At 36.5% G+C, this 60,948-nt stretch overlaps 2 protein-coding genes across 2 annotated transcripts; one reads left to right on the top strand and one right to left on the bottom strand.

Moving 5' to 3' along the window:
* The first annotated feature begins 9,175 nt into the window (after positions 1-9,175).
* LOC145773764 (uncharacterized) lies at positions 9,176-13,562 on the top strand. Its single transcript, XM_082584898.1, has 5 exons — positions 9,176-9,311; positions 10,287-10,408; positions 11,189-11,369; positions 12,331-12,463; positions 13,097-13,562. Exons 1-5 carry the CDS (start codon positions 9,270-9,272, stop codon positions 13,102-13,104), a joined length of 486 nt encoding a protein of 161 aa, XP_082441024.1. The 5' UTR covers positions 9,176-9,269; the 3' UTR covers positions 13,105-13,562.
* Positions 13,563-19,397: 5,835 nt separating this feature from the next.
* LOC145784018 (uncharacterized) lies at positions 19,398-29,243 on the bottom strand. Its single transcript, XM_082595778.1, has 10 exons — positions 29,084-29,243; positions 26,866-26,991; positions 26,509-26,738; positions 25,954-26,099; positions 25,338-25,523; positions 24,841-25,020; positions 24,531-24,651; positions 24,235-24,373; positions 22,545-24,141; positions 19,398-22,347 (listed from the first exon to the last, which is right to left on the bottom strand). Exons 1-10 carry the CDS (start codon positions 29,104-29,106, stop codon positions 22,303-22,305), a joined length of 2,793 nt encoding a protein of 930 aa, XP_082451904.1. The 5' UTR covers positions 29,107-29,243; the 3' UTR covers positions 19,398-22,302.
* Between the last annotated feature and the right edge of the window lie 31,705 nt (positions 29,244-60,948).

Genomic DNA, 60,948 nt, shown 5'->3' with positions numbered 1-60,948 from the left:
TGGTGGTGGTAAATATTACGTAATGAAAAAATGTGATAAGGTTGGAAGACATTATGTCATGTATTTTCAATACAAATATGAAGTTTAAAATTTATTCTTTTGTTCATAGTCGTAACCACCTTCAAAGCGGTAAGCTACTACAAAGAACAATTTTCGATAAGGGGGGCATCAAGAATAAGTCGACATGACTTTTAACCCTTAGAAGGTTGGGCTCCTGGAGTCTTGCTCAGTTTGGGGGGGGGCTGTCAATTAGTCTTATGCTTTAGGAGTGATATCTCTGTTATTTTGGCACGGTTTCAAAATTTGGGATTCACTTTGTAAAATTATTCACGCTGAGCATATCCGAAAATTAAAACTATGTGAATTTTAGAACTGCTCATATACGTTGAAATGTTGAGGTCACTTATGAGTGTAATTTGTAGCGTGAGTTTACGCATTATTTTTTGGTAGAGTAATGAAGAACGTGCATAGTAATGTTGTGATTAATTTTTTTTACATTATTTTACATACAGCCAATGCCCTTTACGCTGTGAAACAGTTAGGATTAACGAGATATGGGCCAAATTAATTACTTTCATCCAGCTGATGGGAAAATGTTTCACAATAGAATATGAAATATTTCAGAGGATGTGCTGAGAAAAGCCTCATATCCTTCAATTTATAACCTTTATTTGCTCAAAATTTCAGCTCAATAGAGGTGAATAAAAGTTAGGAAAAGTCAAGAAATCTCGTAGTCGCAGCCTCAGTGGTTTTAGAGATACAACTGTTGATACAAAAAAGTTGAATTGACAGCCCCCCCCCAACCTTCAAAGGGTTTGCATTGAGTCAACAGATCTATGCCTTAAGGTTTACGTCATCTCCGGAGATCAGTAAAATATAAGGTTGTCATCTTCAGTGCAACAAGACCATTGATTGATTGGTTTAGTGAGGATTCGTAGTCCCATTGCTTTCATTTTGAGTGATCATACTGATTTTCAATTTATTCCTACAAGACGTTACGTAATGAAAAAATATATAATTAAGGTTGGAAGACATTATGTCATGTCTTTTCAATTCAAAATGAAGTTTAAAATTTATTCTTTTGTTGATAGTCGTAATCCTTCTTCAAAGCGGTAATACAAAGAACAATTTTCGATAAGGGGGGCATCAAGAATATGTCGACATGACTTTTAAGGTTTACGTCAGCTCCGGAGATCAGTAAAATATAAGGTTCTCATTATCGTGATTGTAAGCCGCGGGAAATTTTTTCTCTAAAAAACAGATTCCCGGGAAGCTAAACATTTTTTCCAGCCCTGGTAGAAAACAAGAGAAATTAAATAATATACCACTGTCTTGCACCAGTGGCGTAGCCAAGGGAGGGGGGTTCGGGGGTTTCGACCTTTCAAATTGAATTTACCGATGTTAACACATTATTTACAAGAAAAGTTTTAGCCTATGATGTAACTCATCGTCAAACTGTGCAAGGATGCAAGCATGCAAGCCATCTGCAACTGCTGAGATCGCTTGTTCGATCTAGATTAACATCTAAACAGCTATTTGTTATACAAAACTTGAATATATCAGAAATAGCCTAAAGTAACTTCATTGTCTCAAAGCTTTTTGTTTGACACTCATCAAGATGTATGACCTCTATGACGTTACATTTTCTAAACTTTGGGTTGACTTCAGAGCTTAAAAGTTAGTGACTTACCGGAATAAGATCGTTTTTTGAATCAACCAAGGAGAAAATTGATAAATAATAAAACTGTAATAATCTCGCATAAAAAGCAATCAACCTATGTCTCTAAAACAAAGTTTGCCTAATTTTAAACGAAACTGCAAAGAGCGAGTTTTGCCAATACCAAACATTCAAATATCTCAGTCTGGAATTAGCAACAAGAAAACAGAGACTTAGCTTTATTTCCGAAAAATGCCGAAGAAAACATGATCTTATCCTTTTGCTATGCCACCGGACAGCACCATTTTACAGAAATATTCATACCCACAATTTTGTTGAAAATGCTCTCAGAATGCACCAAACTGAAAGTAATTTTTCAAAATTTTCTGGGAGAGGCCCCCCAGACCCCCCGCCGCTAAGTGTCGCCTTCGGCGAACACGCCATCGGGCTTCGCCCGCCGGCTGTCAACACCTCCCCTTTCAAAATTTTTGACTATGCTACTGTCTTGCACTGTCAATATTTTGCCCCCCCAATGTTGAAGGTCTGGCGGCGCCACTGTCTGCCATGAAGAAAATTGATAACAAAATGGATTACCAAGAGCAGTGCACCAGACGCGACCGCTTGATTCTTCATGGATGCTCAGTCATGCCCAAGAAATCAAACAGTTGCTCTTCTTGGTTTTTTACTAGTTTTGTAATTCAAACTATAAATGAGAAGTTAGATTTAAGCATCACAGATTGGGACATAAGTACTTGGCCACCCTTTATCTAACAGAACTGAAAATGTACCGATAATTGTCAAATTTACTAGGCAAAGAAGCAATTAGACTGATATGCATTTACTTTCATCTACGTAACCTTTACATATTTGTATTGCATGCACGTTTTAAACTTCTGTGGTTTTGCCACTTTCTCCTTTTGTTGGTTTTGTTCCCGTTCACTATTTGTAACTTTATCATTGCTGTTGTTTTCCGACAAAGAAACAATAAATTAAATAAATTAAATTGAATTTATCCTGAATACTTATGCATTAGGAGTGGACTGAGTGTAATTGCAATTAAAAACATTTCGTTTAGTAAAATTTGTTTTCTATTTCTTTACAAGACGCCATTAAAAAAAACGTTTTCTATTTGTTCCTCAGTGACCTAATACAATGACGATTTCAAATATTTTTTTCTCACCGACTGGCTTTAAAAGAAAAACGGTCACGCGAACCGGCGATAAAAAAAAATGAAGCTTGACTGTTCGACATCTAGGGTAGATTAATCATTACATTAATGTTATCACCCCTATAACTCATTCGGTCAAGTCAAGTAACCAACAATGAATGAAAATGTGAACAAACCAAGGAACCGATGGTTCAAATCTCAGAGTGTGCTCATGAGCAACACACTTTTAAGAACAGCTCTCCGTTCAGTAGCACCGAGTGGGTGAAACAAAGTACGGACAACGACACATTAAGAACAAGCAAAAACTTCACTCTGCTCTGCTCGGTGACCACTTCTCAGTCAGTGATTTAACGTCTTTACAAACTGCCAGTATTAAGCTTCTGAAGAGGCTTTTTCGGTTCAAGGATAAAATTTCTCACAAATAATTAATTAATCAGATGGCTTTTGAGTTTAGCAATATATACGCAAAATAAAACAACAAAAGAGGAAACTGTGAGCGGTACACGATTTAATTTACCAACCTGTTCAGCTATGAACTGAACTGAGGTGCTCATTAAATGCTGAACAAATATAAAACAATTTTAGTTAACAGTTACAAGCAACAACACTTCATGTGAAATTGCAATTTTTCGACTATATCTTTGGTTAGACTGCAGGGATGTCCAACCTTTTATTATAGTGGGCCGCATTGTCACTTGAAATAATTCAATGGGCCGCAGAACCTATTAAATTTCAAGAAAAATGGGTACATAAAGGAACAATTAAAAACCATTAAATTCATCTTTGAAAATAAGAACAGATAACACACATATTGAAAGAAAAAAAAAATTATTTCTACAATATTTTTAACATTTTTTTCCAGCTAAGATGTTATCAACATTTGCATTAAAGGACGTTGTCTTGATTCTTAGGATGTTTGCTAAGTGTCTGTCGGTCAGTCTATTTCTTTCTGCAGTTTTTTATGTTTTTCATGGATGAAAATAACTGATGGCAACAATATGTGCTGCCCAACATGCACAATAATTTTCTAGACAAACTAACTAATTTATTAAGTTCATTACATGAATGGAATTCTTATAAAATAAAGGAAGAGTGTGTTCTCTGTGGAAAGTTTTCAAACTTTCTCGACTTAGCAGTTCAATCAGTTCAAGTTGGAATTCGGGTAGCGCTTTAATATCGCACTGAAATGAAACTAGGTCACTGAATAATTTTAATTCAATTTCAATCTTTTTGAAGTCAGAAAATCTGACTGTAAATTCTTCAAGCAAATCTTCAATTCTACAAGCAAACCAGTAATTCATACTTTTCATAGTTTACAGAACATTCTTGAGCTCTTTCAGATAGACTACAAAAGTATACAATTGCGTCAGCTTTTATTTGTGCTATGAAAACTTTTAATTTCCTGGTAAAGCTACTTATTCGCTCGAACATTGAACTACGTACACAACTGACCTTTCCCTTGTAAATGCAAATTGAGCTCAGCTAGCATTTCTGTGATGTCAACTAAGAAAGACAAATCATTCAACTATTTTTCCTTTTCTATCAAGTTTACATTTTGTTTCTTTTTCCCCATGAACTAGCCTATTTTATTTCGGGTAACAATAATTGAAATCTTTTTAAGGTGGCTGCTCTACTAAGCCATCGGACTTTAGATATAATTGGACCAGTGGCTCTCAACCTTTTTCGGCTTACGGCACCCTGCAAACGACCAAATAATTTGGCGGCACCCACAAGTCAAACCAAAAGGTTTCTGCATTAAATAAAAATAATTTTGAAAAGAGTTTTCGCAAAAAAACAAATAACTACAGCTCCGTATCATATCATGTACAATTTAATGAAGTTCATTTCAAACAAAGTCAGTGCGAAACTTGTGCTGAGTTTTACCGCAAACCCTTTCAATGTCTGGGCGCATGTATGATAATGCTACTCTAATAACTTGCAGCACCCTTGCGAAACGTAAATGGCACCCTTGGGTGCAGAGGCACCCCGGTTGAGAACCACTGAATTAAACTTATAATCCTGTTGCTCCCATACTATACTATTACTACGCCCCTAAAAACTGACTGGAACATTTTAATTAGGCTAAGATTCAAAGTTCAAAATACTACTTGAAGTGAAAATGATTAGCGGGCCGCACAAAAATCTCAAGCGGGCCGCAGGTTGGACACCCCTGGGTTCAGGGCCGTAGCCAGACCGCAGAGCAAGGGGGGCCAACTTTTTGTTAGGGGGGGCCGAAAAAATGTAAATGATTTTGGCATTTTAACCTCTTAAATACCGGTATCAACAAAAATTGCAATATATCAGATTAGTGTTAAGACCAACACTGGTCTCTTATTTTATCCGCTACTTAAATCACGGCAACCATATTACAATGATCAGTAGCGTAGTCAGGAATTTTGAAAGGGGGGGGGGAGGGTTGACGGCGTGTTTCGTTTATGACGACACCCAACGGCGGGGGGTCTGGGAGGCCTCCCCTAGAAAATTTTGAAAAATTACTTTGATTTTGGTGCATTCTGAGAGTATTTTCAACAAAAATGTGGGTATGAATATTCCTATAAAATGGTGTTGTCCGGTGGCATAGCAAAAGGATAAGATCATGTTTTCTTCGGCATTTTTCGGAAATAAAGCTACAAATCTCTATGTTTTCTTGTTGCTAATTCCTGGCTGAGATATTTGAATGTTTGGTAATGGCAAAACTCGCTCTTTGCAGTTTCGTTTAAAATTAGGCAAACTTTGTTTTAGAAACATAAAGAGACTGAAAGCATCATTCTCAATATCGTGACGTCACACGCGTGCCAAAGAGGGGGTTGCAACCCCCAAACCCCCCCCTCTTGGCTACGCCACTGACAATGACCAACATAACACAGCAATTGTTGACTTGTTGTATAAATAGCGGTGCTTGTCATGAGCAAAAACTTTAACTGGCTCGAAGAAGCTAGTGCCGAGAATTTTGATATATAGGATTACATTCCCGTGAGATAGTCTATTGCAATTGCAGTCGCGGATGTTTGGATGCAAACCGTCTCACAAACAAGTCTAAATCGATAAATTTTGATACAGAATGTTCAAAGGCCATAAGCACCAAGTTTGCCTGTCTTGGTTATAACATGCTCCGTCTAGTGGGAGCGTCAACCCTTGTTAACACTGAGAATCCACACTCACAAACGGCAGTGCTAGATTCAAATGTAGCAATATCTGCTGCAAGGTTGAACACTTCACAGATCAGAAAACTAGAAACAAAATTTATTTACACTGATTGGATTGAAGAGAAAAAATAAACATTGCTTAAAAGATTACGGGTTTATATTTTGTATGCGTTGTCTTTAAAAACCACTTGCTTTACCACCGCACATTTTGCGATTTATCACTGCACAAATTTGGTTTATCACTGACCCCTAGAATTAGGTATGTTACCGAGATAGCGACAGCTGATATCAAATAGCCTAATTTGTACCCGTTTGTAGGCCTGCTGGAAAACCATTCCCTCTTTGTTAGGTAATCATTCTTTTCCAAAACATTATTATTTTGCACAGTTTCTGACAATTTTTCTACCAACCTAACACGTGTTGGCCTTGGTTGAATTCAACATGTTGAGGTTGCCAAAGGAGAGGATAGAGGGGGGGGGGCGAAATTGTTTAATCATCTTAGCTGTTAACTAAACAAAACAATTGTAGTTAATTGGGCCTAGGTTGGAGCTCTGCAACGGGAAAGATTGGCAAAATCATTATAATTGTAGCTGTTGCTCGAGAATGTTGGAATTCTGCCAGGGGGGGCGAATTTTTTTTCATGGGGGGCGAGGCCCCCCTGGCCCCCGGCTGGCTACGGGCCTGCCTGGGTTAAAGGTTCTTCAGCTTGGCGTTGCGACACCCTGGTGCTTCGTTGTAGGGCGTTTCACAATAATTTCGTTTCGCATCCAAACTCAATCGCAAGGTAAAGTACATGTTTCCACCCAATCACTAAACAACTAAATGATTGCCGCAGAGACTAGCTTTTGTCATTGTTATGAATTTTAAAGTGTTTTGGTCCGTGCTAACTGGTCAATTGATTTTCTTTGGGGTCAAGTTGCAAGCATTGGTATGACATTGCGACAATCAAACTACAGTAGTTGATAACTTACTATTAAGTCACGTAGCCGATTTGAAATAATATGTAAAAGGGAATCTTGTTTTTCTCTTGGGCCTAAGCATGGAAGGTCTTTAGCCATTTCACCATTACATTCCTAGATTACAGTGACTAACATAACTTTGGACAACAGTTGGCTTTTTTAAATCAAAAGCAAGCAGACAAAGCAGTAACCTACAATCGTGCAAGGATAAAGATTAATTTGATATACTTTGCAGGCAATGATTCCAGACAGCAAATAAACCGCATTTTACATTGAATCAATGTAAAAAGCAATCTCACCATACCTTTCTCCGTCATACAAAATGAATCACATTTTATAGTTTTGTGGAGTTGGACGTAAGGTAGCAGCAGCTCATATCAAATATCCAAGTAAACAATAGTTCTCTTACCTTTTAATAATTCGTATTAACTCATTGTTTCATTGTATTCTTACGTTACATTGTTGTTGCGATTTGTTCTTCTTGGCCAACAGCAAATAATGAACTGTGACGTTTCATCAAGCGGAAACTACCATAAGCTTTCGATCACATGATTATGACGTCAAAGTTGTGGTGCATGTGACTAACAAACCTTTGAGACTCAAAAATAGCTGTCGTGATGCAGAACGGTTACATACCGCAGTGCGTAAGTTTAGTTGTCACACACACCTTTAAGAAAGGCAGATATGTAGCAGCACCACATAAACTGCATGCAACTGTGTTGGAATACGGTTTTCTATGTTTAAGTTATGAAACTTTAGCTTAGAGCCAAGGCATTGAGATGATTGCGAAGTGCCCATGGTTTACAACAGATCTCTGGTTTCAGATTCTGATGTTAGTGGCACTGAGCTTATGTGAATAATAAACTAGTTCAAAAAGCAATGTGGCAAAAAATATTTGGTTCCGCTCACTTGCATCTGTTAGCCACTCGTTAACAATGGCTTGGTAGGCTACTACTGCAGGCATACATGACTAAAAAGTAAACATATGTTTTTCGTTAGCTTTTTTAGAGTAGTTTGAAATAAAGTGGTTTTTTAATGTAAGAGTCGATTTTAGAGGATAAGTTCATCAGACACTTGCTGCTATCTCTTATGTAGCATGTGTCTTCTGAATTCTTTCTTCGTTTTCTAGGGCCGAGAGTTTATCCTTTTCTCACCACAGACATACCCAAAGATGTGTCTCTGTTTGTTGTCATTAGCCTGTTTTACAGTTACCTGGACTCAGCCTGTTTTACAGTTACGATGAGGTTGATAAGATGAGTCCCATCTGTAATGTGTAATTACTAGGGCCATTTTTATATGACCTTAAAAAATCAATAATATGACTTTATTTTTTGGAAAATATGACTTTATATGACTTTATGTGAAAATCTTTATTTTTACATGCGAACAACGTCACTCACGGAACTAAAGAGTAAAACATACGCAACATAACAGTAATACACATCCATTTTTATTTTAAACCACTGTTGTAGTACAGTTGCATGTAGTGTGGAATGTTGGAGTCTTTGAAGTTACGATTTGGACGTAAAAATGACTTTAGTAAGGAAAATGAGCGCTCCACAGACGCTGATGTGGGTTGACACTTCTGCAGTTTTGCATAAAGCGCTGGTGAAATGTCTTGTCTTTGTAGCTCCATAATTTGTTTCACATCGTTTTTGTCCAATCGCTTCTTTAATGTAATTTTTGAGCTCAAGCGGATCTTTTCCGAAATCAAGGGCATTTAGATCAGCATGGGCTTCTTTGATGGTGTACGTACAACTTTCCATTTTGAGTACTAAGTTGACCTCAATGTGTGACCTCATAAAATATAGGTCTGTGACTATAAGTGTTATGTAGGCTAATCCTACAGTTTGCCTTCGTTCAATCAGAAATTGCCTTACTTTCTTAGTGCTTAATTGCTTCACCGCTTAAATTGGTATTTTTTATTTAAAGTATACAACGGTATGACTTTATATCTCAAAAATATGACTATATAACTTAAAAAGCTGATTTATGACCTAACCAGGAAAATATGACTTTATATGACTTCATAACTTTCTTAATATACCTCATAGGGATGCGGTTTTTGCATTAAAATTGATTTCACGACTTACTGATGCATAGAAAAAAATATGACTTTAATGACTTTAAATGGCCCTAGTAATTACACTGTCATAGCAATACGTTATCACAATGGACGCAATAGAATACAAAAGCGGATTATTGCAGCAATATCGCAAATCTAACCAAATCTCGTTTCGATTACAGGTGAATAGTAAAAGATCATAAATTTGTCCTCCTTCATCAAATAAGGTTTAGCCTGCATTTCATTATCGGTTAGGGTTTGTTTTCCTTCGGCAATGGATTGGCATTTGCAACAAGATGCCAGGAGAGCTCACAAGGTGAGGTTTAAAATATGTTTTTTATCAAACAATATTGTAGCCCACATTTACAAAATACGGTTAAAGGTTTTTATCCCAGTGTTTGCAATACCGGCACTTGCGGGAAATCCTATACACAAGTCCAGTACTTCTCACGGGGTTACGAGAGAACATTTAAACCTTGTGCCAGGGATTGTTTTGAACGAGAGAAAACTTTTCAGGGAGCTTAAAAACGAAGAAAATACCGCATTGTCTTTAGGAGCCTATAGTTTTCTTTAGGAATGTCTTATTGGAATTGCTCAGGACGTATTATTGATATTAAGGCCAAATCTTCTCAATAGCTTTGCACAAGCCCGATTTACATTGATCGAGTTTGAAGTTGCCGTTGCGTATTTTATTATTACTGCGTGATAAATATGTTAAGCCTTGTGTTGTAAAAGCCTAATGTTTTAAAAAATATTTGCAGTTGGTTAAAAGAAAGTAAAATCTTTATTAAAACGAGGCAAACAAAGACCAAACAACTTGCAATATGCTGTGTAATAATAATAATAATGTTATGTTTTATTTATTGTCGCTCTACAACAGCTAAGGTCTTTTAGCGACAGGGCTCATTTTTAATTTATATCAGGTTTACGATGTTATCACATTATTACCCGACTCATTCTCACTGCGCTATGCAGGATAGAACACAATCGGTACCGTTTTTAAAGTCTTCGGTTTGACCCGACCTGGAATCGATCTCAGATCTACCAGCACCAGAGCCGAAGGCGAAACCACTCGGCCACTGACCTGGTAATATGCTGTGTAGGCTGCATTGTGCATGCACGATGTGGTATTTTTAACTCTTTAAAACCGAGTAGCTTGCCATGGGGCTTTTCCCAGCTTGCAACTCAACCACTTTTTTACATTGATTCAACGTCTGCAGACGTTTGCTGTTTCGATTGAATTCAGCCAGCGTTTAGGAGCAATAAACTAAGTACTTGATCATTTTCACAGCAAGAAATGCGAGCGGAACGAAAAGAAACAAGACTGCACAACAAAGCGGTTAACGCAGCTTTGCATGGCAACATAGGCAGAGCGATACACCTTGAACAAAAGGCAAATGTGGCACACCACAGGTAAAGCTGGGAAGGGGGTTGATGCAATTTTTTGTGTAGAAATCAGAGCTATAAAGTCGGGCGAAAAATGTACGACTCCGACTCTTGGGTTTACTCCAAGGCCAACTGGCCGACTCCGGACATGTCAAAATCTCTCTGACTCCACAGCCCTAGTAAAAATTGTCTCTTGCAACGTTTGATCGTTCGGTAGCTTTAACTCAATTTCGTTTTAAAGTTTACACTTGTCGCTTCTACATTTTTATAGACCTCTCCTCTGTTGGTAGGCATTGGTCTTGAAGATCAGAAATAAAACAAACTAAACTGAGCTAAATATTTTGCCTGTTAAAGCAGTAGAAATGTTTGTAATCATAGCCATACATGTTTACCAAAATCGTCTATTGCAATGACTGTTAACAAAAAGTAAAGCAGCCATTTCGATGGCGGAGTTCGACTCCCATCGCTTCCACCATGCTACCAAAAGAAGCACATAAATGATTTATTCTGAAAGTGGCAACTGTACAAGGCGCAGGTGACGAGTGATGACCACGACACAAAAATAAAACACGACTCCAACCAATTATGACGTCAGCACAGTTCACGTTGGTGCTTTAGGTTTAATAGCAGACAACCACCCAGACAGCAAAATCTGTCATTTTTACATTGATTCAACGTCTGCAGACGTTGAATCAATGCGAAAATGACAGATTTTGTTGTCTGGGAATGCTTCTATTCAAACATATTCAATGTACGCAAGTTCTAGGCATGAAATTACTTTTATCATGAATTTCACCAACTTTCCAGGGCAGAAGTTGCCCATCATCATCATGTGGCAGCAAGAGCCACTGCACATGCTGCTCATGCTGGATATCCTCCAGCTGTTGTGCATCATCATCGGCCGGTATATCCTCCGACTGTTCATCATTATCCTTCTCCTGCTCCCTGTCATCCTCCTCATCCTCCCACTAACGTCCATGTCGTCCATGTAAGGAAAACGTGAATTTTGTTTATTTCAGCACATCAATGTTTCATTTCGGAAAACGATCGAAATTTCACAAATGGAGGACCGTTATTTTTTAGCCTAATGCTGCCAGTTCGCTGTGGTAATGGGGTTTTTTACGAGCTTTTGAAACACAGTTTCCTAGTTATGTACAAATGACGAGTGATTTGAACATGACTAGGAAACTGTGTTCCGAAAGCTCGTGAAAGAAACGCTGTTACTACAGAGAACTGGCAGCGTAATCTGAAAAAGAATGTTCAATCTACACATGTGAAATAATTAGCAACCATGCTGCTAAATGCGAAACTCATTTTATTGCGATTATATAAATGTTGAATCCACAATCTCTAACTAACGTCTATGCCGTCCATGTAAGAAAAATATGATTTTGTTTAAAAATTGAATTAGACTGTTCACCAAGCATTTAGTTCAATAACATGATACTGGTCTTTGTTTATTGTAGCACACCAATATTTTATTTCGCAAAGCGATCGTGGATATGTTTAATCTCATAACCTAACTTGTTACTAGGGAAGTAAATCGTAGCTGCTCTGCCAATTCATAAAGAGCTTTTCAACAATTTCCCACATATCCGTGTGAAGCTTATTTAAATTTTATTGACTTCCGCAAATAAGTTAACAAACCAGCGTGTGTGTCTATATCGGGTCAATATGGCGTGCTACTAGTGAGAGGTTCAGAGAATGGGTTGCTTAAGTAGGCTACTTAAGTCTTATTACTCATTACTCTTATGATGCGTTGTTGTTGGATATTTATGCAATCGTCTTTGAAAATCTTGTATTTAGGCCTATGTTAATTGGTTTATTAGATGTACAAGGACAAAAAACGACATCAATCGCTATATTGGCTAAAAGATTTGCTTAAAATTGTTTTGTTGAATATGTTTCTATTTTATAACACCATAACATTATGACTGTTGTTCTCATAGCATTATCAGCCCCCTGCCCCCGCGTACCCAATCGGGACAGCACCCCCTCCTCCAGTTTATTCCCCATATCCCAATCAAGCACCAGCACCAGTCCCAGGACACAGACCAAATCCATACTATCCACAATACCCTGGTAAGCTTTAATTCAGATGTATGAAGCTCCGTAGTTCAGTTAAATATAAAAACTTGTAGTAAAAAAATTATAACGATCCACCCAGTAAAATACTAACAGCGTATCTGTGTACAGTAATAATGTGTCATCAAAATTAATCTAACGTTATCAAAACATTATCTAAGCAGTTGCGCCCGTGGCACAGAATGAATAAAATTTTTATCTAATTTTCAACAAAATAAATGAATAAGCCAAGCAAGAGCACTTAGGAACACATAGCACGACATGGGATACGTTGTGCGCATCTGGCTTATCAAGGGCCGCATTGGTTGTGGTAAATATTTATATGCATCCAAACACAGTCGTATATCTCAGTCACACACGTCATTTAAACGTCTTATTTTTGCTGAGATTTTTGCTGAGAGTAATCTTTTATTTTTTAGTTTGCATGTGCAATTTTTTTTAACTTTGTTTATCTCGATAATCCTGATGTTACTATGGTTACGCCTAGAAAAATCCTTATTTTAGATTTTTAGAATTTTAAGTGAAATTCTGCAATTAGGCTACATTCAAATTTACAGCAAAGATAATTTGTACAAGTTGTGCACTTGCAAAATTTTCATAAATCTAACAAATATTTAAACTTATTTTCAGGATATTGATCACATTGCTACCAGAAATTGCTGAGTGAAAGCTTGAGAAAACAACATCTCTTAGACTACAATTTCCTTTCTCTCACTTAGCACTTGGTTAAAACTAAGTTCCATTGGTAGGAATAATGCCCGTTGCTGATGGTCCAAAATGTGAGTCAGAGGCTACGGTAATTTCCGAAGAACTGAGAAATAGGCAAAAGAAAGAAATTGTCTATTTCTGTTAATGTTTGTTCTTGTACAGTAACTTGCAAATTTGAGCAAAAAACAAGCTGCCACTTACTTTTTCTTTTGTTGTAGCTCCTTTGTTTGCTTTTCCTAATTATTTTGCTTTGCAATACCAACGTAATAGTTTTAAAATCTGTTTTAATCTAAATTTTTGTATATTATCGTGCGGTTTCCAATAAACCTTTAATTGTTCCTCGCAAATAATTATGGTGTAAACAAAGCTATTTCACATGCTTGTATGACTTCTTGCATTGTTTTTTTTATGGGCTGACTTCAGACTTGGACGGCAGAGAACCGCTATCAGGTTTAGACAAGATTAAAGCTACGATAGCCTAGGTCAAGTGATTTTCTTGTATCAGAGTCAACCAGTGGCTACTATTTTGGGGTAAACTATTTTAGACATGCTGTTACTCCATTGCTAGTTAACACTTAGAAGCCTACTGCCTTGTCGTGCAACGATCGATGCGCGATTGGTGAAGGTTTAGATCTTGTCAATGGGAAAGCAGAGAAGCATGTCAAGGGTCTTGTTAGATATAAGCGCGTTTTGTTTTTTGAGCTGTGTTTCGAAGCTCTCTCCAACTTCGCAGCTTACCAGCGTTTTCTAAAGCAAAACGAAAACAAATGTTACATTTAATCTCATCGATTGGACTGATATCGCCGATGGCTCTAAAAGATAAAATTAAAGATTGCAGACAAGAAAGAGTATATAAATAACTCTATTTTATTTTTATAAAATGTTTCCAAGGTTCAATCGTCAGTGCCCATGAAACATTTATAGGCCTACACGGTACAGGGTTAGGCTTCTAGGTTTTGACATGTTACAAGCTCTTTGTGAGCTCTGGAGCAAGAATAATTGTCGACCTCATACCGCCAAGACGACTAATATGGTGATATAATATGATTTTCATTGCACCTATATCGAAAGGTGGTTTACTTCAATGGACTTCCTAACCAGTGTAGAAAACAACACAAATGTAATTGACAGAAAACATAGGTCTACCATGTAATAACTACACTTTTTCTCAAAAGGAAAGCCAAAAGCAGTAACGATTTTTAATCAAAAAATACTGGCAACTTTCAAGAAGCCTTGGGTTCATTCAACTCAGAACTTAGCCTACATCACACAGTGGACTAGAAGCTAACATGAGACTTTGACATTGAATTGACTTAAATTTTTTCTAAATTGGACAAGAATTGACAAAATTATGAGAAGTTTAATTTGGCTAACTATGTCTATATTTAAAAACAATTTTCCCCCAAAAATTATAATTCTTCAAAATTTCACTAACCTATCCTTTACAAATGCATCAACGCAACAGACCAAAACATTTGTGGGGTTCACAAAATAACTTTAACAAATATAACATTCCAACACTGTCACCAAGTGGTTATTTTATTTTGCCTTTCCTACCAGGGCTATTAAGTCGAAGTCGTGAAGTCGAAGGGATGTTGGCGTATTCGAAGTCGGTGTCGGCGCGTTATAAACTGAGAAGTCGGGTCGTATATCTTTTGCCCGACTCTGCAGACCTGTTTCCTGCAGTAAACATGTTTTTAATGGAACGCAAAACTCTATTATCGCTGGGCCTCTGAGATGGTGAGTCCAGGGGCCGGGCCTCCTTTGGCCTCTCTCTTGACACAGCACTGGGCCTACATCATACAAGCTTAAACAAAGAATTGCGCACTTCCAAAGGCTGAATTGGGAACTTTCAGTACCATCTTCCACCTTGTGAAAAAGAGATATATGCGACAAAAAGCAAAAAAACAAAACACATAAAAAGCACTCTTTCAACAGATTGGAAAATAAAACTTAAATAAGTTAGATCTGCATTCGGCAACCATGTAGCTCGCCAGAGATGATGCATTTAAAAATTGAGCACTGATGGTGACATTTTCCAGTTGTTTTTCCTTAACGAGGCACCCATTGCCTTATATGGTCATGTAGGGCTACTTCAATTTTTTTGTTTGTATGAAATACGGACAGTGCCTGAAATAATATTATTGCTGCATAGCCGAGTGGTGAGAACCCTGAAACGACACTAGAAAGAGCACCGGTTCGACACCGCTCAAGAACATGTGGCTGTGTCGTTAGCAGGACACTTAAAGGCATGCATGAAGGTAGACATGAAGATTGGCTTCTTTGCTTTTCCGTTCACTTAATCTAAATTTTCAGCTACCAGCTCTAGCCTGGATACGTTGTAGATGTCTTGGAAACTCAGCAGTAAAATTCAGGGACTTTACAGTTGCAGTTTCAACAACGCTGGTCTGTGTTTGTAGTTATAAATATAGCTTATAAGTTATAACTGTAAAAGCTGCGTAGCTGAAAATCAGTCATTTCTGCAAAACTAATGCTTCAGTCATACAGCGTCAGTGGAACTTGCAAAGTCAATGTCATTTGACTTTCAACCAATGTCAGCAATACAGACAGACAGACAATGTTTTTGCAAACCATGAGACTTTGAGTGCTTGCTTGATAGCGCTAAAGAGTAACGTTTTTGTGACATGAATGCGAAGAATTGTTAGTCTACCATATTTGTGGCATCAAAATTAAAAAGCATTTGTTACTTTTCTTATAAATTATGTTCCCAAAAGTTTGACTCTCAATATATAATCGCTTTCAATAAAAACGTCCAATCAAACTGTTACCGTGTGGTTAACAGTCTGACCAAAATTTTACGAATCAAATTGTCTTTGTTTTTCAACGCCTGATTATGTCAACACCCATTTTGTCACCTTGGAAAGGCAGTAAAGAAGATGTTAAAATATTATTTTTATAACTGTTCACTCAAACTGTCACTGAAAGTTGAAAAAATCAAACTAATAATAATAATAATAATCATGCTTTTATTTGCGCCCATTGCGATAACATACAGTACACTGCGATCACAGATGCGATACAACAGACGACAGGAAGCAGCGAAGTCTTATGCAGCGAAGTGACATATAGTCTTCGAGTCAGCTGCTCCCCTTATTTTGGCTTGCCTTTAAGTGTCTTTCGCCGAGACACAGCCGCGTGCTCTGGAGCGGTGTCGAACCCACGTCCTTTCGAACGTCGCGCAGACGTTCTCACCACTCGACTACGCAGCCGATAATTCTGCAAAATGTCACAAATCAGGCCTTATCTCCAAGTAGCCATGGGCTACTATACGAGTGTCCATGAGACTTTCGGCTGCAAAGACGCATACGACATCGATTGTAGCCTATTCTTTACAAACAATTGTAGATGGTGCTGCAGGCCACAACTGGTGCAATCTCATTCTATTTTTTGAGATTGTAAATCTGGATATAGGATTATTAAAATGTGTACATACAAAACGTCAAAAACTACTCAACAAATATTGCAAATAGAAAGTTGAGAGCAATTACAGTATCCTTATGTTGTAATTATATACATTGGTGCAATTTACGCATATCATAAAGGTCACATTAGTAATAGAATTTTCTTTTTTAAGAAATTAGTTTTAATTTTTGAGAAACTGCTCGTTTGCTGAATGTATCTGCATTATAGTTTATGTGAACTTTTACGATTTACATCAAAAAACTAACTTGAACTTTACTTTTTGCAAGCACAAAATTTTACGCCCGGTATTTCACAGATTACTTTTGTGATATGTCAAAGTTTCCAAAACACAATACACAATGAAATCTGTTGTTCTTCAAGCGTAAATTTACAAGCTACACATATGCAGCACAATCTATGCCTAATATGGCTCCACATCGCCGTGCTTACATTGCCTTAGGCTGCTAATAATAGCTGAACAATTTTTCATGGAAATAAGCAAAACCGTGTCAAAAAATAAAAAAACATCTTGCTCAGTAATTGCCGAGCATAGGATTGAATAGCTATGTTTTTCAAACAAGTTCGCTGGCCGACAATTTGACTTCTATCCACGTTTCTCAACTTGTTGATAGTCCGCAATGTGACACATCATAGTGCAACAGAATAACCAGTTTCATTGAAAACTAAACAGTAGGGTTCCGTTTGTTGGATTGGGTGCAATGCTGGAGAAATCCAGAAAATTATTTTTTATGGGCACCGGAGTTTAAAAGCAAAAATTTCAAGAGAAATGAACAATGTAAAAGCTGGAGTTTGTAAAGACAATTAGATTGGTGCTTTTTTTTCGCGCAACGCTCAGAGTTCAAGATGGATACCACTACATCTTGCAGGTTTACAATTTTCCATATGAAGTGGATTTGTTCCCTGTCTCATCATTAGTGCGTCCGCTCCGGGAAGCCGTCTACACACCCAAACACTCAGCAGGCAAACCATACTTACATGGAAGATACCTACCAGGGAGGCGAGGGACTCACTACGACCGAAGGGACCCACCGCGGTATGGTAAGGTGGTGAGATTGGTGAGAGGACTGGGAGATTTACCCCTTAAAATATTTGACAAATTTTTGCCTTTGTTTAGGTCGCTTTTTTCCTATTTTGTGGTCCAATAGGCTACTTTTTTTTCTTCTTTTAAGACCCACACTTTATATTTGACCAAATTCATTAAAAACTAAACTTCTGTAGAAGTTAGAGTTGCGAAGATTGGTTTGACATTGAAACAAGCTTCAAATCATTTTTTTACCAATACGAAAGATTTCAAAAATATGTTTTCAAAATGTATTGTTGACGAACTGTAGTAGAATATATTCCTGTACGGTAGCCTACTGCATAGTCTTTTAACAAAATTTCGAAAGTTTTTGCTTGGTGGTTCCGTCTTTCTCTACGTAGCATTCAAAGAAAAAGCACAATTTACCTCATCTATCTACTAACACTGGAATATCATTCAATGTAGGCCTAATTGTTTTGTTACAACTAGTTCAGTGGCAATGTGTTTATTTCGGAATGTTACGTATATCATTATTTCAAGAGACGCATAGAATTTTACATCTTACACTCACCGATGAAGTCAGATGCAGCCTATGTTGCTGATTAAGTTAATGAAATGCAATTGAGCATGCAAAGCGAGCGGGAAAAACTTGCAAACAAGAAACAAAATTGAATGTTTTACCATTTTTTTTCTGGCTTAAACAAGGGCCCCTGGATTCACTTTCCATTGGGTGGCAGATCCAATGTTTCGAATTGTAAATATTTCGTAGATAGTAAGACTACCATACGTCCTCTTTTAAGTCTCTTTTTAAGATTACCATACTTTTTTCCATTTATTTTTTAACTTTCACAACTTAAGTCATACTCAATTTCAGTGGATGTTTTAAATTTTACATGCACTAAATTCAATGTAAAAATATAGTTTTGACTATTTGAGCAAAAAATCAAAAGCAAGTTTAATCTTCATAAAATTTTGAAAACATGATGAAAGTTCTTGCCCTAATTTTTATTAAGTTTTGCCAACTTTTGACTAATTGAATAGTTTGAGGATAAAGTTGCACCCCTGGTTCCTACTCCTATGGTCTAAAGAATGAGTTAATTTGGTTAAAAAAAGCTATTTGAAGCTACGACGTAAAGTATAGATGTTAAAATTTTTGTCATGAAACCTTTTTCTGCCATGTGAGTTTTGCAAATTTTTTAAACATTTTTAATTCACTCGGCTACGTTTGTATCAGAAAAATGCCTTTGGAACAGCTCAGTACAATCAAATTTACATCTTCGGAACCCAAAGACACCGCAAGACTCAGTCTAGTCTGGTGGAAAAACAATAACGGCCAAATCATGTTATTTTGAGGAGTGGTTTTTCCGCTTATTGCTGTGGTTTAATTTTAAAGAGAAAGGCAAAAATATACGAAAGAATTTATTCTAATAAATGCAACTTAACATGTGTATCCTATAAGCTGATTTGAATTTACAAAAAAGTTCGTCAGCTTTTTTTAATACAACCACATGTATATAAGATAAAGCAGACTCAACTCCAGTCGATAAAGCAAAGAAATAAGGATATCAGTGTTGCCCGTCGTCGTAAGCCCTATTAAATCTCACTCTACGCCTTGTCTGTTGGAGTTGCTTCATGCCAACCTTGATTTCTAGCCGATTTAAGAGCCACAGCAGCAACTGTGGGAAAATGTAAAGCTTCTCTTTCCTGAAACTGAAGTGCAACAAAAGGTGTTTAAAAAAATAAGAAAAAAACACCAAATCTCATTATCATTTAGTTTATTACAGTTTGGACTGTACAAACAGAGCACGAATAAATATATAACGAACAAGAAAAATGTTAAGACAAAATCGACACGTTAAGTTCATGTAAAGACTTTGAATTTCTATGCAGCTGTACACGATCAATCCAACGGTTTAAGTTTTCAGGGTGAGTTGAAAACAGAATTCTTCATGTACGATCATCTTACGACAATCAAGCGTCGTTTGTCGATGCATGTGACGTCATAATGAACAAAAAAGGCGCTGAAAAGTTACACAATCTCCAAGCCGGTAAAAGAGAGGCTAGAATCTGAAACAAATGCGGTACTTGCACACGTACCATTGCAATAATAAAGCGAATATTCAGTAATTGACGAACAACTAAACACAAGAGTGAAATTTCATCAACAGTAAATTGTTCATACTAGCTACGGTACTAATGCATTTTACATCTGTCAATTGATGTAAAAATGGTGCTTCAAAAAAAAATGCCGCTTTATACAAGAGCGTAGTCACTAAAATATACGGAACAGCAAAATAATAACACGATGAGCATTGAGCAAAGCGAAAAAATACGACATGCAAAAGTTAAAAAGAAGTACAAATGTCTAATGAATTTCTACATGGTCGTTCATGAGCGTTCTACGAGCAATCACCAAACTGCTCCGCTATCAGGATACGATTCAATGACGTTCATCTACGTACTGATTGTTGAACGGTGAAAATTTTCTCCATTATGCCTTAAAAGCCACAAATAATTTGTTGGGAGAGAGATATCCTACTGTATTTGAAGTTGTTATAAGGGACAACAAAGTGAAAAAAGTTACAAGCGGAATCTGGGTAAAAGCGGATCCGGATGAGGAAATTACCTTCGCCCATCCGTTGAGGATAAAATCAAAATTTGGAAGCTTTTTGCCAATTCTGGCCACATAGCCAAGGATTGGTCCAATTAGTCACGTGACTCAAAAGGCACGGCAAACTTACCTTTGCCAGCCTTTGTTCGATTGGTCACGTGACTTACAATAACCAGGTTTAGGAAATTAGGCAGCGGTTTCGTTTCCAGCTATAGAATTTTCATTTCTGTCCGCTTTCGTTTTTTCCGCCAGTAACTTTTTTCTCCCAGATGAGGAAACTGATTAAAAACTGGACATTCAATTGGTTCTCTCATGCATATAGAAATCAAATAAAATAAAACCCTCGTTTGCCTTTGTGAATAACGAAAAGAAAGAAAAATGATTAAAGTCACAAACCAATAAACTTCAAGCTTGTTTTTGAGAAATAATTACAAAGATCAGAACTTTCAAATCAGAGAAAAGGGTAAAAATAAAAGAAATCATAAATTATGAACACAAAGTCGTGGTTTTGCATATGCAGTGTTGCCACATATATTTAAATTTATCAAATATTTTAAGCTTCGTAGGCTTTCATTAATTCTTTAAGACCATAATCTTTTCCGGCTCTTGTAACGCCCGAGGGAAAGCAATAATTGTAGCTTTAACATTCCTCGTCACCTTTTTTTCTTTTTTGTGTTTTTTCTCGAACTTTACCAAGACCGTCAGTCCGTCACCACAATTTTGTGGTTACAGCTTTAGGTGACGTCACAACAGCCCGGGGCTAGCGTGACAAGAAGTGATATCTTGAAGACCAAATTAGATGAAGAAGTCACGATTTTGCTTTGAGCTCTGCGGTAATTTAAACCTTCAAAGCGAGTTTATGCAAGAACTACCCGATGTGAACGCCTCAGGGCGAATGATACGCGATTTTGAAGCGATGTTGCTCGTTCTACCGGAACCGCGTCGTCTTGCCTTGCAACCTTTTTGGCAATGTGAATACAATTTTACAGTAAATTAACAAATGAAAAAAAAACATGCGAAAAATTTCAACCTCGAGCAATTGTATTGCTTTCAGCGAAGTAGTACATCTTAGCAAAGTCTGAGCGAGTACATTAATTTTTTGCTAAGAAAATTTGTCAAAACTAAAGCAATTTGTCAAACAGATTTAACGGAAAAACAAAAACGTAAAAGAAAAATCAACATGCAAAAAAATAAATAAAAATTATGTCGCGCGTTGTAACTTGTCCATTAATTCCACATCGATAAAGCGCAAGTATAAAAAACGCGATAACTTTAGAACTGACGCTACAGAATTGGGGCTGTGCTTGTATATATACCCACTAGAGGAGCCCTAGACCCTCGCGCAATGTGGGGGTAGCTGCCAACGTTTGTGCCAAGATCCATGTCATAAAAGAAAGAGAGAAAGAAGAGAAGAAAGGGAAAGAAAAAAGATGCAAACTCTCGCCCATTAGTCGGCCATTTTGTTAACATATTAGAGCAAAGGCACGATTTTTAATCAATTTGATTTCTATATGCCATGAGCTAACGAATCCCATATAAAAAAAGCAAAAAAGAATTTACGTTTTGTGAGTTCAAAGAAACATTTCCTAAGATAACATGGCCCACATAGGCCTATGTAAATCTTGAATGAGGAAAAACGCAATATATTTTAGTGTTAGTTTCATAATACTTACAGTAGGTTAGCTTAAGTTTTCAAAAAAATCGTCAACCTGAAACCAAGTTTACTTCAAGGTTCGGTTAAGATATTTTTGAATTATTCGCAACTCAACTGGTAAAGCCGATCAATCGTGAATCAATTTACAAGCGTCGTGATAAAGTCAGACGGTTGTAAATTTACCTTCACTTTGAGTTCTGGCTAACCCAGCAAGAAAAACTTTTACGGAGCTAGTGAGAAATAGGCAGGTTTACAATACAATAGCAAAGCAACTGCAAAAACATAAAAGATTGCCGAAGAAGAAAAAAGACCAAATTTTACAAATAAAAATCTCCTATTGTAGGAGAACTTTTCCGTAACAATGACATGTTACGAGTCTTGGCACGTGACTCAATTCATCAAGCACGATAAGGTGAGCCCTCCGCTTCGGAAAACAGCATTTCCTGAAAAATAAAAATCGCTTTGTAAGATCACTTGATTTACAAAGCAGCTACTCAAAATGTAGAACTATTAAACTAGAAAAGTATGTTTATAGATTTTCTAATGTTGAAGAAGGCTATCTGTTTAAAAGTTGTGCCATCAGCAAGATATTGTTTGTTAAATCTTGTCAGGAATAAATAAATTGTTATATTTTTCTTACCATTGCAGACATGTGCCCGTACTTCTTCATCCATTCCTGACCGCCTTCTATCATGTCGCTTCTGTGATTCTGCTTGGTCGCAGCATACAGAGCAGCAGCAGCAGCAGCTTGATACTGCTTCATGGTGGACGGATGTCCGGATGAAATGGAGTATTGCACGTGGTAATTCTTTTCATTTGATTTTGTTTGGTATCCTTGTGCTTGTTGGTTAACCAAAGCGCAAGATGATACAGGAAAAGAGTTACCAGCAAACCCATTGGATGGAGAAACACATCCTTGAGAGTATGGAGATCTTGAATGGATCGTTTGAGGAGGAGAATTGCAATGATTATCAATAATGTTGCACTGAGGAGACCCAAGAGCTTTCTCTTTCAAGCGTTGGGTGGAGAGGTTAGTAGGCTGCATGACATCATTGGCACATGACGTTTGGTTCCAATTTTGACCGTAGGTGCATATGTTGTTACATGTGTCACTCACAGAATTTACTTGAGCTGGGGAGTGGCTTGGACTTTGGTGATGTTGATAAGAGCCAGGGCTCTGGACACTACCGTACGGAGATCCAACAGAGCATTGTTGCTGTTGAATAACCTCGTGCTGTGGTGACATTTTCACGTTTCCACAGATCGATACAGCAGCGTCATCTACCAGTTCGCCATCAATGATTTCGCTCACATCGCGGAACAAACCGTCAACAGAATGACGCACAGGCGACATGCGTTTGTTGCTTGTGCAATCCGCAGGTCGTGATACTTGGATTGGAGAATGAATTGGAGATTGGCCCATTTGCCTGCAAGGAGACCCGGTTTGTTGGTAGTAAGTGGCTTCCTGACTTGGACTCTTTACTGACTGAGCTGGGGAGCATTGGTTGGTGTAGCATTGCATAGGTCGTCCATAGTATGCATTTTCGTGTTGTGTGTTTACCATGTGGGTGTTATTGTTTTGATTACTATGGTTGCTGTGGCCATTTACAGGTGACAGGGATGCGGTGGGTTGCTCCGGGGACCTTTGAGAAGGGCGGAAGGAAACGGAGTGCGCCCTAACTGGGGCCAGTGTAGTGTACCCACCTTCAAACAAGTACCCAGAGGGTGTAGTAGGGCTGTGGAGTTGAGCAAGGTAAGACTCTTCACCTGAAATTCCACGATAAATCATGTGAGGATGATAAGAAGCTTCCGGGAATGAAGTGGAATGCTGAAGAGGAGAGTGATATGCTCCTGTTGCATATGGCATTTCAGATGCGGATCGGATGAGCATCTTGTTTGGAGGCATTGCAAACAGCTCGGAAGAGTAAGAAGAAGAAGATCCTCTAATGGAGCTCTCTGTGGAGCTTATCTTTCTTTTCATGAGCTGCTGGCGAAGGATTGATTTAGTGTCAATGCCATCGCTGAACATTTGCTGCGTCATCGGGAAGTGTGCATCAGGATGATTCATGCCGGACGGTGACGTCATCGGTGACGTAGTTGTGGAACTGGCATCACTGGTGAGAGCTGCGCTGAGCAGAGTCGATCGATAAGCAAGATACTGACGCTGGACATCGGTGTAGTGCTCCGGAAAGGGAAGGAGGTTGTGGTGGATTCGGAAGTACGGTACTTCTTCCTCGCTGAAAGCGAAAAATAACATTGATTTGAAGCAGTTCAAGAAGATGGGCCTTATTAAAATAACACTCCACTAGCCTTCATTTTAGTTGACTTACTCAATAACTATGTAGTTGCATACGAAAGATGTCCCCACGCTCTCTTGTGATTTCTCAGCAGTGATATCAACCCAAGCTGTTGATCCGTCTTTCTTCACCATACGAAGGACGCAAGCGAAAGCAGATCCGTCTTCTTTTACTAAAAGAAACACTCTTTGTCAATAAAGTATTTTCATTCAAACATTTCAAAAACTTGACAAAAATTATCGAATTGATAACAGGGTGAAAGGTATACAAATTACAATTGCTATTGAAACATTATTTTGTAGAGAAAGTGCCAAAGCCGTGAAACTCACCAAATTTTAAATGCTGTTGTCGGGCTTGATCAAGATCTTCTGGGTAAATCCATTGGTACCAACTGGTATTTTCAAGTTCTTCAGGCTCGTATCCAAGAAGGGATTTGATTGTGTTTGGTACCTACAAAACGAATAACATACCTTAGGTTGCAGTGTAAGTAAAGTGTATCCCCATTTTAATGCTGTAGCACAGTATAAACTTGATTAGGTCTAGAAGGATTTATTGATAAAAATAAAGTAAACAGCAAATAAATCGTAAAGCACACCATCATACATTGTCTTTATCAACCATGTTTTTTTTCTTCTATACCTCAAGAAACTTCATGTCTGGTCCATGTACAGCTTTGAACTCAGTGGATCTTGGACTGGGGTGATGGCGAACGTCTGTGACGGGTTTGGACTCAACTGGAGTGCAGACAGCAAAGAACACTGTCTCATTCCAATCGTTGCTCATCTCCGGACGGTGATAACGGCCAGTCACGTGAACAATCTAAAAGAGAAAAACAATTATAGTGTCTAACATTGAATAAAATTGCATATCAGGTGTCAAATTTAAAAATATGATGTGCTTTTCTTGTGTAAAATGCGTTAAACTATCGTAAGGCTTTTTTATTAATATTGCCATACGTCTCGATTATTGCTTCCAAGAGCTTGGGATAGTTCAACCTATTTTACATCAATAGAAGAACGTATCAGGCTTTCAAATTTATATTGATTCATTGCAAATAAACTTCGTCTAATAATCTTCATATATTTTATATCAAGCGTACTTACAAGTAGATCATTTTTTTTTATTAAAATACTTACTTTGTTTTTCCATGATCTCATTTGCGTTTTCATGTATCTTGAGGTTGACATTCTGCAGAAGAATGAGAGTCTTCTTGCATCTCCTCTGTCATCATGTGGAGGAACCTCCAATTGTGCTCGGATTTGATCATGGTCGTCCTTGTCAACGAAATCGTAAATACTGTCTCCTTGACTCGCAAGTTCAACCTGAGGAAGACAACAGCAAGGTAAAGGATCTCTTGCACACAGGGAATAAAACTGAAATTTAGAAAGGATATTAAATAACAAGTACTATTAATACTACAAACAGTGCTCAATGCAAAGCAAAAAAGCCAAACAGATCAAATTACATCAAATATAGTTATTACTTCCTAAAACCTCTACAGCTTGTTTTAATCTAAAAGGGAGATCATGAGAAGGTCTTCTTATTGGTTCTTATAAAATAAGAACCTTCTAGTGATTCCCTTGTTATGGTAAAACAGGCTGTAGAGGTTTTAGAAGGTAATAATTATATGTTTTGAGGAGACAAGGAACAAAGCGTCAGTTACGTTGAAATCAATAGAATGATAGTTTTCATGAAAACTTTGATTTTTTTTAAGTATCTAAGAGAATACCTTTACTTTTTTGCTTAACTTACCACTGTGTTACCAAGATAATCGAGAATATTGTCAGAGGAGTACAATATCTTTCCATCACGATTAAAAACCAGCAAAAATCCAGAAAGAGACGAAGAGAATTCTGGTACAAGCCCGCAGCTCATTGAAGCATCGCAGCTGATGCATTCTGAAAACCACATACTTCATGGTTGGTGGTGCTTACACAAACTTTTTTTTTCTGTTATCTTTTTATAATGTTTTATTGGTTTCACAATGTAATAAAAAAGTTCTGAATCAAATCTGTTTAAACAAAAATATGCCGTTTGTTGGAGCGAAGCAAGTTGGAACTGAACGATTCTGCAAATGCTGAAATAAATTGAATGAATTGCTTTGCGCTAGGTTTCCGTCTATACAACGAGTTTCATATTTAGCTTCGGTAGTCTTAGCGCCGGATTTTCCTTTTTTTGAAAACAAAAGTAAAAGCATTTCAATTTTGACTACTCAGCAAAACCACTTGACTTATGCATTGATTGTTGGTTTGGAGAAGATATCTAACGGAAATCACAAGTGTTGGGTAATCATTTCGTTTCTTTTACCTTTCTTGAAAAACGTCGCTTTCCTGATGAACGTATTGGTGAGAGCGAGAATGCCTAGATAAGACAGTCGTTCCCGGGCGCTTTTCTTTAGAGGAAGAAGATTTTGCAGTTCACGTATTTCCGCGTTTATCAGATCACGGCGCTTTTTGGATAGAATTCGTGGCTCTGGGCCATCTGAGCTGGCTGTAGTTGTCTCCGTAGGCTGTGCACTGCTAGTGGGGTTCCATCGTCTAAAGAACAAACCGTTTATGCGAATACGTCATAATGACAACAAACTAAGAAACAAGAGTGTTCCATTGTTGTCACAAAAAGTGCCATTCAATTAATTGATTGACATCTAATAATCAAAGATCTTACCCGCTCATTATTGATTGTGAGAAGAGTATGCACTCGTTTTTGACACGGATGTTTGATTTATTGTCAGAGGTGATCTGCTCGTGTACTGGTTGTAAAGGCGAGCGTTGCTGTTGCATAACAAAACTCCTGAAAAGAAAACAATAAAAATTGTATCCTTCTGGTGATATTGCTGCAATTCACTAGGTTTCAAATTCTGTTTGTGCAGAGGAAATCATGTGGCACCACACAATCACTGGAAGCTCTATCTCTGACGATACTTCGCGATGAAACGCTATCTCGAGTGAAGGCATATCCGGTTTTAGTTGCTTTTCGATTGTTTTTGAAAGCAATATTGTTACTAGCTAAGACAGACCTAGTAACAAAATTTCTATTCAACAAAAACGCACATCGGCAGTTTTTCATCACTTCTCGTGTATAGTAACCATACTCCAGAAATGAAATTGTGTACGAAAAAGTAGTTCAGTGAGACATTTACGCAGAATATAATTTTTTGACCTTGCATACTCATCCACAGTTCTCAAAAGTTTTAATTAATTCATTTCATTTGATAGTTTCTTATAATTCTAATGTTATCATATATCCGCAAATCAATGTCTGTTTTCACTGACAATGGTTGCCAAATCCCGCAAGTGACTTCACAATGCTTAATACCAGCGTTTTGGGTAATAGGTATGTAGGCTATTGATGCAATTTTGTGTCACTTCTCGCTTTCAGGCTCGTGATGAAAGTTGTCAACTACTTTATGCGGTTGCATTCCGTCATAAAAGAAGAAAAAAAAGGATCACAATGGCCAATTTCTAAAAATTTGAATGGGAAAAGCAGAGCGCAGTGAAGCCTTGCGTGTGAGCTGACAATTACAATGCCAACAAACCGAATTGTTTCTGCAAGTGAGTTGCATTTTTCCGCTTTTATTTTGTTGGAATGTGAGAAAGTATATCCATCGTCATGAAAGAGTAAACCATTCACATGATATTGGAAAATAAATGAATGGTGTGAAGAATAATTACTACCCCCATTGGTATATTATTTTAGTGAATTTGAATTGCCCAATTTAATTTCAGTATTTCCGACTTGCTGCAATGTATTTTTGTGTAACATTAGTTTGCATGCAAAAAGGTTTTACAAAAGCAACAAATAGACATATTTTGCTACTTGCATGTTTATCAAAAGTAACATTAATGTAAGATTTGGTGAGCGATTTCCAAAAAAGAAATTATAAAGGGAGCACTTAAGGAGAAGAGTGAACTTGGTTCTCTCAAAGTATCACAAAATACAGCGGTTGCCTTAAGGCGGGCCAAGGATTTCTTTTTTCGTATAATTTCGGTTAATATTTTTTCCATGAAGAAGTAAATGTAAAAAAAAAAAATTGATTTGATCAAATAATGCAAAGTCATCGCGTGCGAAAAAAGTGAACACTTTTCGATGTCACTGAAGCAAATCAAAGCTAAACCCATAGTTAGATTCGCAAGTATCCAAATTCTATACAATTTCCTAATGGTAATACACCCTAACTGAAACCAGTCATTAAAGATAACAACTTTTCATTCTCACAAGGCTCGTTGCATGGAATTTACGTAATATAAACTAATGATTCCCTGATTGCAGGTGAACCGCTTTGTATATTTTATCGGGAATAAATATTTATCAAAATTTTAAGACCAAATCTATAATTGAAACTGTCAAAACCGTTCAATTACAGATCACTTTCAAGAAATACAGGACATTTAGATAACACAACGGCAACAAAACATGAAAAGCGATTACTACAGAAATATTGATTTATCAGAAAGAAAAATTGAGTAATAAAGTTGTATCAAGATTAACAGAAGCCATACCAACCCATAATAATTCTATTAAATATCCGTTGATAAAAATATAATTCGAGTGAAATACAATGGTACATTTTTTTTTGCGTACAAATTGTCTTTTCTATACAGCAACAAAGCCAAAAAATTGTTTTGAGCAACTGCTATTACTAAAAAGTATTTGTTACGATGTCATCATCTAACAAGAAGACCTATATGTTAACAATTTTACAGATTTACTGACACCTTCATTTACACAACCAACCATCAATTTGTTGCTGTTCACTTTCACTTTATGTGATAAAGCATTACAAAAATAACAGGACAACTAACAAGGCAACCAAACACCAAATAGAATATTTTAATCAACAAATTACGTTTAAGTTACTGTCTCCACAGAAGTATGAACTTACGCTGGCTTTCCATTGGGAGCCATGATGTCGTCAATCACTTTCGCTTAAACTTGATCGATAATAAATCTTCGGGTAACGGAAGCGCTTTTGAGATTAAAACGGAAGGCAAAACGGCAACGATTTAAAAAGTCAACTCACAAAGTAACTATGCACCTTTCTTTTGAACAAATCTAAACTAAACTGACGAATGTTGCCAGTGCGTTAGAATTTAGCCAACGCCACTAGGTGTGACGTAGGTAGTTTGTTGGCCTTTTTCACTTATTTCTTTTCTTGTGCTTCTCCGAATCTTTGCTAAACGATCACGTGACCAAACTACAGCAGAAGAAGTTTTCAGTTTTTCAGTGTTTTCACAGATTGCAATTTTCTTTTTCTAGCCAAGACTTGATTGCAAGAAATAACAAAGCAATATCATATTATGTTCAATTTGCGTTGATTTGCATGTAATCGTTCAAAACACTTCTTGTTTCTGTGATATTGGTGGAACTAATCACCACTCAACAGAGTGAACACATATTCTGGTTTCTATCAACGTTAACAAGATAGATATCATTAAAAAACCATGTTTAGGGCGATAAAATGTTGATGGTACTATGGTAATACTTTACATATTGAAACCATGGATATCTGTAAATGAGGCGTGATTTTCCTCGGTTTGTGGACTTGCTAAATTTGTAAAAACGTTGCTGAAGAACAAAATTTCACTGTGTTTCGTTTGTCGCCTAGGAGGGGCGGCAGTGATTTATTTTTAAAAACTTTAAGCTTTTGCTTAAACGTTTGGCTGCATTCAATAGCTAGGCTATATTTTTAAGCAAAACTTTTGTTTAAAATGTTTGCCACCGCCAACAGTTGCTTTTGTCCTCCTAAAATTTTATTTTTAGTTACGTCACTAGTCTAAAGGGATGGCATGTCCAATGTCCATTGTCCATAGCACAGAAGACGTAGGCTACAAGCGATGAATTCTGTCATATGATGGCTTTTTTTCTGAGTGGTGTAAGCTCTGGATATGCAACACGAAATGAATTTCTGTTTTACTGTACGCGCTGCACTAACGCTGTCAGTAACTTCAACAGCGATGGCTTTTAGCTTTAGCAGTGTTATAGGCTAATAGGCTTCGTAAAAATGAAAAAGTTATACCTTGACCTAATAAAGGTACACCAAGAAAAAATAGCAAAATACAAATGGTGACAAAAAGATAAAGTACTGCTGCACTGCAAATTAGCAAAATTATCGTAAAAAGAAAAAAATTCAAAACGCTTCAAATAGATTGAAGATTTCTGACAAAAATAAGAACAATCTAAACTTAGTTTTCCCCATCTCATCACATCGCAGCCCAGCTGCCTTTTATTGTCATGGTAAGGTTATATTGCTATGGTATCAATGGTGGTCGCTCTGTTGACTTATAATAAAGACATTGTTAGTGAACAATTCTGCGGAGATATTTTCACTCTGCGGTGTGGCATTCTGGTCACAAAAATCTGTCAATCTAAAGCACCCTCAGTTCTTTATTTGTTTTGAGCTCCTGTATCATCTTTTGTAGCTAATAATTTACAGTATCCTTAGTCACTTCAGGGCAGTACTTCCCAACAGGTAGAGGAGATTCCAGCAGGTAGCCTAGGCGAAGAGCGATTTCAACACCAACAAAAAAGCGATACATAGTTCTACATTAATCTGACCTCGTAAATGCACAATAACTAAAGTTACTTTTCTGTATTTTTTGGGGGGAGGGGTCGATTGCCCCAATTGCCCACTGGATTTGCCACTGTTGTCAGGTCGACTTTGATAGGACATTCAAAAGGAATCACTGCTTGGTCGCGTCAGTCAGGTACGTAAACTTTTCTCAGAGTTTGGTGGACTATCGGTGGTAGCCTACAACTGTTAATGGTATTAGCCTATTTGTCGTCTGTTTTTCAGTTCTTTCAAATCTCTGCAATCACTTTGGAATGCATAAAATTCACTGAACCGCTCTAAATGCTTTCCAGAAGCTTCATTGTACACAGAAAAATAAATAATAGCTGTTTTTGCAACGATGGTAAATTTAATCGACTGTCACTCGATTATGTTTCATTTGAAATCAGCAAAGTAGCCTACTTTACATCTTTCCAAAATATAATTTCTAAACGGTTTTATACTTTTTAACTTTGCGGTAATCTGCTGCTTTCATTGTCGTACTTGATTCCAAGCAACGACTGCCTCTTGTATGAGAAGTTTCAAAGTTCCTCTGTCTTTCGTGGTAATACTTCGGTAAATATGATGCAAGAAACTACTATAGTTTTGTTGACCAAATCCATTATCAAAAGTCGACATTGCAAATTACGACTATATGTGACTTGGATGTCAAAAGTAAATAGCACAAACTCTATGAGAGGCCCAAGAAAAGCAGCCAACAATTGCAGCAGTGTTTACCGAAGCGAAATATCGCTTTGAAAGTCTATTCGACCACAACGCCAACACCTACGTTTATTTTCTTCAGGTGCAATACGAAACACACTTCAGGCCAAACAATACTTTCACACTAGGATTACTTTGAATTGAAAAGATTAATATCAAATGATTGAAGCAATCCAGCAGGTTTGAAAGAAAGTCGATTTTTATAAACGAAACTCACCAAATCCGTCTTATTAAATGACTAGGCGAATCTCAAACCTGACAGCAAAAACCCGACTTTTTACATTGATTCAACGTCTGTATACGTTAATAGCTGTAAATTTTTGCTAGCTGTAAAATGATTGCTGTTTTATTTTTGTTTACACTCACTTTCAGATTCTTAAATCTTACGTCACTTTTGAGACCGCCAGGGCATCGATTCTGCGTATTCAAACGTTGAAAAGCATAATGAGAAGGAAGACTCCATTCTAGACATGCGCAAGATTTAGTAGATTATGATTTGGTCAAATTTTCCTGGAGTGATTTGTGAAAGAATTTATTAAGTTTATTTTTACTGCGCTTTTAAAATAGCGAATATGTTTTGCTTCTCCGTAGACAGGATTAGAAGCAATTGTCGAGTACACAGCACACAAACGCTTCGCTGTACAACAGATCTGCAACATTGCATAAGCACAATGCAAACATATTTTTTATGAGTAATCTCATGCTCAACTGTGGGCTAACCTCTAATCCATTAATTATTATTCGTATGAAAACCGTCGCAGAAGTAATACGTCTGGCTTACAGTAATCCGACCCTGGTTCGACACCTGAGTATTGAGTAAGCCACAAACAGGAAACCTGCATACCTTTACCCAGGGGTGAAGTTAAGTGGTACGACATAGTTACTGTAACCTCCCCCTCGATAGTGACGCAACAGAACTGTATTTAATAGTATTGTAATGCAGACATTTGTTTTTCATAAACGTTCATGCTTTCTTGTGTTTTGGGAACTGAGAAACGTTTCTTTGGGTTAATAGCATTCGTGTGTTGATGCCGATAGGTTACTGCACTGTGTAGTTTCAGGGACATGGTTGAGTTGGAAAAACAATTTTAAGGCCACTTCTTGTATTTTTAAGTTGAAAGCAGTACGCGAGACTGAAATAACTAGATGAAAACTTTTAAAAAATTTTTTTTTTACAATTCAAGCTAGTTTGTGAATTGATTTCAAACTAGTTAGAGTAAAAAAATCTAATTTGCCATCCTACAAACGATTGGCAGCAGTGGACGAACATTTGTTTATGTTGAAAAAATCGTGACTGTTTCAACAAAGTGCAGTAAGTTGGTTTGGATAGAAACAAAGTATTCTTAGATCTTTGACAAACTTCTAAGAAAGATTCATTTGGATCAGAAACTTTCCACAATGTCTGTCGGCGGCGTAAAGAAAATTGAATTTAATTTAGTCTCAGATGCTCTTTGACGCAAATGTCACGTTACTCAGCAAAACGTAGCTCAATGATAGAAACTGTAAGATACGTCTGCTTTTGTAAGTGAACACCTAACAGCTTGTATGGTAAGTCACATCGCAAGAGAAAAACAGAGCTAAAACACTGTTGTTTTATTGATGTGTCGCAGGCTACACAACTTAAAATAGACGACTGCAACTGCCGCAGCAAGAAAAACTATATTTCGTGAACCGTATACAAACGTTGTTGTAACGTTTCTATAAAGTAAATATCGGATAACAGATATTATTCAGATAGGAAAAAAATGAAGTGAGGCGTCCTAAAGGTAACCACCGAAGGAGCACACCATGCTATCTCATTCTTTTGATTAAAAAAGTAAATCTGTACTAAGCACCTATTTGAGATCGAATTAATAAGCTAAACTTTGCTTGTAAAATATATTTGAATCATCTCTCGGCTCGATTGGAAACTTTGACGAGCTGTTTTTGTATGTGACCCGCGGGCGGTATGTTATGCAGGTCCGATACATCACAATAAGTTGTCACAGAAAATAAGTCAATCAACGCAAAACATTTTCTAAGTTGTATAAATATTTGAAAGAAATTCGAAACGTGCATTCGTTTTTCGAGCAGGGAATCCTCACTACAACAGGTAAGCAGGAATAAAGTTCGCTCTATTTCAAACTTTCTTTGAACGAAACCTGAATTGGAAACCTCGCCTAATTTCGTTGTGTAGAATGTAGATGTTCCTTTTAAACTTAATTCTCAAATTGTAATGTAGATTCATTTAAAGCTTGTCAGTCAGGCTACAAAAATTGCACACAGAATAATTGTTTGCAAGTAGGCTTTGCAACTAAGTTACACTATTGCACGTAACGTAGATGTTTGGTAGTAGCCTATTAACGTGGCTTCAAGATGTGTCTTGTTTTATTTGACTGTTTAGTATCATGTCAGTTTTCTCTTTTTGACATGAGACGACGAAAAAGCGTTAAAAAAGACAAAAAATGTCTTGATTTGGAGTCTCACTGCTAGTTCAACACATCTGGAGATGAACATTGTCAGAAGTAACTTAGATTTGTTTTTGCAGTAGCCTACATCGCTGGAGATTTTGTTTCCAAATTGTCTAGTCAAGCAAACAAAGTTAAATTGTAAAACTCTAGCTTTACAACTATTGCTCCAAATAAGAAGCTACAAAACTTTAATTACAGGAAAACTTTAATTACAACTGAAACATATTCAACTAGCGCGTGGTAACAAGAGCAGAAATGTGGAAAACAACCTGTGCCATACAATGATCAAGCTCTGACGTATAATTAGATCAAAAATTAACCTTCTCGTTCAGAAACAAATATTTATTAAATTACGTTTGAAATCGTACATTTGGAGAAAAAAAAGAAGCAAAATCTGACGTCATTAGAATCTTAATGGTATGTGTGTTGAGCTAATTCATTAAAGAGCAATGTGGAAAGCAAGAACTGATATTTACAGTTTGAGTTAAAGTAAAACAGAAACAGCAATTCGAAAGAGATGGAGCGATGCAGGTGATAATCTTGGCTCAATTTTGCGTTTTTTGATATCAACATTTATATGAAGCTCCATTACTACAGTATAATGGGTTTCTGCAGTGTAAACATGCTTGCTTCGGGGCTGGGCGCGGCCGCGCGGGGAAGGTAAAACAGAAATAATTACCTTAACGCAGGATATATTGAATGAATTATAAAGCATTGTAAAGGCATGCTATCATTTAGAAGTTATCGGAAACTTCCATTTTATCTCAGTGGATCGCATGTTTCTTTAACAACCATAACTCTGATATCTGTTTTTTTTTTACTTTTTTCTCTTCACCTCTTTCTCCCAAAGGGGCAAGACCAATTTTTGCAAAAATTAGTTTGTTTGTTCAATTCGCGACCGCACTTTGTACAACTTGATGTGCAGGTTGCAGATAAAAATTGAAGAAATATCAGGTTACTTCGATGAATTGTCGTATCCGGCAAAGATTGCGCCTGAAACTGCCACTTAACCTATCATTTGAATCCAACCCCGAACAGGATTCTTGAGGAGATAAATGATCCTCACAAACTATGAAAGTAACCATTACGAATATTTGATATTTGTTAACCGTCACGAATAGTTTTGATCACCATTACTCAACGCGTTTTGTTTCATTTTAAACCGCTTTTCGAAACGAAAAGCTTTGCTTTGTTTCAGCCAAAACAGCACTAAAAATATTGTGTTTTCGAATTGTTCCACAGATATGATGTTGCAGCCAGTCAAGCATGTAATATTTACGTTTCGTATCGCTTCTGGCTGGTTTAAATTTACATGTGTGGTCTCAAACCATGGCATATGTCAAGCAAAAACCTTGTGAGCCTAAAACGGATACAAGAAGTCAAATTTTTGTAATACATCGAATTGGCGAAAGGAAGTGTTTTGTTTCATTGTTTTTTGTTTTTTTTCTTTTGTGTATTGCGTGTTGTTTGTCTGAAACAGTTAGACAAACTTCAAGCATTCAGTGTTTGATTTGTTGAATTTTAAAAATCATACTAAACTTGGTCGATGAAACATCTTCAAGTCTATTTTTGCACCATCTCTGCATTGGTGTTGAAATAGCTGTGACGTTATGTGGGTTGATATGGCTCGCTTTATCACCACGATCTAAGATCCTACACAAAATTATCTACGATCTGATACCACCACTCCTCCGTGTTTACCATACCTTTTTGTAAATGAAACTCTTAATCTACCCTAGTTAACGTCTACAGAGGTTGTATCAATGTTGAAATAATCATTTTTTAGTTAATCTTGTGAGGATTTCTCAATAGCTGCAGGGTAAAGAACAGTTTGTGTGTCTACTGTCTACACATACATATCTTGAAATGGAAAATATTACAACGTAGCCTACTTTAAAAAAAGATCATTTTTTCATGCAAAGTTGAATTAGTTGGAAGCGCTAGTGATAGCTTGCAGCATAACTTGCCGCATAGTTCAAGGCAACCTTTCGAAGAAAACTTAATCGAAGTTAGAAATTAATTTGATCTTTTCATCGAATACAAATTGGAAACATTTCGTAAAAAACAATTAAGTTTTCTGCAAATCGCCAAACGCCTTTCCACTTTCTCCTTGAGTTGATGTATCCAGGTAACAAGTTGCAGGCCTACATGCAATTACAAGGTTGATTTTTCCGAAACATTTCGACGAATGCATTGAAACCTTCATGTCATTACATATATACGATTGCACATACAGAAACCACTCCAGCCACGCTAAAACCTGAAACTTCAAAAAGCTTTCAAAATTTACAGCTACACCACAAAACCAAAAATTTTTGCACTGACTGTTGTGTGTTCATCTACCCCTGGTGTCAAGCAGAATACAAGCTCTTGACCTCCTTGAAATTTCCGTGTTTGATTGGTTTGTTATAATGTGTCATCGCAAACACATTATAACCAACAATAGACCTTGTATCGTTGAAGCGAAACTACGTCACTTGAACTATCCAAAGATTCTAAGATCTAATCTGTTCATTGCAAGGATTTCAAAACTATTTTGTTGTATTAGTCTTTTCGAGTTTTGCAAATGCTTTAAAAATTGTTTCGACAGGAATTCAAATGACGAAAAGGAAATGGAATAGTGAATAAACGGAAAATCATAATGCGGAACTCATTTTGACCAGTACTGCCATCATTATCTTCCTAGCCCGACGATACAAGAGAATTTCAATTCAAAAGATTTCTAGGTGGAACTTCATTTAAAGTCGTGTTTAATGTTTATAAGCAACTTTATTTTAGATTTAACGATTATACTGGATTTTAACGAGAAACCTGAAAAAACTATTGAATCAAAGATAATTTAAAAACAACTGAATTTCAAAGATAGTTATTTGTTGAGTCAAATAGTAGTCATATTTTATGTTGCTCCCATTGCGACAACATACACTGCAATCACAGATACAGCGCAACAAACAACAGAAAGTAGGGAAAAGACATACAGTCATCGAGTCAACTGCTCTTAAATATTTTAGCATGCCATTGAGTCTCTCGCCGAGACACATCTGCGTGCTCTGGAGCGGTATCGAACCTACGTTCTTTGAAGGCTGAGTGTCCAAAGGATTTCCGTCACGAGCCCAAATCTAGCTCCGAATTAAAGACATGCGTTTAAGATTAACTGAAGTCGTTGAAATGAGTTTTAAAGAAAATTGGAATTAACGTTGTTGGAAAATTTATTGAACGTTTTTTGTGGGTTATTGCGACTATATCAATCAGTTTATAAAATAAACTTTTTATACTAAAATATGCTTTACCCATTAACTACATAATCATAACGTTTACTTAAATTTTCAAAAACATTACCATGGCGTCACGTAAATAATTTTTGAACTCATATCTTTACTTTAACAGGGGGCAGCATGTACTCTCCAAGGTTATAACAAAACCAAAATGTTTAGAAAAACATATATTTTTAGAAAGTACAAGATCCACATTCAAGGTCATTTCTCCAATTGTTTGCGAAAAGATTTTGTCAAGGTTGACAAGACATTGGCTTTCTCAGCCAAAGAATTTTCTGAAACAACATGATGAAATCCTTGCAGTGTTTACTTGCGGATAAACCAGACTTTAAACATATACAGGTCTTATAAGGGAATTGTGGGACATATCTTTACAGAAATCTGTTTTCTACACTGCAATTTACCCTTGAGCAATGTTTTAATCTAGCAAAGCATCTCCTTAGAGCACAAAGAAAGTCGGTGATGTTTAATGTCAAAACAATTCTTTGTCAATCTTCGTAAACTTTGCAAGATTTTATCGGTAAAAGAAGACCTTGTTGATGACTTTGCAAAAGAGCCTGAAACACTGCAATCGATATTATGCAGTCTGCATCTCACAAAAAGCATTACGTAAGTCATCAAATACTGTCTTGACGTTGCAAAAATACATCTACAGCAGACTACTGCAAGTTTGTATAGTTTTAAAAATATTTGCAAAATTGTAGCAAACCTCAATTAGTCGAAACCAACAGCCTGCTCTGAATAACGTCCTAAAAACTCTGGATTGTAGCGCTATCAGGCTTTCATTTAAAGCATTGGAGCAAAACATCCAATCGAACAACTCCACATATGTGTTCTATGTGTTAGAGTTTTGAAAGTTCAAAGAAGATCGTGAAAACTCAGGTTAGAGGTAGTCTCTCCTTTGATGCATTATGGGTGGACCACTTAAGGATAACATATCTAGTAATTTCTTCTTCTACGCCGCGTTTGCAGGCCACTGAAGTACGGTAACTCCAATTGTGCATGCTGGGGTTGAAAAGGTCAACTTCTTTGTTCATCGTCAGTAGAGTGTACCCAAGTGGATCGAAGCAAGTGCAGTCATGCAGCAAAAGTTACTGGGTGATGCATGAAAACTCGTTAGCAGCACACCACTCTTTGGAACGAGTGCTACAATGTATGAAGAAATCCAACACTAGCAAAAAGAATCGATGATGTAGAAGCACTATGCCGTTAACGTCTTCGCAAGAACTGAAGAGAGAAAAATGCCTAGCAAATCTAATTTTTTAATTTAAATTTTTGATGTTGAAAAGATGTAAAATTACACGTTTGATACAACATGTGTGCTGCATCACACTGGTGCCAGAGCACGGATCTGATCTGATTTATAGATTTAAATTAAATGGACGGACAGTTAAGAGAGCCAGTCTTTACCTTTACGCATGCCATTGAGTGCCTTGCTTTGGAGCGGTGTCGAACCGGTGCCCCTTCGAGTGTCGTACCCAGGGCCTCTCATCACTTGCCTCATGTAGCTGGTTAAACTGCGATAGGTATGCTACGTGACAAAAGCCCGGAAATCAGAAGAGAATTCGATATTGTGGTGGACATTGTCACCTGAGGCGATTTAAAGAACACGATCATGATAAAACGTAACTTACCCAGAGGCTAACAAAACCAGTTCTATTTGCTTTGCTTTAACAAACATCTAAAGCTTTTCCACAGGGAATTTGATAAAATGCAAATAAATTTTTAATCGGTTAATGGTGTTTGTTCAAATCTACAGTATGTAATACAATTTATTTGTAGTCAATCAGGTTCCATCTCTTCAAATTCGTATAAAAGTTAAACTTTCTATTGAAAATTTAAAAAAATTGAAACGTATGTGAAGAAAACCACTATCGTTTCAAAACTTCCACCAACCATCTTACAAATACTTGGTCAGCAAAGTTGGCTTTTTGACATCGTATTAACATAACTAGACGTTGAATCGCTGTACAAACTGCAACTTTGCTGTCTGGGTGAGTGCAAGTTGAGAATAGGTTTTGTTTACAGTGTAGTTCCAATTCTCTGCTGAGTGTTATTTAAAGTCATACTTTGAATTTGCTTCATACCAGCAATTTGGTTCGATCCATGATGCCCCAAGGAGAAGTAAAGCCTTTGACTCACAACACATCTTACACTACCCTTTAGAATAGGGATTTTTTTCGGATAGAAAGCAAAGATATTTAATTTGACAACATGAAATAATGTTGTTTTCTCAATTATCCCTCACTATCGGTTTCAAACTATAATTGTTGGCAAATAGTTCCATACATTATTCAACGAGATCATGTTACTTCAAGCGTAACGGAATCTAAATATAACAAGGAAATTTCCACAGAAGTAAAACTTCATGAATTAGCATCTTCTTGATCGCTGAACCCTTTATTTCATTTTCCTGTTATTTTCTGTCAAATGCAGTTAATTTACGATTATTCTTCAAGCTGGGCTTCAGTTTTGTGTTTAAATACGAAACATTGCCCAAAAAAAGTTACGTAAATAAAGGAGCATACGATAAAAGCATACGATAAAAGCATACGATAAAAGCAGTCAGGCGTGTCACTAAGCGAAGAATTGGAATTTCCAGATTTCAGTTTTGAAAACAAATAACTGAAAAAGCAAAGTCACGCTGAAACATCGCTAAGCAACGTTCTGAAAATGATGAAAAGAGGGTCTCTTGCTAGCCTAGCCCTAGAAGAACAGGCTTATTCACTTAAAGCACCCCAGGTTATTTTAATGGATACCTTACAGAATAGTATTTGTCAACCGACCGAAAAACAAAATCTATCAAAATATTTTTTACAATGATTTCACTGCATGACGTCAAATTTCACTTTTGAACGGCCACTAAGTTTTTTATCGTAACTCAACCATTGGAAAACAAATCGAAATGTTCTTTACAAACCAAGCCGCAATAATAACGTGTGTCATTTTGTGATTAACTTTCCTATAATTCCATTTCAAAAACTTTTCTTGTTGTTTTATTGTTTTGAACGCTGTCTACCTTGTTTTTCATGCCAACGTACTAACTTGATAAAGTAGTGACAGTATTCTATCAACAAAATGCTTAATGTCGTAAATAAAACTTGATTGTAGACATCAGTTTTATAAGTATTGTTCTAAAAATCATTGTATTTGACCCAAGAGATTGTAAGTTTCTACTAAATCACATGAATGTCAGTCGTCGATCTCACGTTTGTTTTATCGAGTTTCCATCATTTAAACCTTTTGTCAAAACTATTTTCAAAATTTTTAGCATGCTGTCAAAATGTGGACAATGAATTATGAGAAACGCAGTGGTCCCGGGACAGTTTATGGTTATTATGTACAAAAATGCATGTAATGAGTGAAAATAGAATAATGTTTAAAAATGTTGAAAATCTTGTTTTGAAATCATACAAAGCGTTTGCTTGCTATTTAAAAGAACAACACCAGTTATTTTCATGTGACAATTTGGGCATTATCGCATAATCTCTTCATTTTGTTTCACTTATGAAAGAAATTTGTCTTAAGAAGGTAAACATATCCCCAATTGAAGACCCCTAATGTAGTTTAGAACATACAAAGCAAACCTTGTCACAATTTCAAAGACTTCCAGCCCTACGATTGCTTGACATGTCGAGTTAAATCCAGCTGTTCCAAGCCACCGAAGCATATGATTGGAAGCATAAAAAAGTGCACTTGGACCTTCTCAGCAAAAATATTAAAAAAACAAACAAGGAAGTTTATTTTTTTGATTTCGGTGAACTGGAACATTGGTAAAATTTTCTCCTTTTCCGCGTAAAAGGGGGCAACTGTTGTGATTTGAGTCAACATATTTGGTGTTCTAAATATAGGGGTAGAATCAATTTTCTCATTTTATGTCGTTTACATTAGTTTTGTGTTGCTTTAACATCAATGCAATGTACTTTTTACCCAATTACCCAAAGGTTTGTTGATAATAGAAAACAAGCCGCACTGAAATAGACAGGAGAATAGCCTCAGTACAAAACAGATTGATTGGGCATATTCGTATTGTTTCGTCGTAAATCACATACATAAAAGAGATGTTCAAATATGAAAAAAAATTGGTAGCTTACTATAAAATCTGTGTTTCGAGCTATGGCTGATTAGGTATACATATAAATGTATAGGACGCAAAACCACAAGTTGCTTGCGTAGTTGCGAATATTTATATCGTCAGACATGGTCACCTTTCATGACGTAAAATTGCTTTTCAGAAGCCGATTTACGTCTTGGGTTCGGGTCAATAAACTGCAATGGATTTGGTGAAGACTTAACAGCACGCCTCTTCTAAAACGTTTTCAGCATAAACTAAGTAAAATTTTAAGCACCTTCCTGTCACAGAATTGGCGAACAGAATATTGTCCAACAAAAGACGTAGGAGCAAACTTCCTTACAACATTATCTAATAGGTAATAGCAGGCAAGTCGGTCGTCCTACATATCACCCCTAAACCTTTGTTGTTGTAAATTACTTTGACGTCATAACAAGGAATGTTTACGTCACAGGGGTGAATGACATAATGAATGAGTTGCCGGGTATTGTTGTTGTATCTAGTTTGCCTAAAAATTGAACAACAATTTCCCTATTAAAGGTTGAAAGTCTTAACGTCATTATACAAAATACTTTACGCTTTCAAAAATTTAAATTCTTTGCAAGCTTGCTGAAAAGTTTAAATTTTCCTTTTTAGCTTTGCGGGAACTCAAACACAATCACCATCAGTGAAAAAATAAAAAAAAATAACTTGTCAAGACCTACAGCTCCACATGGTGAAAGTAGGGTTGCTTGCCTATCAAGTTTGGGCTTGAGAATTAAAAAAATACCAGATTTATAATGTCATCACAATATTACTCGACTTATTCTCACGGTGCTATGCAAGAAAGAACACAATTGGTGCCGTTTTTGAAGCCTCGGTATGACCCGACCTGGAATCGATTTCAGATCTACCAGCACCAGAGCCGAAAATGAAATCCCTCGGCCACTAAGCTGGTCAAGTATGTTTGTATAGACTTCATATTTACTTGACCCTGGACTTCTAAGTGTAATAGAGTCCAAATATCACGTTTGTTGTATAACAGAAGAACGAAGACATATTGAAATAACAAAGTTAGAAGAAAGTCTTATGGTTGCAATTCAAATCGAAACCTGGAGTTCAGTGATTTCGCAGCAACTTGCAACATTTGAAGTCAGAGTGTCCTTTCTTGTATAACGCAGTGAGAATAAGTCGGGTAATAATGTGATGACATCGTAAATCTGGTATAAAATTAAAAAGGAGCCCTATCGCTAAAAAAACCTTAGCTGTTGTAGAGCGACAATAAATAAAACCAAAACATTATTATTACTTTGTGTGTTTGTTGTAGTTAGTTTGTCAATGTAATGTGACATTTTTTTCAACTTTACAACTTTTTAAAACGTGCGAAATTGGGAGGAACATGCAGCGGAATTTCCAACACACGAACTGATTTGTTATCAACTTTTTCAACAATCTGTTCAGATAAATTCCCCACGGATAAACAAAGATTGTCTTTAATCTGTTAGCAAATAGTTTATTACAATCTGAAAATTGACTGAACCACAACTTTTCTTCTGTTTCTGCTTTCTATCTTGCAGAAATAACAAAAGTGTTAATATTACGAATGAACCTGTCAATTGCGGACAATTACCAATATTTCGAAAGCAACCTTGGACTTGATTTCCACTTTGGTCATAACAAAGGCTTGGACAAATATGTGATCATCTTATCTTATCGTCTGTACCAGTGATGACTATTATTGTTCAAGTTTATGGCGATAAATAATCTCTCAAATATGATGCAAAACTGAAAAGAACTAAAGTAGCTGGAGAACCAAGTTGCAGGCAACACAAAAACCACGATAGTCGTTTGTGGGGCCAAAGAACTTCCGCACGATGCTATGTATTCTTGGTAAGGTGCTTGGAGACATGCCTGAAGGTAGACACAAAGATTAGTATCCTTGCCCTCCAGTTCATTTAATCTTCAAAAATCAAACATAAGCTTTAATAAGACAAAAAAAACATCATGTTCATACCAATATATTTCAAAGTAACTCAATTATATGCAAACTATTCAATATTGAAGCAATTATGAGATCAAAATTGTTTCCCTCTTACTCCTACATCCGTATTTCTCAGAGATCTAAAGATGCGTTTTTAAAACCGTTTACTTAGTATTCAATATTACAACTTTGAATGTCAAGCGCAAATCAAACCCAGAGTTTAAAATATTTGACATGAGCGGATGGAATGTCAAACCACATTCAGTCAAGCAAACAAGCACATTTTAACCAGCTACTCAGACATCTTTTTACGTTTTTTCAACGTTTATACGTTTTCGTTGTTTTTAAGAAACGGTTGCTTTGTTGTTTAGCTAGGCGAGGGTTGGCTTCAACCAATCCATTGGCTTTAATTAATATATATGCAAGTTAAGCGTAATCGTTTACTTTGTTCACGAAAATCTGATTGAGATCTGTTTGACAGCAAAATTTCTTCTCAAGTTCTGCTGTTTATTTAAACATCATACACGGCGATGCACCCGACCATACGTGGAATGCATTGTCAAGAGACGAAGATCACTATTCGTCACCGCTCAGAAGCACACGGCTGTGTCTTTGACAGTACACTTAGATATGCCTGAAGGTGGACATGAAGATTGGCTTCCTTGCCTTACCGTCGGAGTTATTGTAATCTGTAGGTCGCTCCAGCAGGGACGTGAACCTCTCGAAACATTTCATACCGTCACTGTAAGATCCCTTGCGTGTGTTGTTACCAGTATAGGAGGTGAACTTAATCTGAGAGCGCCGTCTAGCTGTAGCAGTAACCAATATATTGCACATGGACGACTGTAAATAAATAGCCTGAGTTTTCCTGAGCGAGTTCCGAGGTAACAAGTTAAAACATCGGGCCATGTATAGGAATATATGTACATTCTGATATAAACCAGCCTGACTGCTGACGTTGAATCAATCTAAAAACGCTGTTCGCTGGGATTAATTTTTCGTATCGTTCCTTTGTACGCTGTTCTTGGTGAAACGCAAAACGAAGTCAGATTATTGACAGACTATACTTGTATTTAACATTTAAAACTAGGGATTGCTGTTTCATTATAAATACTTGCACTTTATGCTGCACACCTGGTTGGAAACCATGTTAGAAAAGTCATTGTAATTGTAACAGAGGGCAGTGTCATTGTAACAGAGTAAGTCATTGTAACAGAGGGCAGTGGGTAATCATCCAAGTTTTCTTCCACTATTGATAAGCAATTTTTTCTGATACAGTAAATCTAAAATTTCAATTGTTGTTAGTTTTTAAATGTTGCTCTAATAAATCTCCGGGTTTACGTATTAAAATTAAAGAACCAAAGTTTTGTACATCTAGACAAAAATAAAAATATTTTTGAAATAGAAGCATTAAATTCAAGAATTTTGTTCATTTAGTTTTCAAAGAACGTTTTCCTGTCAACAACCCAATATGACTGGCTGGCTGAATAGTAAACATGTAATGCTGATGTAACACTATAGCCGCTATTTAATTGATCTTTTGCAAGCGTTAATTTTTGTGAACTCACACACGACTCGAAACAGGCTAATTAATCACGACCACTTCAACTGCTGTCAATCAAAGGTTGTGTAAGAAAGTTTTACTGCATATCCTGTGATTCAAATCTGTAAGCATATTATCGCCTCTACCGCAGCTGTATGTCGTGCAAAGACACTGAAAAATGCAAAGCAAATCAAAACCAATTTTCTAAAAATGAGATAATTGATTTTTATGGTAAGGATGTAGCCTGTGGTATTTTTTGTTTTAACTTCAAATCATGCCGAATATTCACTTTCTGTTCTAAAACTACTCGAACTTTACTCCCAACAGTCGGAACTGGAATTCTAGAGACAAAGAGATATGTTGATGAGATATTTGATATAGGCTAACTATTAACTGAAGCAAAGATACAAACAAACTTTCCAACAATAACCAACAAAAAAGACTTAGCAGATTTATAAGCGAAGCTCCGTTCATTATAAGCATAGAGTTGTGGAAAAGTAACTAATTTGCATGAAGTTATCTCTGAAATTTATTGATAATCTTGGAAAATCCGGAATGACTCACAAAAACATAAGTCATTTTACAAACGCATTTTTTCTGTCTCAGTATTCACATTCGATAGACGATAGTTTGTGGTAAGAGGTAGTTCGTGGAATGAAAGATATAACAGACAGCTTTGAGAAACTCGGATCAGACACCAAGCATAAACAAAAAAGAACAAGGAGTCGTTGTTCATCTAGAAAAGCTGAAAGCTTAAACTAGCTCTCCCATCCCCTTTATCAAGCTTTTTCCTACTTCAGGAATTAGGCAACACTTTAATATTTTTATCGTTTACAATAACTTTATCCAACACTTAAACAATCTTTATCAAGCCTTATCCTATTTCAGGGGACGAGCAAAAAGTAACTCTTTAATATTTTTAGCATGGGCAAGGTAAAGTAAAATTTTTAGAAGAGGTGGGGCATTGTCTAACCTTAACTTACCCCTTTGCACACGCCACTGATCGTATGTATTTTTAGTTGAAATCAATATCACCAAAATCTCCTGTTTTTTGTAGCTGAAGTAAAAATGTGTTGAAACAATTTCAGGTCCACACAAGCTTTAAGCCGGGACAGATCAGGTGACCTTTCACCCATCAACAAAAAACTCGAAATGAGTAACTCCAGCAAATGGTACCACGGACTGCTCGTAACAACTCGTTGAGCTTTTACCATTCTACTTGCTCTTGCGCGTCATCTAGCAGAGAAAAATGACCGAAAATTATCCGCTGTTATCTGTCTGAAATCTGTGTCATTACCAGGTGGTTATTCTACTGTTTAGAAAATGTTATCAGCAATTCTTTCTCTTAACTAAGTTGTTGCTTTGTTTATCCTAAATCCTAATGTACAATTGTACATAGTATCTTCTTTTATTTCACTTTTTTGCCTTTGGTACTCATATTCTTGACCTACAGAAGTTATTTTGGTCTGTAGCCGTTTTTTCCAATTTGTTGCTCTCCGTATTTTCCACATGGTAATCTGACGCCACTGGATGTTTTGCATTTTCTTTGTAGTTTTGACTTTTTTTCTTGATCTTTAAAGAAATATCGCGCAAAAAAATCAAGGTTTCGTGTCGATTTGATGTAAAATTCAGAATATATGGCAACACAATATTTGCAGCAAAATCAGAAGCAAAAAGATAACGAAACAGCGCCAACGCTTTGCAACAAAAAAAAAGCAAATGGTTCAGCTGCAGATCCATTCAACAAGCTGACTGTTTTGTGCAAATACATTTACACTGTCTGTAAGAAGCAGCTGTTTACTGCTGGGCGGATGAAGTCGACTTGAATGTAAATTCCTGCATATGGATCACGCGATACGCATACTTATGGCAAGCTTGCAGATCTAACCTTTTTGGATGAGAAGTAATAACTTGGCAATGTCACGATGCAATATTGCTTTGCTTGGCCCATTATTTCATCATCATTAAAAGTAATACGGCCAGCGTGTTTAAATAGCATGATAAATTTCTAAAAGTTTTTAATATGCATTTTGACAGCACAGTAAAAGCATTTGTAACATGAACTTTTAAACGAACAACTAAAAATCGAAAACATTACATTACATCCAAAGCAATCAATCATTTAGACGCTAAACCAAAGCAGCCTGAAAATAACCGTCTATCTACTGTGTGAAAGGTTTTGCACAACGAATAGGATGCTTAAGATGGAAAATTGACGAGTAAGGCATCTTCTGCCATTTTTGCTGCTTAAAAAGATAAAACATGGAATATAGAAGATAGAAAGTGATGATGTGCCTATTTGAATGAGTGAAATTTTGTTTGAGACTATCAGTTGCGTGCAGGCTAATGAGTTTAATAAAAATTGCACCATAAAAATATGCACACTTTTTAGTAAGTGAAACATAACAATTATTGATCCAAGTTTGATTGCCTTACTTCAAAAATTACGACAATAGCATCAGAAATGACGTCAGTGGGCTCTTAATCTAACCTTTTTCCTGCAATCTCCATTGTATCACTTGCTCAGGCTGATTTTGTTTCTTTTACTACAGAAGTAGGCTACGATTTTGCATCTCACGGGTTATGATTGACAAAAGTACCTCGAAAATAATTTTAACCATAAAATATCTTTTAATCTGGCAACAAAGCTAAATAATATAGATAGCTATAAAATCGTCAACAGTGAGTTTCAGGTCATTAGCAGAATATTACTAGGCAAAAAGTTTCGGATAGGGTGCTGTATTACAACAACAACAAGGAAATGAAGCAATATTGTGCATATAAACGCAATTAAAATATATACGAATGAAATCAAAGTACAAATGTGGAGAGAAATGCAATAGGCAGAATCAAATAGAGAAGAACTTTTGTGTGACAATCATTGATGAAGCGGTAAAACGAAACACCGAAAATCCTAAATGGCATCAGCTTGAGTAAAAATGCTACCATGACCTAAAATAGATAAAAAAATATCTAGAAAATGTCAAACTGTTGCTGTAACGAAATCTAAGAAAACACATTGAAAACTAACAAATCAAAAATATCAACTCTAAGCGTAACTTTTTAGAACATTAATATTCGGTGGAAAAAGTCCTTTTTGGCAAAGCATTTAAAAGACAGAATTTATCTTACTGGAAGTCAAAAGGTTGATATTAAATCTCTGTTCAAAAGTCTACTTCTCGGACCTGTCAAGCTTGCGCAACTATTTGTCTCTCTGACATTTCACCGAAATGACATGTGGAAGCTATGGCGTCAATTACACTCTACAATATGTTTTTTTAATTTGTGAAAGTTGTGTTAAATAGACGTTTCAAACTTTGAAACACATTTAGAATGAATGATTTGCTACCAGGATACGTAGGCCTAGTTGACTTAAAATATGCAAAAAAATAAAATAAATTGAGATGTTTTACAGAATTGAAATTTTTCGTTCTTCATGGCTACAAAGTCTATACTAGACATGAAATCAGTTCTTTTACTTTCAGACTTTGAATCGATGTAAAAAAGACCAGCTTGTTTCATGGGTCAAATTTAAATGCTACCGTACTTTGCTTTCGTTTTTGCACATTTGCACAAATAATGATGGACTAAGCCTTAACGTTTCGTTGTTCTTCATTTCTGATTTTCAAAGGCGATCTACCAACGTACCAGACATCGAAATCCGCCATTTTTACATTGATTCAACGTCTGCAGACGTATAACAGTCGTCTGCAGAATATACCACGGCATATTGCTGGTTCCATGATTTCTGGTGACAAGCAGTTATGTCTACAGCAGAGAGAAAGGAACTGACAACCTCCCTCTCGTTAGTGCTGAAGGTCTAACTATGATGAGAAGTTTATCTTCCTATTGTCGCAGCTCAATACTTGAGTACGAAACCATCTTTACAAACTATCACATCACATCCATAGCATAAATACGGCTCAAGATCCTGTGCAGGCAGAGATGCATCAAGCAAGTCAGTCGGAGGAACCAGCAATGTCTTAGCCACAGCGTTACGTCAGGAAGGCAACAAAAAAGTGGGAAAACCGCTTTTAAATATCATGAAAATAGTTTTTACAGAAACAATTACTGCAAATATTAAAAGGCTTTCTTTTTCTGGTCCAAGGTGCTCACGGCCCTGATGAGAAGTAAAACAGTGAAATTACAAAACAATCTTTTGATGTAATTTTTCTAAATTCTTAATGGCTTCATCAATAACAGCAAATGCAGGTATCTTCAAATGGTCACAAGATTTATGACATGGCTTCATCTTTATCTCCAAAAATAAAGTCAAAAAACTACACCAGCCTACATCGTTAGGCTGCCAGTACTGTGGGGGTAGGGCTACAATTGCCTTATTTTGAAAAGCTCTAAGTACAAGCAGTTCACAGAAGACTGACACGATACATGATGTGAAAGTAGCAAACGTTTTGCAATATTTTGGTCTTCGTACCAATAGAAAAGGAGGAGACACGCAAAACGGTCACGGAACAGTAATAATGCAAACTTAGACAAAACACGATACAAAAGTAAGGATGCCAGGAATGCCATGCTTACCAATATTGTGCCTATGCCCTGGCACGATTCTCTGCCATGTACTTAACCAACCAATTGAAGTTATATAAGAAATTGACACCATGATTTGTGCTTATTTCAAGTGTTGCAGCTAATTTTAGCACTGTAAACATTAGCGGTAAATATTTTTCTTTTCTCTTCACTGCAGCGCAAGGGAACTTTCAATGTGGGGACCGGAATTTATATATAGGCGTTGCACTTGGCAGTTAAAATCATTGGTGTTGGAGCTTGGGGTGCAGGGAGTGCGACCACACCCCCGACGGTTGAATTTGCCGAGGACTTAGGCAGGTTTGATAAAAATTTGAACAACAGTTCAGAATGTTTTACACATTTTATTAAGATTAAAGTTTTTTTGGATTCTTTATTAAATACTCAAAAAAATTTTCCGTTTTTACAATGATTAAAATTGTGGTCAAATAATAATAAAAGTAGTGCTTCAAATTGTACAAACACGGCAAAGTAGTTGACAAAGTTCATTGATACTTTATACTACGCTGTAGCGATGGTGAAGTTTGAAGTAGCGTATGATTTACAAAAAGCAATAGGCCGCAATTCATCAATATGCTGGTTTAACTCTTTCGTCAGTCCCAAAGTCACCCCAAAAACTAATTTCCTTTGCACATGTGATTAACATTATAATCAGGAATATATTTTGCAACAGTTGACTGTTAAAATGGCGTCATTTTGACGTGGTAATCATTACAGTTTCACTTGAGAGTAATAGGTTTCCTCATAATTTCACAACACACTCTGTAGCCAAATGGAAACATGTCTCAGTGTTTTCTTGGCTTAACCGAGTTCAGGTGAGGTTGGTTTTTGCAGACAAAGTTCGCAAGTACCAGACTGAATTAGATAAAATCTTATGGTTTTTCGGGTAAGAAGTTATGCCAAGCGGATAGGCAAAGTACAAGAGTTGCTGCTAACACTTAAATGTCATCAGTCATGAGTTCCTAAATGTACTCTCTTTGCTTGTGAGCGAGTAAGTTTAAACAAATTATTTTCAATGCAGTACTGGCTTACTTTAGTTAAATAATATCTTCAGCGAAATCAAAAGAGCAAATTTTCGTCTCTCAATATTTCAAATTTTGAAACTCAAGTTATGAATATAGTAATGGTATTAAAATCTTTAAAGATCAAGTATCATCAACATACCCCTTGAAATCTATAAATTTTCATGAACCATCAACAACATAAATAGAACATTGTTCTTTGACAGAAACTTCCTTTTAAATTCTAATCGAAGTTTTGAATGAACAATTAAAACGTCACCAAACGTCTCAGATATCAAATCAGTTATTTTTACATTGATCCAACGTCCACAAACGTTGAATTAATGCAAGAAGCGACGGATCTGCTGTCTGGAATGCTAGTCATATAATTTGTGGATTTTGCAGACAACAGCGCAAATCAATATATAAAGAATGGATTTTGCCAAGTGGAATTATTCACTGAATTTTACAGTTTTAACGCCGACTCTATACGCATAGAAGGTTTTAAAGGTATTTCTTTTCCAATATATACTTGCGAAATTAACGAAACACCCGCTCGAAACAAAACACACTCGAAATAATGCAAACAGCATTCAACTTTTTGGCAGTGGGCCTAAAAACAGCTGTTGGTCACATTGAAAATTAAATCACTGGAAAAAAGAGTTAGCTTGTTACTTTTTAGTTAATGTAGGAAAAGTAAAGACTAAAATTTGCAGCCATATGCTTGAGTTGCCTGCAGTCAGTTTCCTATTGGCAGAAATCCAAGCTTTGTGATTGTACGATTTGCTTGCTGTTTGGCAACAACGAAAAGAAATTTGCGGGCCATAAGTTGATGTTGCGTCATTTCCGTTCGCAAGATACGGACTTTCAGCACATGCAGAGTAATGTTTCCCCCTTTTAATTTTTCGAATTTACGCTCAAAAAGCGACCAGCACAGAAAGAAACAAACCTCAATGTAAATTGATGTAGCCTATTGTTTATGTGGTGTGGCTACACAAATTACAAACTGCCTAGCCAGCAAAATCCGCCATTTTTACGTTGATTCAACGTCTGGAGACGTTGATCAATGATTTGTAGTCTAAGTGTTAACAAGAAGGACTTACTGCTCACACAACAGCAGTCTTAGCTCAAAAGCGTTTGTCAAGAAGCTATGTGATCGCACAGGCACAGAACTTCTCAATGTCTTTTAATTAATTAACGTTCTCGTATGCTAAACAGCATTGTACGCCTTTTCAGCTATCACAAACAATTGGATAATGACTGTCAGAAAAACCGGTACTGATGTATAACAACAGAAGCTATCAGTTTTGCGAAAAAAATATCATAAACTACCAACTGTGTGTCGTTGTCGCGACAATAGATTTAAAACTAAAAAAGCTAGCCTAGGGAAGAAGAAAGTATGGGCGTCTTATGAATTGATATGATTGAATTAAAACAAGATACCGAGATTCAGCCTGATGAGGATTTTGAAACCAAAGCTATGCATCTGCTTGGCTAAAATATACACAGAAAAAGTTAACTTGCCAAAAAAGTCATAAATTTTCCTCAAAACAATCATCAAACAAACTCTTCCTTTCGAGCTATGACTAGTGCAACCAGACAGAAGCAAGTCATTTTGGCTGCGACAAAAAGCACGTTCTGATTGGACAAACCAAAACGTCGCAGAATTTTGCTTCCGGACTTTATTGACGTAATCTTTGACTGCGTCGGACAGGCTTCAATTTCGAGCCACCTTTGGCAGGCTTTTGCCCGAATGCCAGTTGTCAGAAAGACTGCCATTCGTAAGACAAATGGAAGTTTTTCAATTAATTTTAACCAGTTCAGAAGCGGACACTTAGAATGTGGACACTTTTGGACACTAACAATGTCGTAAAAATGTAACACTGAATAAAAAATGCATCAAGAAACATGGATAAAACAAGTCATTTAAGTGACAACAGCAAAACAATAAATTGCGTTAGTGGATTTAAAACTACAATTGAGAGATTTACATTTACCAAAGCTGGTTTCTTCTTAATAAGCATTACAAGAAAGCCCAAATCGAGCAGCCAACTTGGAAGAGGCTATATGCTTTAAACTTAGGGCTCTGAAAGGTCTGCCCCTCAGAAATTGTGACAATTGTGTCATGTTTTATCGCTAAATCTTGAGAACATTGCTTTTTAAAGTGGTGTTGCACTTATCTCTACTAAGTTTCATACTGACTATTCATTTTACTTCATCTCGATGTCACCAAATACGTTTTAAAAACTAACCTTTGAATATTTATTTAAATTACGACATTCAGTCAGTTTTGGCACAAAACCAGAAGGTACGCAACTCTGCGGTCAAAACAACTAGCATGTAAATAAGCATTTAGCCTTGGCCGGCAATCTGGTTCACTTTGAGGTGATGCAAACTGTACGGATACAGTAGTCAAACAGACAATTTATCAAATTTGAAAACAATGTTACAAGATCAAATTCACCTTAGAAGAACAATCTAAATAAATTTCAACCTGAGCCAATATTAATAATAGTAAATAAGTACAAAATTCTGATAATACGTTCTTGTAATGCAGGGCTACTTAACCGATGGGAATTCTACCTCAAGTCTAAATTTTTTGTATCAAGAAAATAAATTCAAACAAAGTTAAAAAGATGAACCACAAATGTTGACCCTAAAATTGCGGGTAGAGTAAGTTTATGTATAATTTTAAAGTAAGGGGTAAAAAAGTAAGCGAAAGTGAAAACGGTGAAGATCTCAGTTCTGAAAGTAAATATCCTCTTGCTTCTAAAAGTAGGCTACTTCTGCTCACAAATCCTATAATATGTGATACACACAGTATCTTCTTTATGGGATCAATGCGTTGAAGATCTGGAAGGCAAATCAAGGCTGAACTATTGAAACAAAATAGAATTATCCTCTGATTAAAAAGGATTTTTAAAATGTAGATTGCTTTCTATGGTGGTTAGAGTGAGAACTTGCAAAGAAAATATGATTGAGGTAGTTGGATTATTGAATTATCGATTATCTGTTTACTTGTTTTTCTCTTTCTATTTGTGGACTTTCTATGCAGATATGCATATCCAACACGAGTCAAGAATGAGAAAGAGTTTGATCATCGATTCATCGTACAAAATTTGTTCAAAAATCTGAACTCATACAAAAAATGTGTCACCTCTAAGAATTAACAATTAGAAATAAAAATTCGAAAAATTTGGTCGACTTATATTAGGTTTTCTTTTGTTCACACAATGTATGAAGGTTTGGTTGTGTAAGTTTTTAATTCATGGGCTGCACCGCATACAAATCATTAACTGTGAGGGTTGGTTGTGTTAAAGGAGGCAACAGCCTGCTATCAAAATAGCTGATCACCTTCACGTTTCTAAATTCAATCACTGAACAGACACATTTTTGTGAGAATCGACGATAAAAGTGCTTTATTAAACCGAAAAAATCCAACAGAGCATCTTTTTTGTTAAAGTTTCAAAACCTTGCATCTTTAATGCACCAGTAAGTGATTCCCAGACAGAAAATCAACCACTTTTACATTGATTTAACATTTGCAGACGTTGAATCAAAATATAAAACGGTTGATTTGCTGTCTGGACTGCTTTGATGAAAATGAATTCTTACAAAAAAAATAATAATAAAGAACGACAAGGAGTCTACAGGCTACTATGCAGAAGTAGTGCATGAGATGTCTAACATGTTAGTAGGCTGATGCATGAATAAGTTTGTTCTCATTAGGTAAAAACGTGTATGTACTTAATTAATTGCTTATGCGGTGGGATGGCGCAGCGGATAAGGCGCTCGCTTTACAATCATGCAATCATGCAATCTTGGTTCGACTCCCGGCTTAAGCTGGATTTTGAAAACCATCCCTCACGTTGACCCAGGGTGTAATAAATTGGGTGGGCGTAGCCAGGCATGGAAGAACCATTTTAAAAGTACTGTAGGTAGGCCCAGAGGCTCAGCAGTCAAAGTCAATCCAACTTCTGGGGGGCGACCTAAAGTAGGTGGGCCCAGGCCCATGAGGCCCACGTGGTTCCTCCATGCCTGGGCGTAGTAGCTGAAGGAAAGGCACCGAGAGAAAGAGAATTAGTTTTTGGTGGTGTGGTCTTTCTCATTACTAATTTAAGGGTCGACGGGCTTTTTCTTTCGTCATCCCTGAAACAGTGACGGTAACTCGGGCTAAATGTTGAGGTACTTGGCCCAACATTAGGTGATCGGTAGGTTACAGAATCAAATGTACATTGTACAGTACTGAATTAGTTTTACTTCTAGAGCTAGCACGAAATTAAACATTTTAGTTGTGACAAGATTACGCCAAAAGTTCTTGGTCTTTCTCAGAAAAGCGCATTTTTGAGCATGCTGATGTAGGCTACACCTGGTGTTTAGTGTGAGCAATTACACTTTTTAAAATCAGTTGGATCACTGTTGGATCTATAGAAAGTTTGATCACTGTGACAAGTACACAACATAATCACCACTACATTGCATTCGTCATTGTCGTGCATTGAAGATAACTACCTTTCTATCATACGTCATCAGTTTGTGACGTCAATATAAATGCATAAGTTAAGGGTCTCAAAATCAAATTGCTCTGAGGGCCAAATGAACACTTGTAAAATAAACTGGGCCGCAATACGAAATAAGAATTCAATGAATAAAATAGCACAGTAAAAACGCAATAAAAAAGGTAGTAAGAACGTACCAGGAACGTTAGATTGCAAGAAAAAGTAGTCTGAACAAAGAGATGGAAAACCACTGCGCAAACCCAAAAAAACGCAAATGAAATGACGGGCTTGGAGAGTAAAAATCTTCTAATCAACTTTCAAAAAGAGCGGAAAAACTAAACTCTTGAAGAACTGACTTGAGCAAATACCAAGGTTACTATTGGGACAACCACACAATAAGTGAATGGGCAATGTGGTTGCAATGTAACAATACGAAGTTCTCGCCCCTGCGCGACAGTAGTGCTAAAAAGTCGTGTGAAGTTTGATGGGCATATTCAGACTTTTTGAACAATTGTAGAGTGAATTTTACCTTTCTAAATCCATAGAAAAAATATTTAAGCTACACTATTGTAGTTGTTAATATTATTTTAAAGTTTAAAAATGTATCTTGAGCCGCACCAAAAGTCCTCGCCGGCCGCATGTTTGAGGCCCTTGGCATAGATGTTTTGTTATAAGAATTACAATTAACTTACTGAAAGTTCAATATGCTAAAGAAACCGACACAGTGTTTTTCGAACAAACTTTTCAGTAGTTAATTCATCAATCATTTCAAGCGTTTACTGTGTCTTTACCTTAAAAAGCACAAGCATATTGTGAAGAATGACAAATGAAGACGTACGTTTCCTTATGAAGTTTCCGGCTTGATCCAGTCTTTACCGGTTCGATCTTGTTTTTGACAAGTTTTGGTGAAGCCTGCTGAAACTCTGAAATATTGTAACTTTTTATACATCTTAGTTTATACTTGCCTTAACTTGTTTTATACTTTTAGTTATAATAAAAACCATAAGCATACTTTTGATGGACACAAAAAAACATTCTTTGTTTGTTCAAAGTATCATTGTAACCAAGCTCATATTGAACATCTAGTAGACACGTAGGCCACATGCCGGTTTGAAAACAGAAATTGTGAACAAGTTATCAACATGACATTAGATGCAGTTCTTTATCACAATTCGTTTATCAGCAGTGTCACATCTAGACTGAAAAGTTATAACTTGAGAATTTAGACTTTTCAATGCACTTGCAAAGAGATAGTAAAGAAATTGAGAATGACTAAGTGTTAATTACTTTTCGATTTAGTTTTTAAATTTTCTTTCGCCGAAACTAAACACTAAAAAACCCAGTTTCTCAGCAGTCGATTGTATCAAAAGTGACAGCGATAGACACGTGTTTCGCTCATGATAGTGAGCTCATCAGTATCGCACCATTATTTTTCGTGTCACTGAGTATCGACAACTTTTCTAGTGAGTACTCAGCCTTGTGTTGAATGCCAGGAAGAGCTCTCCTGTCTACATAAGCTACTGAAAAGCCTTGTTTTAACAAACATGTGTCTCACACCCCAAGAAACATATTTTTAATGCAGAGCTTCCAAGATGTATGAGAAAAATCCCTCTTTGAATAGGTACTTCACCTGTTCAATGCTATTGATATACTGTACTGTAAACTGTGTTCCATCTAAGAAAATTTTACATTGTTGAACTATGCTCTGAATACACTGAATTATTTTTTATTTTCAAATTTATAGCGTTGCAAGTGTGCAAGAATAAAATTTCACTGCGCAAATAACCCAGTGTTACTGCGCAATGTCCTACTTTAGAGGGAACACTGACTGCAAGTACAGTAAGTAGACTGAACGTACAATCACGCAAAATACAGTAGAAGCACGTTAGGACATACTTGCTGTGAATTCTTGATTGAACTTCTTCGAAGAAGTTGTTCTCGGTCCTTCAGAAAAGAGACAAACTGACCTACACAAAGATTTATAAAGCCAGCTTTCCCTAAAACTGCTACAAAAGAAAAAAAAAACATGCCGAAAGTGTAAACTGTAAGGCAATCACAGCCAGATAGAAAAATAAGTTATTTTTAAATTGATTCAATAATTGTAGATGTCGAATCAATATAAAAACAACATTTTGTTTCAATTGGGTGCTACAAGTAGACGACCACTGGCTTCAGATACCCATACTGAATGCAAACATCAAGTAAAGTATTGAAAATCAATTTTTCATATTGTATTTTTCAAAATCTTAGTCAGTTCAATGAGCCCCTTCCACAGCAGAAAATAAACTATCTTTGCAATACAAAAGCTATTCCTTGCAACACAAATTCAAGTATCTACCTACAGAGCTTATTTTTTCATCCTGAAAGAAAAAGCATGCGTTGCCAAAGCTGTTTTTTAAAATTAACATTTCCCTAAAGTGAAAGTTCTAAGTCGTTTAAAATTCTTAAAAAAACGTGAATTACTTTGAGAATGATGTAAATAATTGGAACCGTGATACCGAATCACGTTGTTATAAACTCGTGCTATAAAATCTCAAGTCAGCCTTAAATAGCTAAGTTTATTGATAAAATTGTGTGCTGGGTAAAAACAGACTGCAAAAAATTTACGCAAAACTGTTAGCAACGGATAGCACAAGACGAAAACAGTCAGTATTCCTCGTATGTTTGTTACAACATAGTCTGAAAGACTGGTTAAAGGTAGCCCCAAAAACAAAACGTTTTTCTTTCCTCCCTTCCAGCATCATGACTGAGGCAACCGAAAATAGGGCGTGCCTGCCACTGCATCAACGGTTTCTAACTCTTTTGCGGTGAAACAACCGACTGTGCTCAGCCGCATGTGAACAGAACTGCAGCGTAAAATTATTGAATCAAACTAAACGAATTAATGTCACGATTTGGACTGAATCATCTTTGTGCAATCAAAATAGTGATATTGATAGGCCAGTTCAATCACTGTCTTGTGTAAACACCTGTCACAGCGCATTGACTGTTGATTTGGAATCATTGAATACATTAAAGCAGTGGTTTTCAACCTTGTTGTATTGGCGGACCCCTTTTGCTGCCTTCGAAGCCGTCCCTAAAAAAATTTGTATCTGAAATTTTGGTATATCGCTTCTTCTATAATGGAATCAAATGTTTCATAAGTTATAAGTTTCGAAGCGACACACTTAGAAAAACTTGCCTAACTCGCGACGCAATTATGACGATTGATGACATTGATGAAGTTATGTTATGAGCTATCAGTTGGCATAGAGGATCAAAAATCAGTAATCTATATGCTGATTTAATGTTTTTCTATAAATTTTATCAAAAATTAATATAACTTTTACCACCGTTACAAAAAATGTTCCACTTTTTTCATTTACAATCAGTATTAATTCGTTATAATCACAGTCATTGCAAAACTGTGAGTGTTGATAGACTGCTGACTAACGTTTGCATTTCTAAGTTAAGCATTGATCAACGATCTGCTGTCCCGAAAGAATTAAGTTAACATAATTACATAGCCAAAGTCGCTTTATTAAAAGATTTAACTCATATCTATGATTTTTTTTAGTTGGAAACCAAACCTTTCTGCGATGGCCTTTGAAATTTCAAATGACACAGCAGTGCGTTGCGACGCACAGTTTGAAAAATCACTATAATACACAAACAAAGCACAACCAACTTATTAATTTGGTAGTTTATCGATCATGCTGCAAACTCGGAAACTTTCACAGATCTCCTGAAACTGCTTCTAGAACCTCTTGGGGTTTGCGGACCCCGATTAAGAACCACTGCCTTTAAAGTATTGCTGATAGTTATATACTGTATTGCATACTATTTCAATATGTTTCCATAATCTAATGTACTGTACAGCCAGATCCTAAAGTTGCATAGTCTTCATAACTTTATGCGAAAGTAGTGTAGGTCTAATAACCTTCACTAAAAAGTTTATCAATATTGCAAATGACAAAAAGAAACAGATTTGAAAATTAAATTCGGTAAATGCATGTAATATATCAACACCACACACTAACTTATCCAATTTTTTTTTTTTGCAAGATACAAATACAAATATTTTATATGGAAACTCCATAACCCTATTCCTCCTTGCAACTAAGTGTGGATTTTCACCTTGAAACTTTTATTTCACTCATTGACCTATTTCACCCACTAATACTAACTGCCAGAAGAAATATAACACTATAGCGTGTACAGCAACTTTTTCATCTCTCCAACTAAAAAAGCTTAAAAAGTGAATATCTTTGAAAATACCATTAAATGTTTTTTCACCACTTGACCAGTCCAAACCCTGACAAGTTTGTTTATGTCAGTTGTTCGTGCTTTCACACATGCCTTCAAACAGCGGTGCTGACTGACAAGAGTCTTTCAGCTGAATCAATGCATTGTAGCAAAATGGCCGAATTTATCACAGACGCATGCCTGTCGGAATTACACGATGCTAGTCAAAGTTGATTTATTTACAACAGATCAGCTCCACAGAAAATACTTCAAGGCATTTCATTTTCTTTGGAGGTAAACATAATTGGTTTCGTTTCATTTCGAAAGAAAGAATATTTATATTTATTGTAAATTTGACACTAAATAAAATAATATCCAAATAGACTTGCTAATGAGTGTTCAGCATAGACATATTCACTTCATTTCAACAAAATCCTTTGATTTTGTTACAAATTATATTCTTGGCGAATACTTTCGTTTCGATCACACAAAAATTTCGCTTGGATTAGCTCTGATTATGTCGTTCAGTTTAACAAGGGACGTGCCTCTTTATCAACACCTGCCCCAGCAACAAGTAATGAATGAACCTTAGACATTAAATCGATGTATGGCCCTTATATAACAGGGCTGAGGAGTCGGGGTCGTAGTGTGGGGGAAATTTTGGCGTATCCGGAGTCGGGATCAGCCAATTATAAACTGTATATTCTTCGCCCGGTTTCACAGCCCTGCGTTATAGACTTACTGTATATACTATAGTGCATTGCTTCAGTTGTGTACTTGTAGCGAACGTAAAGAAGAGATATTCTAGCAACCCATGAAGTTGGTGATAGTATCCGGGAACTAATGGGCTTTCTGATGTTTATTTTCTTTATAAAAAGGCAAAATGTTCATAAATGCTTGATTGTCTTAATTACTTCAAGTTCTCTTCCATTGAACCTTTTTAGTCCGAAGGCTAGAGGGACTCTGTGTTTTATCACTCCCAGACAGTGTGGGTCACCCGGACTACAAGTCAAGCTACCGGCCACAGTCGTAACTTCATTGATCGTCTGATATCACAATCATATTCACGCTTAGTTGTTGTGAACAAATTGTTTTTGTTTTAATGCTTATCAATATTTTTATGATTTACATTTTGATGAGATCATTGCTGAGATTTTCTAATTTTTAAAGTGGAATCAACGAAAACAGATCTGATTTGTCGGTTTCATTACGTTCAAGGCATTATTTTACAATGATAGTGGAAAACTATTTTTTTGTATTTCAAGTAATTTATTACAGCGAGACATCGAGGAGTCAAGTTTATTGTTAGTAATGTTAAAACGTTTTATAGCCACATATTTCTTGGCAGATTTTACCGCTCACAAACGAAAATGCTTTAATGTTTCCCGAGAGAGCCATGGGGCTGTGAACTTTGACTCTTACAATTATTAGTTGTCTACTGCTTGGCCTCGCGATTCTCTAAACACTTGACATAAAAACACCATTTTACGGCTAAGCAAGCTAAAAATGTCACATTCCTTTGGTGGGAGACATCTCTGAGATCAACCAGGTATATGTCTCCATCACTCTTTTAGTAACGCTAATTTTGAAACCTAAGCAATAGCAGCCTCCCCTTTTTTGTTCTCTCTTGAAGTTCCCTAACACCGGTAGTTTTGATGGAGATCAAGGAAAATACGAAGAAGTTGACGAAGGTCAAAGAAGATACATTTTGATTTAGGATAATTTTAGGGGTCCAGCATCTTTCAAAGAGGCCCTAGTCGAAGAAAACACCGTAAATACTTCAAAATGCCGTTGTTTCTTTAGAAAGGTCTTGTTTGGGGGCCAGGAGCCAGGGCTTCTTAATGGCACCGGACTCTAACTCATCAACCCTGCCTCACACAGTAATTGCTTAAACGGGTAACAAAAAAT

Source organism: Aplidium turbinatum, chromosome 1 (genome assembly GCF_918807975.1).
Source record: "Aplidium turbinatum chromosome 1, kaAplTurb1.1, whole genome shotgun sequence".
Classification (NCBI taxonomy): Eukaryota; Metazoa; Chordata; class Ascidiacea; order Aplousobranchia; family Polyclinidae; genus Aplidium; species Aplidium turbinatum.
Note: the sequence above shows the minus strand (reverse complement) of the source record. Positions and strands in the feature narration are given on the sequence as shown.

What these genes read in the sequence shown, in the direction of transcription:
- LOC145773764 (XM_082584898.1), top strand. Translation starts at nt 9,270, where the DNA reads ATGGATTGGCATTTGCAACAAGATGCCAGGAGAGCTCACAAG. An exon ending in GCAAATGTGGCACACCACAG is followed by an intron (nt 10,409 to 11,188) that starts GTAAAGCTGGGA and finishes CCAACTTTCCAG; the next exon opens with GGCAGAAGTTGCCCATCATC. An exon ending in CTAACGTCCATGTCGTCCAT is followed by an intron (nt 11,370 to 12,330) that starts GTAAGGAAAACG and finishes TTGTTCTCATAG; the next exon opens with CATTATCAGCCCCCTGCCCC.
- LOC145784018 (XM_082595778.1), bottom strand. Translation starts at nt 29,106, where the DNA reads ATGGCTCCCAATGGAAAGCCAGC. An exon ending in ATTATCTTGGTAACACAGTG is followed by an intron (nt 25,524 to 25,953) that starts GTAAGTTAAGCA and finishes TGTCTTCCTCAG; the next exon opens with GTTGAACTTGCGAGTCAAGG. An exon ending in ACAACAGCATTTAAAATTTG is followed by an intron (nt 24,374 to 24,530) that starts GTGAGTTTCACG and finishes TGTTTCTTTTAG; the next exon opens with TAAAAGAAGACGGATCTGCT.